Source organism: Manihot esculenta, chromosome 9 (genome assembly GCF_001659605.2).
Source record: "Manihot esculenta cultivar AM560-2 chromosome 9, M.esculenta_v8, whole genome shotgun sequence".
Taxonomy (NCBI): domain Eukaryota; kingdom Viridiplantae; phylum Streptophyta; class Magnoliopsida; order Malpighiales; family Euphorbiaceae; genus Manihot; species Manihot esculenta.
In genome coordinates, this window is record NC_035169.2 from 30,718,921 (window position 1) to 30,791,009 (window position 72,089).

Consider the following 72,089-nt stretch of genomic DNA (forward strand, 5'->3'; position numbering starts at 1 on the left):
TCCAAGAGGAGGTGTATATGGAGCAACCACCTGGGTTTGTTGCTTAGGGGGAGTATGAAAAAGTCTGTATTTGAATAAATCTTTGTATGGTTTGAAGCAGTGTCCTTGTACATAGTTTGGCAAGTTCAGTGAAGTTGTTCAAGAATTTGGATTGAAAAAAATAAGTGTAATCACTCAGTTTTCTATAGAAATTGAAATACTGGTATTATTCTCCTTATTGTATATGTTGATAATATTGCCATTATAGGGAATGATAGTGTAGGGATCTCTTCTCTCAAATCTTTCTTGCATGCGAGTTTTCATAAAAAAGACTTGGGTCAATTTAAGTATTTCTTAGGAGTCAAAGTTTTGAGGAGTAAAAATGAAATTTTCCTATTTTAAAAAAAGTATATCCTTGACTTACTTGAAGAAACTGGAAAGTTGGGAGCTAAACCTTGTACCATACCAATGATTTCTAATATATGTCTCACAAAGGATGACGGAGACCCTTATGATAATCTAGAGAGATATAAGAAGTTGGTTGGAAAACTGAACTACCTTATGGTGATGACTCGTCCATATATTACTTTTGCAGTAAGCGTCGTAAGTCAATTCATGTATGCTCCTACGATGAAATATTGGACTGCTCTATAACAAATTCTATGTTATCTAAAAGGGACCCTATAACTCAGTATACTCTACACTGATAATGGCATACTGCAGTTGAGTGTTTTTCAGCTGCTGATTAGGCTGAATCTAAAAGTGATAGAAGGTTGACTATAGACTACAGTGTGTTTGTTGGAGGAAATCTAGTGTCTTGAAAAAGTAAGAAGCAAAATGTGATATCCAGATCCAGTGTCGAGTCAGAATACAAGGCTATGACTCAATCAACTTGCAAGATTCTATGGATAAATGATCTGTTGAAAGAAGTTAGTTTAGTTGTTGCGTCACCCCTGAAACTTTGGTATGATAATCAAGCTGCTCTTCCGATCACTTCCAACCTAGTATACTACGAACGAACTAAGTATATTGAAGTTTATTTTCATTTCATTCGTAAAAAAATTCAAGAGAATTTAATTTTCATAAGTTATGTGAAGATAGGAGAGCAACTAGGTGATCTACTCACCAAAAAATTAAATGAGGCTTAAATAGAATATTTTTCTAACAAGTTGGATATGATAAACATCTATATTCCAGTTTGAGGGTAGTGTTAGAGTTTGAACATAATTTATATAATTAAAAAAATTACATAATTAAAAAAATTATATAATCAAAAAAATTATATAATAAAAAAAATTATATAATTATAAATTAATTAATACTAATTGATTAATATAAAAATTTTAGGAGTTGTCTCAATAAAATTTTCTAATATGTATATAAACACACATATGTCGATAGAGGTGGAGAAGATAAACATTATTCAATTATTTTTTTTTTGTTATTGCAGAATTTATTCTAATAAAATTCAATTAATATGCAAGAATCTGACCCACAACCATCTCTAACCAATGAACTCAATCTCTGTGTTGTGAAAAATGATAAGTGGATAGGGTTGATCAACAGCATTTCAATTAGAAAAAATCGGCCGACTAGTAGATCTCTGAGATATCCTCAGTCGGGACAACCTCGCTTCCTTCCAAATAGCTGAAGAAAGCGACCTGCAAATACACGACTGCAAAACAAACTCAAAAATTATAAACCACAAATCCGACATAAAGCTCCCACAACATCGGCTCTGATTTGTCAGAGACAAAACCCATAATAATACAGCCGATATCTAATTGTGGAAAGCATGACCCACAATGAAGTTATTTGTGCGTTTTGCAATAAACCATGACCTGAGAAAATATTAAAATTATATAATTTTGTAGGATGATTAAAATTTAAGTCTGATAAAAAATTGAATTGAATTATTTTAATTTTTAATTTTTAGCTATTTGATTATTTTAGTTTTTTAAAAAAATTCAATTGCTTAATTTTCATTTTAAAAACAAAATTAATAAATAATTAAACATATTATAAAAAATAAAAAATAATAGACGAAATTTATTAATTAAATTATAAAAAAATTATTAATAAAATAAATTATTAATTGGTTATGAATTATTTATATTGAAGATTACTAATTGTATATATACTTACGATTGTTATCGATAATTATTTTAATATTTAAATTAATAGACTATAAATATGAGTGAGTGTAATATTTAATATAAAGTAATTTGAATATTTAAAATTATATATTTTAAAATTTATATTTTAATTATTTTTATACCGTAAAGTGATATAATTAATTATTATTTTTTATAAAATTTAGAGTTACTGTCTTGTTTTTAGGAATTTTAGAAATTGTGGGTGAACAAAGACTAATAGTTATATGATAATGGTAAACTCGATTAATTAAGGGCGAGACGGGTGAATAGTATTCGGTTCAAATTAAAAAATTGATTGAATTGATTTGAAATTTTAATTCGGTTTTTTATACATTTTGGTTCGATTCGATTTTTAATTTTAAAATTTTTTATTATTTTGGTTCGGTTTGATTTTGATCAGAAAAAACTAAAAAAATCGAACTGAATCGATTAGTGATAATAATATGTTTTTTCAATAATATAGAGAAATTAAATCATATTAATATTAAAATATTTTAATTAAATTTTAAAATATTAAAAATAAAGTGTAAAAAATAAAAAAATTATTAAAAATTAAAATCGATCAAACTGAATCGAATTAAACTGAATCAAACCGGTTCGATTCGATTTGATTTTTAATCAAAATCGATTCGGTTTAATTTTTATAAACACTAAAATTTCAGTGTTCGATTTATTCAATTCAGTTCAATTTTAAATCGAATCAACTGAATGATCACCCAAAATATAGGTCATTTGAATGATCAAGTACTCTTTGACTTGATTGAAATGAGCGCAAGGTGAGTCACGAAAACAATACCATCGAATACTAATGAGACATAATTTAGAAGTCCCTATAGGCGAGGGCGAGCTCTGAGTAATAGATATTGTAAAAAAATTCTAGATGAATTTGTATATAAATAATTATTAAATTATTTTTATTAAGGTGGAATTTATATTAGATAAACACCAAAAAAGGGGCTGCTGACATGTGAACAAGATAGTTGACAATTTGCCAAATGCTTTTGCCATATACTTAATAAATGATTCCCCCTTAATTTCTCTTTTGTTTTTTGTTTTTTGTTTTTTCTCTTCTATAATTAGTCCAAAAGTTCATTGAAGAAGTCTGTCTATTACTTCTAGTATTTTTATTCTCTTTTTTTTTTTTGCTTTATAAAAAAAATTCCACCTCATCTCTAATCCCATAGATTCCTACTTACTTAGTTCTAGCAGTTTGACTTAGATTATGAATCCAAATACTAAAGATAAGGTTCAAAATTTTAATATATATCAGAAATAACAGTAACCCAAATAATATAATTTAAAATTTTGAATTTACTTTATAAATTAGTCAAATTTATTTATAGATAAAAAAATTAAAAGTTAATTATTGTTTGGCTTTATTTACAAATTAAAAAAATTACTTCAAATAAGTTAGAATTCATAAAGTAGGTTAACTCATAATCCAATTTTATTACTGATTTGTGTGTCTACGTGCGTTTGAATCGTAAAAAATTACAAATAATATTATTTAGTGATGAGCGAAAGTCTAAGTTTCATAAAAAAATCTATCCGTCCACGTAATTGATTTAGAAATATTAATACCGTATAAGAAGTATATTATCCATATGAATTTAATAAAAAAAATTAAATTTTATTGTTATTTAAATTTATTTTTAAATTATCATTAAAAAAATTAAATAAAACAATCAATTATCATGATTTTAAAGTGTGGATTATACTATAGTTAGTCTATTTAATTTTATTTCGATTTGTTGGATTTTTAATAATAATTTAAATCGAAAATTAAAATTTAATATATTTAACTCTCACGATATAATTTAAAAATAAATTTAATTTTTTAATTAATATTTATTTATACCGATCAATAAATTGCTGGATTAATTGGTCTTACTTCACTTTTAAAATATAAAAAAGAATAACATGTCGAGTTTGAATCTCTATATTAGATATGGAGATAATATTCACTTTGGTGGTGAGATAGAGTAAACTCTTTATCTCTTATTTTATAGTCTATTAGTTTACTCAGATTTTGCGTCTCATTTGGATAAAAAAAATTTATTTTATTATTTATTATATTAATTTTAAGAGCATTATTTTTAAATTATCAAATGATAATAATAATACAAACATGAATTATGATATAATAAAAATAAAAGGAAAACATAGAAATAAACATGATTTTTCTAAATAAAAGAATAATTTTTAAAATTATCCAATCCCGCAATAATAATAACATTAATTATAGTATAATAAAATGAAAGAAAAATGTAGACATAAGCATTATTTTCAAAATAAAATAAAAATTAAAAATATTTTATTATATCACTTTTTGGGAGCATAATTTTTTAAAATTATCAAACAATAATAAAAGTATGATATAATCAAATAAAAGAAATGTAGAAATAGATATTATTTTTGAAATAAAAGAAAACAAAAACAATAAAGTAAAAAAATTATTTTGATCATATCAATTTTTAAGAGCATACTTTTTTAAAATTATCAAATATTAATAAAAAATCATAAATTATGATGTAATAGAATAAAATAAAAACATAGAAATAAACATATTTTTAAAAATAAAATAAAAATATTAAATTTTATGATATCGGTTTTAAGAGCATTTTTTTAAAATTATCATATGATAATAATAATTATTCTGTTTGTTTCTGTGTTTTTATTTTATTTTATTTATCATAATTCATTTTATTATTATTATTTGGGGTAGGAGCACAGAATTGTTATCTGGGGATGAGGATTGGAGGGTAAAAGAGTATTTTTAAGAAAAATTATCATTTAAAATATATTAAGATTAATTAAAGAGAGCTTTATATTTTCTAATAAGTGTTTTTTACCCGCAGCTCCAACATCCGCAGTGTGGTATCAAAGCACAAAAGAAAGTAGACAATAGATAGAAGCCACGTATGTAAGAGGAAAATTCAGTTGCCACTCACTAAAATTGTCTATTGATAGAAGCCACGTGCGTAAAATCACTCTTCCTTTCAATTAGCTGACCTTCTGTAGTCAAACTTACCTTTATCTGCCTGCTGCCAACACAAAATCCCACTACTGCCTTCTCTCTCTTTTTCATTAATTAATTAATTAACATATCTAATATTTTAATATATTATGAATATTAATTAATTAAATAAATAAATTTTTAGAAAAATAAATATAAATATTTTTTTTTTTGTAAATTAAAGAATACGCTCATCGAATACACTTAATAATTTATTTATTTTATCGTAAAAAAATATACCTACACAAAAATTTTCTTTTTCAAAATCAAATAGATAAGCAAACTTAAATCTATGGTGAGACTCTTACCTCCAGAACCCTCCAACTTAGATTGTCCTTTTCTTAATTATATAAGCTTGCAAGTGAGAATGAACAGAGAGAGATTGCAAGCTAATGATTATGGTGATTAAATATCTGTAATATAATGAGCAAAACAAGTTCTTCACGGCGCCGGAATTAACTCTCCTTCGCTTCCTATATATAGACGTCTCACTTCCACTCACCATACCCACATCTCAATCTCCTCTTCTCTCTCTCAATAGCTCCATAATTTTCACGTTGTTTATACCTGAAGCTTTTAGCTTCAACCTCCTACCCACCACCACCACCTCACAATTCTCCTTTCGAGCTAACATGGATTGCTTGCAGAGTTGGCCTGAACCCGTTGTCCGTGTCCAGTCTTTGTCTGAAAGCGGCATCCGCCAAATCCCACAGCGTTATGTGAAGCCACCATCTCTGAGGCCCTCGCTCAAGAATAACAATATTTTTACTGCTCAAACCGAGGTTAACATTCCGGTTATTGATTTCCAGAACGTTTTCTCCGATGATCAAACTCTCCGTTTAGATACCCTGAAGAGTATTTCCCTCGCTTGTCGCAACTGGGGTTTCTTTCAAATAGTGAACCACGGTGTTAGACCTCAGCTTCTGAAGAGCATGCGAGAGGTCTGGCGAGAGTTTTTTAACCAGCCGCTGGAAATGAAGCAGGAGTACGCAAATTCTCCAGCTACTTATGAGGGATACGGGAGCCGTTTGGGAGTTGAGAAAGGGGCAAAACTTGATTGGAGCGATTACTTTTTTCTTCATTATATGCCAGTTTCGCTGAGAAATCAGAGCAAGTGGCCTGCAGTGCCAGCTTCTTGCAGGTGCGTACGTGTGTGTTATATCTTTAAACTCTCCAGGTTGTTAATGTTCGTTAAAAGTATCTTTGACCACTTCTGCTCCTATAGATTTAATTATTAACCAATTTACTTTCATGGGATTGAGAGAATTGTCCTGAATTTATTTTGTCTCAAATGAAATTATTCATAATCTTAATTTCGTCGAACAAGCTAAAAACAAGTGATGATATCCTTCTAACATTCTTTTTAGCATTAAGTTGATATGGTCTTATACGAAAAAGATGTTCCGTTTGGGCAACGTTGGATTTTTTGCTTTATTGTTAAGCACTTTATAAGTACAGCCAACATCCTTCACATGGGAAAAAGAAAAGGCAGATGATCCAATCAAATGACCCCAAAGTTCAGAAATACATGGCACCTTTTACCTAAAAAGCACTAATGGATTCTTTTGGCTGTCTATAAATGACAGGCTTAGAGGGTAATCGCTGATCCATATTGAAATTTGCTTATAATTTGCGTTTTATATATATTATCATTGCTGGTAGGTGAAGCTTTTTAAATTATCAACCCAACACATCGCCTTCTCGTATGATGTCTTGTCGGTTTTTGTACGAAACCAACCATGTGATTTCTTACATTATTGAAGTTACAACTCCACAGTTTGAGTAATTTCTGCCATTGCTTCTTCTGAAACTAATGCTTGCTCTAACAATTTGGGCATACTGATATTGCAGGGAATTGGTAGCTGAATATGGCTCCGAGGTGGTTAGCCTTGGTGGAAAACTCATGAGGGTATTTTCTAAGAACCTTGGCCTGGAAGAAGACCACCTTATAAAAGCTTTTGGTGGAGATGACAACGTTGGTGCTTGTTTGAGGGTGAATTTCTACCCCAAGTGTCCTCAGCCAGACCTTACACTTGGTCTCTCATCACACTCCGACCCAGGTGGCATGACCATTCTTCTGCCAGACGAAAATGTCGCCGGACTCCAAGTCCGTCGGGGGGACTGTTGGCTTACCGTTAAACCAATCCCAAATGCCTTCATTATCAACATAGGAGATCAAATTCAGGTTGGTTTTTTGTTGACAAGTTTTGTATTCATGAGTCATGGGACCTCGTCTGATTATTGCTGTAATAAATATGCAGGTGCTGAGCAATGCTATTTACAAGAGCGTAGAGCATCGTGTGATTGTGAACTCTGATAAAGATCGAGTGTCCCTTGCTTTCTTCTATAACCCTAAGAGTGATCTGCTGATTGAACCTACGAAGGAGCTGGTGACAGAGGACCAGCCAGCTCTCTATCAACCAATGACATTTGATGAGTATAGACTTTACATTAGGACAAAGGGTCCATGTGGGAAGCAACAAGTGGAATCCTTGAAGCGCTCTTGATCATATCTACGTGGGATCGGTTTGAAGACTTAATTAGAAAAGGCAAAAAAAAACTCTCTATCTTTTTTTTTCTATATATATATATGTATGTATGTACACTACAACTCGTGTTAGTGGATCGAATGTCATGATGATGATGATGATTTATGATCAAATTTAATGAATATGATGGTGATCATTGCTTTTCAAAGCCATTAGCAAAGAGACTAAGCTCTTTTTTTTTTTTCAAAATATTATTGTTATATGATAAGTCGGAGTGTATTGATCCCATTGCAAGAAAAAAAAATAACTTTTCTAATATATTTATCGATTTATATAAAAAAAGTGAATGATAAAATAAATTTTAAAAAATTATAATATTATATTTAGTAAAAATAAGGATAAAATTGAAAAAAAAAAACTTTTTAGTCTTCTCAACACGAGATATAATTTTGGATAAATCAAGTGACCAAAAGGAATATTTATTAATTAATTGTGTGCATGTATTCCAATATTATTATTTTTATCACGTGAAAATATTATGGTAGTTTAATTTTAAAAAAAATCAGAAATTAAGTTTTGATTTTAGTTCAATTTGGACTATATTGAAAAGTAAAATAAAGGAGTAGAATATATTGAAAAGTAACAAAGTTTTCCAAAATAGCTAGCTAGCTAGTTGTGGAGTAAATGTATTTTAATTTTGTCCTATTAATTTAATTTATAAATTAAACATGCCAATTATTTATCTTCTTTTTTGGAAGTGATTAATCTCAATTGCAATCTATTACTATTTTAATCCATATAAAATTTAAATATTAATTTAAAAAATTAAGAAATATTTAATGGAGAGTTAACATGATGATTTGCATGATTTAACCACAAGCTCAATTACGTGTTTGTATTAACTCAGTTAACTTAAATTATAATTTAAAAAAATGATATATTAATTTTTTAAATAATATTTTGGGGCATAAATTTCTCAATTATATCTTATATGGGCTGAAAGATAAATTAATAAAATTTTAATTTTAAATTCATCAATAATGAAATTTTCTTTCTAAATCTCATAATTTTTATTAATTTTATTTTTTCACATAAAATACAATTTATTTTATTAACTTTTTAATTGTATTCATTTTATAATCTGGTGGTAATAAGTGTATTTAAATAAATTTAAGAGATCTCGGATCTTACTTTCCCAATTTCTCAATTCTTATTTAAAAAAAAATACATTAACTTTTATTAATGATTAAAAGTTATTTTGATAAATTTATTGAAAATAAAATAAAATAAAATAAGATTATAATTATTAATTTATATATTATTATAATATAAAAAAATCAACAATAATTTTAAAATAAAAAAAAATAAAAATTATGAAATAAAAGGAATATAATTTTATTTTAAATAGTGTCATTATGAACTATAGAAAAATGTTGTTATAAAAAAAATTTACTAAATAGCTCTTATAATATAGGAAAACCATTTGATTTATTTATTTTAAAAAATATATTAAAATATCTCTAATATTTTAAATAAATCTATTAAATATTCTCTCCATTAACTTTATTTATTAAATATTATAAATAAGTCTGAAATATCTTGATATATAGAGATTAATTAATAATTTTTTTAAAATTTTAAAGAATAAATAATAAAATATTTAACTATTAAAATTAATAAAAAATTAATCAATAAATTTTTAAAAATATTAAGAATATTTTAATATATTTTTAAAAATAAAAAAACCAATTAATAAAGTTCTCTCCATTATAAAGATTAAATAATATTTAAAAAAAAAAAACTTAAATACATAAATTTTTTAAGTATAATTTAAGCACCAGCCTGTTCGTAGTCTAGTCTAAAGCAGTTAGATGTATAAACTATTTATTATCCCTACGTCGTATAATTTTTTTTTAGTAATATTAATAATTTTTTAATTATATTTATTTTAAAAAATTAAATTTTATTAATTGTTAAAAAAAATTTAAATTTTTTATAAATAAAATAAAATTAAAACAATCAATTTATATTTTATTATAATATAAAAAAATGAATAATAATTTCGATTGTATTTCTATTTATTTTTTCATTTTTAATTATATAATTTGGAAACATTGAAGAGTTATATAAAATTAATATAACATGAAAACGAATGCATATCGAAAAGGTATATTATTTGGCAATCTGAAAAATTAAATGATAAAATACGATAAAATAAAGTTTAGGGAAACGATTTTAGTTTTTTGATTAATCTGAGAATTTTTAAATTTGATCGGAAAGCTTTATTTTTAAAACTACGATTAAATAATAAAAAATTTAATATTTAAAAAAAGATATTTTTACATATTGTTAGAAACAACCTAGCTAATTTCCAATTTGAATAGAAAATCTTTGATGGGACAAAAACAGATAATTTAAATTTAATGTAATTAATAAGCAAAAGAGACGAGGTGCATGGGATTAGTCGAGGATATCAGCGATTGGTTTAATTGTTTGAATTTCTATCGATTTATATAATTTTTAAATATTTAAATACTTAAATTAAGTATTTGTTAAATTTAGTTGGACATTAAATATATTAAAATAAATTTAAAATATTTTAAATTTAAGTGGTTGAATCTCCTATGACCTATCCCTACATAACTTTTAAGTTAAAAAATGAAAAGTGTAGTGGAGTACACCGAAGAAGACTAGAAGAAGAGGTAGGGTTTGCTGGTTGTCTGGTTGAAAACGGAAACAGGATTAATGCACCCACGTTTTTATTGTGTTCATTTCTCCCAAACATCTTACTCTTTCATTTTTCTAACTTTTTAGCTTTCTCTTTTTTTTTTTTTTTTTTTTTTAATCCAGCCCACTTGTCGTGTGCAGCTCAAACTATCCATTTTTTATTAATTACAACCATTTCTATTAATTATTATAATTAATTTATATTTTAAATTATTTATGATACATTTTTTTATTTTAGTTTAAATTAAATTTTATATAAAATTGAAATTACTCGAACGTGAATTATTCAAAAAATTAAGTGTTCAATTTAGAGCCGTTTGTATTACTGAATTTGAAGATTTTCTTTTTGAGTTCATCCAATCAATTCAAATTTTAAATTAAATTAATATTTTTTATTAAAAATAATAATATTTATTTCAGAATGAAAATGCAATCCACATATGAAGCCTTCTTTTTTGAATTCTCCCCCTCCTTCACTATCATATTTCTTTTTCACACATCTCCATTTTTTTTTTGAAATTCTTTTTTTCAAAATTTTTTACAATATATTTTTATATTTTTTTTTCAAATGTTAAATATCAAATTTGATATCTTTTTAAAAAATATTAGGCTTCCAAAAATTATTCAGTGGTATAAATGATGTGATATTCTCAACCAATAAAATTAAAATATTTATTATTAAAATATATTAAATAAATAAAAATAATTATCCAGTTATTATAACATAATTAATTAAAAATATAATTAATATTCTAAAATTTAAAAAATAAAATTTACAGCTAAGTTTAGTTACGAAGGATCACACCTCTTTCTTTGTATTATTTTTCTTTTATTTCTAGTGATGTATAATTATCTTTCTACAGTGCTATCTGTTTATATCACTCGGTCCGCACGTATGGATAGATCAAAACACATTTTTATATTAAATGGTCATTTAATTTTTCAGACGCGCATGCTGACAAAACTGTGAAGTGAATGAACTCGCATCCCTTATTTTCTGTCACATCACCAAACTAGACTTTTTATAGGTAACTGACGTACTATATCCTTTTTCAGAACCGGACCTCGCCCTGTTCCGGCGGTCATCAATCATCATGTTACATAAATAATTTTTTACCTTATTTATTGCCAGCGTTGTCGGGTTGCGGATGGGCTCAGTTCATAATACAAAATTCACTAAGAATGATTATTCTTTGTTTAATTTTATGAGCTTATGTTTTTTCATCGATGGAATTTAACAATGTTAGTGTATTTTTTTTTTATGAGTCAACTAATTTCCCCACCATTTTTCAAAAGTTTTTATTTAAAAAATAATAATGGACCAGTTATATCAAAAAGATTTTTTTATATCAACTTTGAACATAAGTTTTTAATTTTTTTATTGTAAAAAATTATGACGTGTTTATTTTCTATTATCGCTTCATTTATCTTTCTTAGAATATTTATTTTTATAGTAATTATAATTCATTATATAATTTATCAATTATATTATGAATGGTAATTACTATAAAAGTGAATATTTTAAGAAAGATAGATAAGAGACTCGAACTCAAAATTTCGCCAACTCTTTATATTTTAAGTATGTAGAAATAAGAATTTTAGAAGAATTTAATCTAATTGATTTTTTTTATCAATTCTCTTTATATAAATAATATAATTTATTTTAATTTTAAAAATTGAAATGGGTATGGTTTTATAAAAAATTTTATTTAAATCCTTTTTACAAAATTAATAGTTAGAAATAAAACTTTCTCTAAGAGGATGAAATCCAAAATGAGCCTCCATGCAAAATATCCGATCTATTTGCCACCTAATTTAAATAGTAAGTTCCAACAAAAAAGAAAATCTTAAGTTTACCATGAAAAATAATAATAACAAAAACTCCAAAAACTAGTGCAATTAATAACTGAATTTATTTTTTTATCTTATTAATTAGAATTGGAACTCAAAGTCTAATTGTACAAAATAGTAAAATTTTAATAAATTTTTAAATGTTGACAATAAACAAAATAGTCCTTTAGTTGTATATAAAAAGAAAAAAAAATCATAAAAGCATTTAAAAATTGAAATAAATATTTTTTTTCCTCAATCACCAAATAATGGGCAAAGAATTAAAGCAGTCAAAAAGTTCACCTTAACTTTTATTTAAAAAAAAAAAATCCAAAATGCTTTTGGCTTCTTGGAAATGGCAATGGCATTTAGGGATTAAAAATAGCAAAGCTTTTGGGTAATGTTTTGGGAAATCCCACTGTTTTTTCCCTCTATGCTCTGTGGTACAACCTCAGCTCCTAAACTTTTCTATTTGGTCAATTATATCTAATTTAAAAGCCAAGCTATTGCCCTAACTCAGGTAAGTAAAATTTTTATATGCATGTAAATGTATAAATTAATATATATGTATATTTGCATTTTATCATATCTTAATAAAATTTATTATAATTTTAAATAATATATTAATTTTAATTTAAACGAATATATACACAAATCGTACTTACAAATATAGTTTACATATTATATTCTCCCTTATCAAATTGAGTTTTCTTTTCTCATATCAAGCCTATCTAATTTGTCTAAATTAATTATTTAATTTTTTTAAACAAAACTAAAAATTATTGTATTCAAAATCAAATTCTTTACTCTTTGTATCAACTAAACAAAAATCACCAAATTTACCTAATAATAAAGGTGGGTTTTTAATATAATTTTTTTTATATCCAGATGCATGCATCCAACCAATTCATACTAAAATCAGAAAAGACCACACTTGCAAAACCATATTGATCACTTTCTATTAATCAATTGTATAAATACTTTGATGCAAATAAAGATTTTTTCGAATTATTTTTTAAAAATAATTTAATTAAATTTAAAAATATATATTATTTATCCTCTGTTAAAAAAGAATACTTTAACTTTTTAAGAAATCTAAAACAAATGTAAGACAATTTTAAAACTTTTTAGAAACTTTAAACTATTTAATCAGGTTACTCCCATCAAATAAATTGCGGGTTTTCATATGTGGTATCATTAGCATCTTGAGATTTGGACATGTGAAAAGATGACATATGTGTTCCGACAAGTGTAACTTCCCGTATGCTAAAGTTGATATTGGCCAACTGGGTTCCTTCTCAGCAAAATGGACCATTGCTATTCAAACTTCACCTTCAATTCTTAATGTCTCCACCACCAACAAACGATTTTCATATGGTTGCCACTTCCATTTCCCCACGTGAACGATTTCATCCCTGATTTATAGAGAGAAAAGAATCTTTTTCATAAAGGAAATTAAATTCTAACTAAAATTGTGTGCATGCATGTTTACATTAGTAGGCCACCTGCTAAATCTGCCTGCACAACGTGTGAGTAAAAGGAGATGAATTTAGTTTGTAGGGCTCAGTCCGTGTAGAAATCACCAAAATTCTCTATATATGGTGATTAGTAATTTACGACTCTTTGTTTTACAGAAAATATGTTTTGAAAGATATATTTACATTTTTAATATTTAGAACATTAAAAAACTTTATATATTTTTTAATAAATATTTTCATGAAAATTCTTTTTTATGTATCAACTTCGAAGATTAAGATGGTAAAGAAACTTAGTTTAATTTACTAGATAATTCGATTTAATTCAATATAGAATATAACAATCGCTTTTGCAGGTGGAGAAAACAAAAATTATAAAAGAAAACGCTGCTTGTTTTGAATTAGGGATTAAGGGTTTATATTGTTACTTGCAAAATATACTATGTAGATATTTATATACATCAAAATAGTTATTAAATAACAATAACACAATCAAGTTCCGTCTATATATATTTATTTTGTAATATGTAAATTTTTTAAATTCACTGTACCATAAACTTTACTATATCAAAATTTAAGTTTAATTAAACATTTTTGGAATATTTTTAGGAAGTATTATATATTCAATTAATAATTTCGATAATATATTACTTTTTAAAAGATTATTAATTTCGTACTATATTATTAAAAAATATTTAGTATATCATTAACTCTAATTTAACATGGAGTGAAACTCAAATTCTTAAAACTATTTTTATTGGCACCGTTCTTAAACTTCTTATTTGTAAACATCTCTCGTTTTACCTGGTTTTCTCCCTCAGATTTATCACCCACCGTATTCTATTATTGGACGTTGTGTCCTGTTTCATCGGAAAATTATAGAATTCTTTTATGACATATATATTTATCCAATATAATCTCAACACATAATTTAAAATGAAAACTTATAAAATTTTAACTTTTCATTGGATCCGTATACACGGACGCATGCAAAAATCCGTCTCATTTGCCTTGAATATCATCCAGGGGCCCTTTCTCTTTGCTCTTTTCTTAAATTGCTCTACTTCATTTTTACATTTTTTTTTTGTGTGTTATTTCTTGTAATTACAGGGCAGTCTTGGCGTCCCCTTTTAAATGATTTCTCCCATTAGTCATTACTCGTCGTTGCTATTTTTCTACTTATATCTTTCCCCCAGAACATCGAATATGCATTGCGATATTGCGTGACATCTTTTTTAATCAAAATAATCTGTTAAGAAGATATATGAAATAATGTAAAAAGTACTGATTTACCATACAAATTCTCCAAAAAGCAAAACAATAATGATAAATCAATAAAGCCATCATCGTCGAGTACAAGAAAGAAGTGAACTCCAAAAACATGTGAACCCAACCCAAGTCCAAGCTAAGAACACAAGGAAGTTGAAATAAAAATCTAACATAAATATCAAAGGGACCTTTTTCCCTTGTCTTTCCTTTTTTTTTTTTTTTTGGTGTGTGTGTGTGAGAGAGAGTGAGAGAGAGTGAGAGAGAGATCTTTTGGGATAGAATTATTGGAGCGGGGAAGGGGGGAAAAAATCTTGCTGACATAAATATCAAAGTGGGGAAAGAAAAAAATAGGAGATGGTGAAAGGCGTGGGTCAAATATCATCGCATTAACCCTTTCTTTGACGAAAATATACTACAGCCCTACGGATTTCAAAACTCACATTGTCATGTCTCGTGTTAAGAGGAAACAATTATCAAAAGGTTGAAATGATATAATGGACAGAATCATACATCCTGGACCAAGGCTACAAAAGCACTATTTTTACATGATCAACATTTGCACAGAGAGAGAGAGAGATGTGATCAGCCTCCGTAATTTGCCTAATTTCCCAAGCAACATAGCCCCACATAATCAAAGATTGCCCCCCCATAAAATAATCACAAAAGAAAGCACGCCTAACATGGACAGTGATAACCCTAAACTTTCTTTTCATCAAATAATTAAAAAGTAATACCTTGTGTTTCTGTCTCACTCATTCCCCAAGTTTAGTGAACCATCCTTCATTAACTTCATGCTTAGACTGTTAAATCTCCCCCTGGAGTAATGACGGGAAGCCTTCCTCCAATCAGTTCCAGTTTTCATCATTGCAACAAATTCATCATAGCTTATTTTCCCATCCTGTGTTCATTGGAGAGTATCATGTCAAAATTTTCAATCCACTGAATTAACAGGGTCAAAAAAATGATTATTGAAAAAGATATTGGCTCTTCACCTTATCTGTATCCACCTCTTGGAAGATGTCATCCGCAACATTTGTACAATCATCTGCACCATCTTCCATCAAGGTATCTCGGAGCTCATCTGGTTCAATATAACCATTGCCGTCCTTGTCAAAGTAGGAAAATGCCTTGTGAAGATGCTCATCATTGGCCATTCTTCGTAGGTGGAGAGAAACAGCAATAAATTCCCCATAATCTAATGTACCTTTCCCATTTGTATCTACCTGTTAAAAATTTTGACCATTCAATATATATAGAATAGGATTTCTGTAATACCCAGCTAGACTTCGGTATCGGAATTCCTACCGTCCGGTGGGATCCCGGATGTCGGAAGCTTCTAGAAAGGTAAAATCATGTTTTTATAAAATGTTTTAATGTATTTGATGATTTTAAGTAAGAAGGAAAATGAGTTTTGAAAGAAAAAGACCAAGGAGACATTTCCAAGTTCGGCCGCCGAACGTGGGATGATTTAGGGGGGGCAAGTTAGGCTTCCGAAAGTTTCAAAGGTTCGGCCGCCGAACCTCATGAGTTTTGGAAGCACTTTAGGCTGCCGAAAGGTGGTCTGCCAGCCCCTATATAAGAGCTCCATGGCCGAAACGGGCGAGTTTTCTCCCCATTTTCGGCCACGGTGAGTTCTTGCTCTCCCATGGTTCATTTTAGATGTTTTTCCTTCGATCTTTCGTGTTTTAACAAGCTTTATGTTGATTTGAAGATATTTGAACAAAAGAGCGAGTTTTGGAAGCTTGGAGACCAAAGAGTGGAGATCTCTCCCATCTCCAAGTTGGATCGTCTCTCCTCTCGTTCTTCAAGAGGTAAGAGTAGATCCATAGTTCCTTTAATGTTTTAAGTAAGTTTTATGGAGTTTCTTGGGGTAGAAATGCATGTGTAGGTTTATGTGAAGTTTATGGGTTTACTGTGCGTTTATGAACAATGTATGTTGGATATGCATGTTTGATGTGTTGTAGATGGGGTTTAGGATAGTTTGAAGCCCCTAGGAGCTTGTATGCTTGAGTATGCATGTTGTAGAATAGGAAAATGCATGATTGAATGAGTTGGGAGGCGTTTATGCATGTTGAGCTGAGTTTCTGCCCTTTGGGAAGAACTCAGGTTCGGCAGCCGAAGGCTCTTTCGGCCGCCGAACCTGCCTTCGGTAGCATGTATCGGCTGCCGAACCCTGCCCCCGAAAGTGGACTTTCGGCTCTGGAAGGGAGTTTCGGCCGCCGAAGGTGCCGCCGAACATGCATGAGTTTCGTCTCTGGAGGGAACCTTCGGCCGCCGAAAGTGCCACCGAAGGTGCATGACTTTCGGCTCTGAAGGGCCTTTCGGCCTCCGAACCTGCCGCCGAAAGTGCCCTGTTCAGCCCTCCTTTGCATGATTTATGTGATTGTTTCAAGGTGTTTTAGGGGGTTTTTGGGGAGTATTTTAGAGTCATGTTTATGTATGTTAGGTCCCTCATTTGAGTCCACCTGTGTAGGTTCGGACCCGAGGAACCGAGGACCCCAGCAGTGAGTTCAGCTGCTTCTGAGTCTATTAGAGCTTCAGCCAGAGGTGAGTGGAATATCTTATTTCGTTTCAAAGTAAATAAATAAATCCTGAGCATGATACACGCATCATGAATGCCATGAGATATATTAGGGTGCTTGCATTAGAATCCACGAATATGTTACATTGCATAATATGTTGTTGATGTGGATGAATGTTGGATGATCCTTTAGCCGCACTACGTTATGATATGATGTGATACGGTATGGAAGATCAGTGAGGCCCATTCTACGCCCCTGGCACTATGTAAGAGAAAGACCAGTGAGGCCCATTCTACGCCCCTGGCACTATGTAAGAGAAAGACCAGTGAGGCCCATTCTACGCCCCTGGCATATTGGAATGTTATGTTATGAATGTAATGTAAGAGAAAGACCAGTGAGGCCCAGTCTACGCCCCTGGCACTATTGGAATGAGTAGTGGGCTATTGGTGACAAGTTCATCCTTGATGTGGATTGTTTGTGATATGTTGCATTTCATGAAAGCATAAAATTTAATTTGAATGTTTAATTATTCTGCTCACTGGGCTTTATAGCTCACCCCTCTCCCTTAACCCCCAGGTTTGCAGGTACAGGGTAGACCAAGAGGTCAGCAGGAGTAGAGTCATGTGTTATGTAATAGCTAGATGTGGACATGGATATGATGTAATGTAAAAAGTATGATATAGAAATGTTATGTAATAATGTTTATGGAAGTTTAGAGCTGTGCTTGACCATAGTATTATGTTAATCCCTTTTTAGTACATGATCTCAAATGTTTAATGATGATTATTATAAACCAAACTTAATTTATGTTATGTCACCCCATTGGAGCATTGATGAGGACTCCAAGGTGGGGTTAATGTTTATGTTTATGAATAGTGCATGCACAGGTTGAGTTTGGTGAATGAATGAAAGAAAAGTTCAAAATTTTTATGTATGTTGTTGATCATGTATGGGATTAAACAGGTTCATAGGATGAATGTTTGGCTTGCTACGGGTCCCGGCGGCCTTAAGCCGATCTGGATCCTAGCGCCGGTAGCGGTCCGATTTTCGGGTCGTTACAGATTGGTATCAGAGCCCTAGGTTCATATGGTCGGACCTAGAGTGTCGGGCTCATAGATGTTATAGAAGATCAAGCACGATAGGAAGATCATGTCCACTAGGATAGGATAAAGAGTCATGTCTTGAATGATGATGTGAAATGCCATGATTTTATGCATGTGCATTAATGTTATACTTTGATATGTGATGCGGGTTCATGTGTTTGCACACGAACCATTTGATGCTAATGTTCTATGTGATGTATGCTGTTTTTCAGAAAACAGGATGAGAGGAACTCGTCGATCTGCACGATTGACTGGAGTACCACCCCAGGACGAGGGCACTGATACCCGTCCTCCTGTATTGCCTAGGGCAATGTCAAGTAGGTCCAGCAGAGAAAGAGCAGTAAGAGACCCTAGAAGGTCTTTGGATCTAGGTAGAAGCAGATCAGTGAGGGGAACAGTGCAAGGGGTTATGTCAGAGGATGTGAGGGATCAGATGGATGTGGATCAGAGGAGAGATGGCAGTCTCGGAGTAAGTATGTCGGAACAGGGAATGGGAGAGTCCCAAGGAGGCACTCAGGCCTCGGGATTTGTTCAGCCACCTTACTACCTACCCTTTTCACATAATCCCGGGTATTCGATGGGAGGTACATCGGATTACCCCAGTTTTAACCCTTATCCCTCTCAGATGCCATACCCACCTTTCTACCCACCGTACCCACAATACCCTATGTACCCACCCCCATCTTTCTATCCAGGTACAGCAAACCCTACCCCAGGGGATGCTGCACCTCCTCCACCACCAGCAGCACCTACTGTCCCAGAAACCCAAATACCTAAACCTAGCTCATCTGGGGGGAGCAAGGTCAAGATGACCGATTACATGAAGCTGGGTTCTCCACAGTTTGAAACCGGTGATGACCCGTTTGTGTACCTTGAGAGGGTCAAGACAATTACAGATGAGATAGGAGCTGATGACAGTAGAGCCATTCAGATGGCTGGGTTCACACTAAAATGCAAGAAGGCCCGAGAGTGGTTTAAGAACTATGTGAACCCGAGGTTGGACAGCCTATCGTGGGAGGAGTTTGCAAATGAGTTTGCAGGATGGGCTTTTCCTGACAGTTCAAGAGAATTGAAGATGATTGAGTTCGAGCAGCTGAGGCAGACGGATGAGATGAGTGTGGATGAGTTCACAGACAGGTTTTTGGAGCTGTTGCCGTTTGCCGGGCAAAATCTGGATACAGATCAGAAAAAGTCAAGGAGGTATATCATGAAGCTCCATTCCAGGTATTCCTCCTTGATTCAGTCAGCAGAGAGGGAGAGTTTCCATGCCATTGTGGATATGGCTCGGAGGATGGAGGCTAGTGCAATCATCGAGGGAAAAGTCAAACAGTCAGTGGCACAGCCTTCTGATTCCAAGACCCCAGGTGGGGGAAGGATGGACCCTTCTTCTCTGAGTTCAGCTAGTAAAAGGTGGAGCAGTACCACCAAGAAGCCAAAGAAGAACAAGTTCTGGAGCAAGATCAAGTCTGGTTTGGGATTAGGAAGTGGTTCGAGCTCAGGTGCAGATAATGCAGTATGCAAGAAGTGTGGGAAGCCGCACAAAGGAGTATGTCTGGTTGGGACGACAGCCTGCTTCAGATGTGGGCAGGAGGGACACATGGCACGGGAGTGTCCTAGGGCAGCTTTTGTGACACAGTCTCAGCAGACAGCTTCTGGTAGTGTGGCTCAGCCAGTAGCTCCGGCCGCGACTCAGGCTAGTGGCAGAGGTCGAGGGAGAGGGGCAGCCTCTTCTTCAACGGGTTTCAGGGGTGAAGGTCCATCAGCTCCAGCACGGATCTTCACCATGACTCAGCAGGAGGCAAACACATCCAACACCGTGGTGTCAGGTAATCTCATCATTGGTTGTTCTGATGTGTATGCATTAATGGACCCTGGTGCATCTCATTCTTTCATTGCTCCGAGGGCCGTCGAGAGGTTGGGATTGATGGTCTCTGGGTTAGAGTGTCCCCTATGGGTCAGTGGACCCAAGTGTGACCCGTCAGTGGCAGAGTCGGTCTGCCAGTGTAGTCCAGTTTTTGTGGAGGGAAGATGCCTGTCCGCCGACCTTGTGGTTCTAGATTTGACAGATTTTGACGTCATTCTAGGGATGGATTGACTATCTACCCATGGTGCTACCTTGGATTGCAGAGACAAGGTAGTCAGGTTCAGATGTCAGGATGGGTCAGAGGTTGTCTTCAGAGGAGACAGGGGGAGTACACCTAGAGGTTTGATATAAGCCCTACAGGCTCGTAGGCTGCTCAGGAGAGGTTGTCAAGGTTTTCTAGCTCATGTGAGAGAGCTGGATAGTCATGTCAGAGAGCCCGCCTTAGTGCCAGTGGTCAGAGAGTTCTTAGATGTTTTCCCAGACGAGCTGCCAGGTTTACCACCTGCTAGGGAGATAGAGTTTGAAATTGAATTGATGCCTGGAACTAGACCGATCTCTATCCCTCCCTACAGGATGGTACCAGCAGAATTGAAAGAGTTAAAAGAGCAGTTGCAAGAGCTGGTAGATAGGGGTTTCATCCGACCGAGTACCTCACTTTGGGGTGCTCCAGTGCTATTTGTGAAAAAGAAGGATGGATCCCTTAGACTTTGTATCGACTACAGGCAGTTGAACAAGGTCACTACCAAGAATAAGTACCCGTTGCCAAGGATCGACGATCTATTCGACCAGCTAGCAGGAGCGGGTTGTTTCTCCAAGATAGATCTGAGATCAGGGTACCATCAGCTGAGGATAAGGGAAGAGGATGTACCGAAGACAGCATTTAGGACCAGATATGGGCACTATGAGTTCCTTGTGATGCCGTTCGGGTTAACCAATGCCCCTGCAGCATTCATGGATCTCATGAACAGAGTGTTTAGTCAGTACCTGGATCACTTTGTTATTGTCTTCATAGATGATATCTTAGTGTATTCCAGGAATGCAGAGGAGCATGCCCATCATCTGAGGTTGGTTTTGCAGACCTTGAGGGAACATGGCTTGTATGCCAAGTTCTCCAAGTGTGAGTTCTGGCTGAGGAGCATCTCTTTCTTGGGGCATGTGGTGTCAGAAAATGGAATCGAGGTAGACCCCAAGAAAGTGGAAGCTGTAGCTAACTGGCCTAGACCCACTACGGTGACAGAGATCAAGAGTTTCTTGGGTTTGGCAGGTTACTACAGGAGGTTCGTTCAGGACTTCTCTAAGATTGCAGCTCCTATGACCAGACTGACTAAGAAGAACCAGAGGTTTGTGTGGACCGACCAGTGTGAAGAAAGCTTTGAGGAGCTCAAGAAGAGGTTGACTTCAGCACCAGTGTTAGCTCTGCCAGCTAGTAATGAAGACTTCTCAGTGTATTGTGATGCATCCCGTGTGGGACTGGATTGTGTGCTAATGCAGAATGAAAGGGTGATTGCTTATGCTTCTAGGCAGCTGAAGAAGCACGAGTTGAATTACCCTACACATGACCTAGAGATGGCAACAGTAATCTTTGCACTCAAGATGTGGAGGCACTACTTTTATGGGGTTAAATGTGAGATCTTCACAGATCATAAGAGCCTGCAGTACATCCTGAGTCAGAGAGAGCTGAATTTGAGGCAGAGAAGATGGGTAGAACTGCTCAGTGACTATGATTGCAAGATCCAGTACCATCCGGGTAAGGCGAATGTTGTGGCAGACGCCTTAAGCCAGAAATCACTTGGCAGTTTGTCCCATATTTCAGCAGAGAGGAGGCCAGTAGTGAGGGAGTTCTTCGAGCTCATCAATGAAGGTCTACAGTTGGAGTTGTCTGGTACAGGTGCTTTGATAGCCCAGATGAGAGTGGCACCCATGTTTCTGGAGCAGGTGGCTTAGAAACAACACGAGGACCCAGAGTTAGTAAAGATTGTCAGGACTGTTCAGTCAGGCAAAGATAGTGAGTTCAGATTCGACAGCAAGGGGATCCTCCGCTATGGGAGCAGACTATGTGTACCAGATGACATAGGGCTGAAGGGAGACATTATGAGAGAGGCTCATAATGCCAGATACAGTGTTCACCCTGGAGCCACCAAGATGTATCAAGATCTGAAGAAGGTTTATTGGTGGCCAGCTATGAAAAGAGAAGTGGCACAGTTTGTGTCAGCCTGCGAAGTGTGTCAGAGGGTGAAGCTGGAACATCAGAAGCCTGCTGGAATGCTTAACCCACTACCTATTCCAGAGTGGAAATGGGAGAATATAGCTATGGACTTCGTGGTGGGGTTACCGGCGACGTCCAACAGATTGAACTCCATATAGGTGATTGTGGATAGACTCACCAAATCTGCTCACTTCATCCCTGTCAGGAGCGGCTATTCTGTGGACAAGTTGGCGCAGGTGTATGTTGATGAGGTTGTCAGGCTGCATGGGGTTCCTGTTTCAATAGTGTCTGATCGAGGACCCCAGTTCACCTCCAGGTTTTGGCGGAGTCTGCAGAACGCTATGGGTACCAAATTGGATTTTAGCACTGCTTTCCATCCACAGACGGACGGACAATCAGAGAGGATCATCCAGACAATAGAGGATATGCTCAGAATGTGTGCTGGATTTTGGCAGTTCTTGGAGGCAACATCTACCTTTAGTGGAGTTTGCCTACAATAACAACCATCATGCCAGCATAGGGATGGCCCCATATGAAGCTTTGTATGGAAGGAAGTGCAGGTCGCCTGTCTATTGGGAAGAAGTGGGAGAAAAGGCCTTGGCAGGGCCTGAGCTAGTAGAGATCACCAGCAGAGTGGTGCCCATAATCAGAGAAAGGATCAAAACTGCTGCAAGCAGGCAGAAGAGTTATGCAGACATCCGCAGAAGGCAAGTAGAGTTTCAGGAGGGGGATTTGGTATTGCTCAAGGTGTCTCCAATGAAAGAGGTGATTCGGTTCGGGAAGAAAGGTAAGCTAGCTCCACAGTACATTGGGCCCTTTGAGATCTTGCAAAAGATTGGGAATGTATCGTATAAGCTAGATTTACCTGCTTCAATGGAGAGAATCCATCCGGTTTTCCATATTTCTATGCTACGAAAGTTTGTGTCAGATCCGGGTAAGGTTCTTAGTGAGCCTGATATGGAGATCCAAGAGGATCTCACTTATGTTGAACAGCCAGTACGGATTCTTGACACTCAGATCAGAAAGTTGAGAAACAAGGAGATCCCGATGGTGAAAGTCCTTTGGAATCACCACAACATCGAATAGTGTACCTAGGAGACACGGGAGTCTATGCTCCGGCAATATCCTCATCTCTTCTAAGGTGAGTTTTTATGTGCTTTGTATGAATGTTTATGTTTTATGCTATGCCATGTGTTTGTTGGTGAACATTCGGAGACGAATGTTCTTAAGGGGGGAAGAATGTAATACCCGGCTAGACTCCGGTATCGGAATTCCTACCGTCCGATGGGATCCCGAATGTCGGAAACCTCTAGAAGGGTAAAATCATGTTTTTATAAAATGTTTTAATGTATTTGATGATTTTAAGTAAGAAGGAAAATGAGTTTTGAAAGAAAAAGACCAAGGAGACATTTCCAGGTTCGGCCGCCGAACCTCAAGTTCGGCCGCCGAACCTCAAGTTCGGCCGCCGAACGTGGGATGGTTTAGGGGGGGCAAGTTAGGCTTCCGAAAGTTTCAAAGGTTCGGCCGCCGAACTTGCATGAGTTTTGGAAGCACTTTAGGCTGCCGAAAGGTGGTCTGCCAGCCCCTATATAAGAGCTCCATGGCCGAAACGGGCGAGTTTTCTCCCCATTTTCGGCCACGGTGAGTTCTTGCTCTCCCATGGTTCATTTTAGATGTTTTTCCTTCGATCTTTCGTGTTTTAACAAGCTTTATGTTGATTTGAAGATATTTGAACAAAAGAGCGAGTTTTGGAAGCTTGGAGACCAAAGAGTGGAGATCTCTCCCATCTCCAAGTTGGATCGTCTTTCCTCTCGTTCTTCAAGAGGTAAGAGTAGATCCATAGTTCCTTTAATGTTTTAAGTAAGTTTTATGGAGTTTCTTGGGGTAGAAATGCATGTGTAGGTTTATGTGAAGTTTATGGGTTTACTGTGCGTTTATGAACAATGTATGTTGGATATGCATGTTTGATGTGTTGTAGATGGGGTTTAGGATAGTTTGAAGCCCCTAGGAGCTTGTATGCTTGAGTATGCATGTTGTAGAATAGGAAAATGCATGATTGAATGAGTTGGGAGGCGTTTATGCATGTTGAGCTGAGTTTCTGCCCTTTGGGAAGAACTCAAGTTCGGCAGCCGAAGGCTCTTTCGGCCGCCGAACCTGCCTTTGGTAGCATGTATCGGCTGCCGAACCCTGTCCCCGAAAGTGGACTTTTGGCTCTGGAAGGGAGTTTTGGCCGCCGAAGGTGCCGCCGAACATGCATGAGTTTCGTCTCTGGAGGGAACCTTCGGCCGCCGAAAGTGCCACCGAAGGTGCATGACTTTCGGCTTTGAAGGGCCTTTCGGCCTCCGAACCTGCCGCCGAAAGTGCCCTGTTCAGCCCTCCTTTGCATGATTTATGTGATTGTTTCAAGGTGTTTTAGGGGGTTTTTGGGGAGTATTTTAGAATCATGTTTATGTATGTTAGGTCCCTCATTTGAGTCCACCTGTGTAGGTTCGGACCCGAGGAACCGAGGACCCCAGCAGTGAGTTCAGCTGCTTCTGAGTCTATTAGAGCTTCAGCCAGAGGTGAGTGGAATATCTTATTTCATTTCAAAGTAAATAAATAAATCCTGAGCATGATACACGCATCATGAATGCCATGAGATATATTAGGGTGCTTGCATTAGAATCCACGAATATGTTGCATTGCATAATATGTTGTTGATGTGGATGAATGTTGGATGATCCTTTAGCCGCACTACGTTATGATATGATGTGATACGGTATGGAAGACCAGTGAGGCCCATTCTACGCCCCTGGCACTATGTAAGAGAAAGACCAGTGAGGCCCATTCTACGCCCCTGGCATATTGGAATGTTATGTTATGAATGTAATGTAAGAGAAAAACCAGTGAGGCCCAGTCTACGCCCCTGGCACTATTGGAATGAGTAGTGGGCTATTGGTGACAAGTTCATCCTTGATGTGGATTGTTTGTGATATGTTGCATTTCATGAAAGCATGAAATTTAATTTGAATGTTTAATTATTCTGCTCACTGGGCTTTATAGCTCACCCCTCTCCCTTAACCCCCAGATTTGTAGGTACAGGGTAGACCAGGAGGTCAGCAGGAGTAGAGTCATGTGTTATGTAATAGCTAGATGTGGATATGGATATGATGTAATGTAAAAAGTATGATATAGAAATGTTATGTAATAATGTTTATGGAAGTTTAGAACTGTGCTTGACCATAGTATTATGTTAATCCCTTTTTAGTACATGATCTCAAATGTTTAATGATGATTATTGTAAACCAAACTTAATTTATGTTATGTCACCCCATTGGAGCATTGATGAGGACTCCAAGGTGGGGTTAATGTTTATGTTTATGAATAGTGCATGCACAGGTTGAGTTTGGTGAATGAATGAAAGAAAAGTTCAAAATTTTTATGTATGTTGTTGATCATGTATGAGATTAAACAGGTTCATAGGATGAATGTTTGGCTTGCTACGGGTCCCGGCGGCCTTAAGCCGATCTGGATCCTAGCGCCGGTAGCGGTCCGATTTTCAGGTCGTTACAATTTCCTTCAATGCCTTTCAATAATTGTCCACATTACAAGATCATTGTTTTTTTGTTTGGTACAATTGCCTCCTATTGGAATTTGAACTCGAGGTCTCTTAGCCCTGGACACGACCTCTATACCAATGAGATGAAGCCCATTGGTACAAGATCATTTGTTATTAATATTATATTTCAAGGCAAAGACATCTTGCTGCAGATATGTACCCTGCAGACATCTTTTTCATTGTATAATCAACCCATATTTCTAATTAGATTTTAGTTTCAACCTGGACGTTTAAAATGTTAAGTTTAGATCTCAACGCTTCAAATGATTTCCATTGTTTACCATCATTAGCTCTCTACGTGATTTGGCTAACAGAATCATGCAGCAGTACTAAGTAGCATGCTAATTTTCTTCCTCTACTCTCCCATCCCCAAAAAACACACGCACAAAACGAACCAACTTCTGCACCCCAGGAAAAAAATAAATAAATAACCCACTCCCCTTTTACTTTCGCTCCAGAACTTAATTATCCATGCCCAAACTCAAACTCACAAGCACATTAGAGAGTTTGCATGTCCATCGTTGTATTGCTATATAACCGGGTACCAAATTCTGGAATCAGGGGAAAGTATAGCTCCATCCTCCAATTAATTTCTCTTCCTATTGATCCAACTTAAGTTTGCAACAATGGTAACCCCAAGCCCATTCACCATACTCTCATACATGTGGTAAAGATAACTGAGACAATAACACCATTGACTTCATTCAACTCCAATACATTGATTGATATGTGGCAGGAATGAAGTGGATGCAGTGAGGCGTGGCAGTGAAGAAAGATGACGAAAGAGAATAAAAGAGGGGCATAGAACAGGGGAAGTATAGGAGAGAGATAATGTGGGGAAGAGGACAAATATGTTGGATAAGATTGGATATGGCAATGACGTTGAGGAAGTATAGGAGAGAGATGAAACAGAGGAACTGGCAGCATGAAATTTCTACAGGACGAAAAAGCAACAAGGAAGGTTTATATGATTGCACAGAGAGGTCAGGAGGGGCAACAGCAAACAGCTGACGTAAATGTGCATATACATGCACAAAAATGACCAATTATTGCAAAGAGATTCCTGTTAGCTATGCATGCCGGAGATTAACAGAGTATAAGAACATGAAAAGCTATGAGGTTTGAGCTAGGAGTCGGCAACAATCAGTTTTAATTAAAAAATCAAACCAAATCGATTTAATTCGGCTTTTTTTCCAGTTTTTCTATATCTCATTCAGTCTTATATTCTAGTAAAATTCAGTTATTTGGTACAGTTCAGTTATTAAGGTTAGGAAACTGAAATAATTGATGAGCAATTTTACTACTTATTACTCTGCCCTCAAGCCCAATCCAGGCATTTTTAACTCTCAAGGCCTGAAGCCCAACCCACCTAAATTTAACCTAACCTAACTTTACTCAATTCATGTTCTCTGGGCAGTCAGCACCCTTCACCGTCTTCTTCAATAATCCTTCTCTTCTGATTCCTGACTGAGAATCTTAGCATTTTCCCTTTCCTAGTTCCAAACCAATTCTCTCCTCTTCTCTTCTGCATCGACTGTCGCAATGCAACTTCACTACCTTCTCTCCTTATTCTTCTTCTTTTTCTCACCAAGACAGACATCCAACCACCACCCCTTACCAGAATGAATACTTCTTTTTTCATGATTTTGTTTATTTGAAAGTCAAAGCTGTGTAATGAGGATGTAATTTCTGTATTATTGAATGAAATGCAGGATGAGAACTGAATTTTGTGTTTCAGTAGACAACCTCAACGAGGAAGATGAAGATTGAAGAGCAGGGTTATGGTTGAATCTGTGTGTTTATAATTATATTATTGTTTGGATTTTCATTTCTAGGCATATTGTTGTTTTTCTTTATCTGCCAAAATCATATTGTTGTTGAATCTCTGTATTTGGAGTATTTTTTGGATTTCTCATTTCTGGGCAGTGTAACTGAATCTTTGTATTTGGATTACTGTGTTGGGCGAGGGATGGTGTTTGCTGAGGAAGATGAGGACCAGTAGAGTAGAAAGAACAGTTAAACCCTGAAATTCGGTTTTCTTGAGATAGTTTCCGAGCTGATTGATTTCACACCTAGTTTCAGCTGCAACACCCTTGAGATAGTTTCCCCAACCATAAGGTAATCACTCCAGAGTCAAAACAGCATTTTGGATGGACAGCCTAAAGGAAAGACATGCATATATTGTTTCTAGGACAACCGGCCAAAGGACATAACTAGTCAGATGGTTCAGGTTTCCAGCATTTGCAAAATGTGTAAATTGACAATGTCTAATGTTTAAGATGCAATTCCAATTTAGCATACACAAACATTAATGGGAAAGGAGGGCTTAAGATTTATTTGTTGCAATCATGCTGGGGGTATTGTTGATAATAAGGAACACATAAAGCAAGTATACTCACAGATTCAACAAGCATTTGAACTTCAGACTCTGCAAGCTGGGAGTTAAAATTTTGATATCCAGCTTTCAATTCTTCAATTGAAACAATACCATCATTATCAGTGTCCATCTTCCTGAACATCTCTTTGATGTCTTCAACTTCCTCAATGGACAAAAAATCAGCAATAACCTGAATGGAAGTACAAAGTATTTCATTTATGGATGTAAAAAATAACATAGAATGATAAGACTCCGTTTGGACAGATATGGTTTCAGATAGTGTAAATTGCATTTTTATCCCTATGTCATGCGATTATTAATACTTGGATCCCTATATTTTGGAAAACAGATGAAAAAAATCACTAAATTTTAATTCTAAAATACACTTTCTTCCTTTCATTCATTTTTCTCAATTTTAACCATTAACTAGAAGTGAAAATAACTTTTCCCTCAGAATAAATTATCATTTTATCTCCAAATTTTAACATTACAAACATTTTCATTGCTGTGCTTTACCATCATTAATAGTATAGTCCCTTATCGACTACCTTTCAGTTGCTTGACTAGCAGTTAAATTGACAAACATTGAACGGATGGACGGAAATACATGACGGAACCAAAACTTAACTATATTTTCATCCATCTTTCGAAATACACGACCCAAAAGTCAATTATTACATAAACACAAACAAATGAATTTATTCTTTCAAATAACAAGGAATTTAAATGTCATTATGCCAAAATTTTATTATTTTTTACTAGAAACAGAAATCCCAATTCACATTCAGTTCAAATTCATGAAAAGATGAAAGTTTTGGCAGAAAACCAACCCTGAGGGCTTTTCTTTTGAATCTGTTCATCATTGAAAATTGCTTGAGTCTTGACTTGACAACATCACCAAGAGGAACATTTGGTGCCTTTTTAGCATTTTGGAGCCACGGATGCTCTGTAAAAGGAGTCCACATATAGTGAAACATAATTAGCTATTGTCATGCCAAGTTCTATAGCAACAAATACAAAAACCATAAAACATAGAAAAGATTGTTAGACGCCTAGTCCTCAAATTTATATCTTCAGCTTCACACATCGAACAGTTCAAAGTCCATAGCACAAAATATTGCATGGAATTTGACTTAATAATAAGAATTATTCAAAAGGCATGCTAGGATTTTAACCCCATCCCATTTCTCAGGCTTATCATTTTTACCAAATCCAGCCAATATAATAAAAGTATGAAGAAATTTGCATTTTATTAATCAGATATCCTGAGATGGGTCCTCAATAAATACAAACTCCACTATGAGCAAGTTTGTAACAATGCTTTTAACTATCTATCACAACCAAAATATATTGCCAATTATGAGCAAGTTTGTAAACAGCGGTATTATTCTGATTTGGGCAATTCCTATGATTAAATTTCTCCAGTTTTTCTCCTTCTCAAGAACCTATCAGAAGGAAGGAAAAGTACTTGGCCCACTAGTAAGGTAGCTCCTTTATAATCAGATGGTCACAAATCAAGAGTCATGGAAGCAGCCATTCAAAAGGTTGCAAACCATAAACAGTTACATCACTTCATCCTTGGATCACAATCTGGGGAGAATGATACACTAGGTACACACAAAAATCTAATACAGAATATCTGTGGGATCATATTAGTCTTAAGGTTAATTGTCCTTGCAGAAAGAAATATGCATTGCAGGTCTTGCATGAGAATTTAAGTAAAATAAAAAAAATTTGTCGTATGAGAAACAAAAAGGTATCTATTAACAATTGTTGGGCAAATTTGGATGTGATCTGTAGATATTGATGAATAATGACAACAATGGAACTGATATTTAAAAAAACAAAAGAAGAAATTCTGAATCTAAACATTATAAGGCTAGGATCTAAACACTATAAGGCTATGATCTCAAATTCTTAAGAGTTCAATAAAGCAGCTATTCAAAAATATCAAGTATTTCCACTTCAAACAATAATATTGCAGAAGCTATATCTCAGCGAGTGTTGAGAAAAGAAAGATAGAAGTGGTTCGATACATACAAAGATTGCCCATTAAAGTAGATCTTTAAAAGAAGACTGCTCGGCCTTATAACAGTATTTCAATTTATTTAAGTATATTATAACCAATACAGTATACTCTTAGAAAGACACTGCAGTAAGTAGTAGCAGTAGTAGTACATAGGAAACATCCAAAAAAAAAAAAAGATAAAAATTATTTCAATTATCCGGAGCATTACTGTCTACAGTTTGGCTATGATACACTTACACGTGCTTAAATATTGAAATCATTGAGGTTAATTTACCATGTAACTGCAGCTAAAGATGCCTTACTTTCTTCATGAGAAATTTTTTTCCTCCTTTTTTTGCTTGTTTATTTATTTATTTTCATAGTATTCATAAAATGGTCAGATTTGTAGAATGTTCATTTTAACTGCTAATAACTAACATAAGAGATGTATCAAAGTCCCCAAAAGAAGAATAAGCTTGAAATCATTTTAGTCAGTTTACCATGCAATTCCAGCTAAAGATGCCTTACTTTTTCATGTGAAAAATGTTCTCCATTTTTGCTTGTTTATTTATTGATTATTTCATAGTATTCATAAATTGGTGATGCATAGATTTATATAACATTCATGTTTAGCCACTAAAGTCTAACACAAAGAAGAAGCATAGAAAACGATACTCAAAGACTTAAATCAAGGCACAGATCCTTAGATATGTAGTGCATCTCATCACAAAGTAGCATCTCAGTCAGACCAAAAAAAATTTACCTTAAAGGCAAGTCATGGTGCCTGCAAACAAATCATTTCCAACCCAAAACACCTTACACCACATGCATACTTTGAAAGAAAAAAGAAGTGAAGGACAAAAAAGTAAATAATAATAATAATAATAATAATTAAGAAAAAGACACAATTGCCATTACTTATAACTTGCAACACAACAAAAAAAACAATTTTTAAGGTGATATCGATACCAAAGCAACTCAAAATAGATGTAAATACCTAGCACTTGCTTTGCAGTTAGTCGAAGCTTTGGGTCTGGCTCCAACATCTGCTTGACTAGACTCTTGGCGCTCTCAGAAATGTTTGGCCATGGATCCCGTTTGAAGTCTATGATCCCACGAAGAATGGCTTGTGCAACCCCTTGCTCAGACTCTGCATTATAAGTGGATCTTAGCTAAAATGATAACCATTTTTAAGAAAAACACTAAATAATAATAAAACAAGGAATAGTAGCTGTAACTATGAGAACATAGGAAAACGAAAAATATATTGGATAACAAAAGATGCAGGCACACATCCCAAAACCTCCCTAGCCTCACAGACACGCATGCAGAGAAAAAGAGAGAACAACAATATAATCACCAGCCCAAAATGGGGGGACTCCGCACAACAAAATGTAAAGAATGACCCCTGCACTCCATATGTCAATTTCTGGTCCATAGTTCCGCTTGAGCACCTCTGGAGCCATGTAATATGGACTTCCAACAATTTCTGAGAACCTTTCACCTGGAATTTAAAATTCAGGCAGTAGACTTTATCAGCGTAACATAGTAACTAAAAACACAAACAAACATAATCAGTCAAACGTGATTAATGATTTAGACCACACTACTATTGCTTCACAATTTATTGACAAAATAAATTCTACTGGAAGCTAGTTGCTTCAACATGAGAGATGTCTGTAAAAATAATTAGGACAAGGCACTAGCACACTCTTCGGCATAAAGCCTTTCTAAGCTTAGCCAAGATGAACTCACTGTCCTCAATGGCTGAATCAATGTGGCAGTGGTTTTTGAACAAATTTTAAAGTTTAGAATAGGCAAGAGCAACTTAAATTCAATAGCATAGAATTATTAACTCTGAAATTCATGGGAGAATTCAATCATTTGGACTCAAACATGCCACAATCAGACGCTGTAGATAAAGAATTGATGAACAAGTTATGCAGCAGTAATTAGGATTTGGTCTTTGATAGAATTGTAAAGTAATGAACATATGCCAGTTGTGAAATATGCTAATTCAAATCAGAAAAGTGAAATATTCTCTATCACTTTTAAAGTGAAGCTTCAAAGGTGCATTCAAATTACACCAATCAATATTTTAAATGCCCATCAAGCTTGGTTGAGTTTGTTTTTCTTTGGATATTTTGACGATTTTTCTTCACATCTGCTGATAAGAGCTCCCACTACAGTTATAGAAAAGCAACTTTGTTGGGTATATATAAGGTTTATAATTTGAAAGAACACAACAGATTATAGGTTTATAAGCTGCAGGAGCACAATATTTTGAACACAAAATGTGAATGATTGTATTTTCCTGGCATTGAAAAGAATAAAAATATATTAGTCTTTTTATTCCAATAAATGATTTATTTTTATTAAATCAAATCAACATAAAATGCTTAAAGTGTCAAACAATTTATCTTACTTCCAATGTCTCGTTCCAACTTTCAACAGATAGCGTGCTCTTTATATTCCTAGTATATTCCAGTCTTCAGTCAATAATTTATATCCACGCAATACCATTAAGTAACCCCCAAATTTAGTTATCCAAAACTGTTGGGAAATTCAGTGCATTCTCAAAAAAAAAAAATTTACAGGGCAGCATTTGATTTCCATAATTTATTTCACAAGAAGAAGAGTATGGACAAGAAGAAGAGTATGGAGGATATGTTACAAACTACTTTTTACTCATCAGCATAATAACAGAGTTGGCATTCCATTCTAAACAAGTCATCCTCACTAACAGTATCCAAAACTAAAACCGTAAAATTCGAGCTCTAACCTGGCTTGAAGAATATAGACAATCCAAAATCAATGGCCTTCAAAGGTGAATTCTCCTTCTTATTAGCAAACAGAAAATTCTCGGGCTTCAAGTCCCTATGAATCACTCCATGCTTGTGGCACAGCTGCACGACCTCCACAATTGTCCGTGTGACAGCCGCAGCTGCTCTCTCCGTATAATGTCCTCTGGCCACAATCCTATCAAACAGCTCACCCCCCTCGCACAACTCCATAACCAAATGCACCGCATTGTCATCCTCGCAAGCCTCCTTCAAGCTCACAATGCTAGAATTATTAGGCAAGTGCTTCATTATCGCCACTTCACGTCTCACATCTTCAATATCCACAGCAGTCCTCAGTTTCCGCTTGGAGATACTCTTACAGGCCAGTAACTCTCTAGAATCACGGTCAATACAAAGATAAGTAACGCCAAATTCTCCACGGCCAAGCTCGCGATCGACAAGGTACTTGTCTTCAATATTCTCTTTGGCAACACCAGTCAGGACAGTGATCGGCGCCTTCTTAGCAGCTCCGGCATCTTTCTTAGCGTGATCATGGCCAGAGAAGTTGGATTTAACATCTTCTCTGGCGACGGCAGCCGGAGATCTGCAGCAATTCCCCATTCAGAAAAAGCTTACAGTAAGTAAATTCAGAGATTTAGTACAGATCTCGTAGAAAACAGTAGCTAGGGTTTCACTTTCACATTCTACAAGTGAGTCCCTACCCCTAATTCTAGAGAGAGAGCGCGAGCGAATTGAGAGAGAAGGAGAAAGAGCATGTTGTGATATTAGCGAGGTGACTGAGTACGGATACGGTAGCTTTTGTGAAGAGTTCGTCTTTTGATAGTTATTTTTTAGTAATATATTTATTAATTTTTTATATTTTTTTTCAAAAAAAAACAAAATTTATCGTCGTCTTTGGCTCTGTGACCTCCGTCGGCTAATCGAGATCGGAACGGGACGGTGGGTAGGAAAACAGAGAGGATGGGTTCGTTGGTTGGAGAGTTGACAGAGCGAGTATTCGCCAATTTTTGTTGGGTGCCGTTCGACTCTCGCCGCTATTTTAACCAGCATCTAGATGCTAGACTCTAGAGCGAGCCGGACAGAGTGATGGGCATTGAATTATAAAATAAGATTGAATTTACTGTAAAGCCCCTCACTTTCACTGTTCTCAATAACCTTTGCACATTTATTTTTAATATTTGATTGTTAATCATCAATTTCACTTTGAATAAATATATTTTCTGATTTATTATACATATAACTATATGAATTCTGGCAATAATATAAAATTAATTTGAATGGTAAGGACGTAGAATGCCAAAAAACAAAAGGAAAGGATGAGTTAGGTCTAATTTTTGAAATATAGATTATAACGATCTAAAAAAGCAAGACATAGAGAATAAAGGTGTCTTGCAAGGAGGGATTACATCAAAAAGGAGCCCCTCTAAGGAATTTCTGGGCTAAAGAGTGAGCAGCAATATTTCTTCATTTTTTAATATGTGAGAAGGAAATGCACGAGAAACTCTTAAGTAACTCTCTAATATTAACAACAATATTCTTGGTACATAAAGGAGCTGCTTGGCGCCTATGTTTATTTTTGGCTTTTGATTTTCGATTTCATTTGTCTTATTGTTTTCTTGTATGGGATTAATTTATCTAGGGTTAGAGCTTCCTCTCTCTCAATTCCCCCTCATCAAGTGTGAATATGTTGTATTTTCTTTTTCATTGTATTTATTCCATTGTTAATTTAATTGTTCACATTTTCAAATTCTCAATAGTTTTCTAAAAGAGAGTTTATGATGGACCTAATTTGAAGAGTGTTTAGTTTCAATTTTTTAGAATTAATTTCGATTACATGACATTGGTAACTCGAGATTGCATCGACATTTTTAGTAATTATCACTCTTACGTGTTGTTATTTAATTACAATCTTTATTGTCTCTACTCTTTACTTTTAATGTTGTATGGTCTTATTTTGTGGTGCCAAATACCTCATCATCTTCGCTTATTGTATATTTTCGCTTATTGTATTTTTTTTTTATGTTTCTTCAGTTACCGTTATGTTTAACTCTATTTTTACTATTATTGCTCTGAATTATATTTATTATTATTTTGGCGACTACAGTGATGAGTCAATAAAATGATCTCATCACTAGAATGATAATATGGTGGTCGATATTTATTTAATTGGTTCAATTTATTTATATTCTGAATTGAGTGATTTGCATTGTTCTAAGCTTGGTGGTTTGATTTATTATTGAGTTATATTTTGTTTTTATTTTTGAGTTGTATCTGTTTATTTTGGATTTTTAATTTTTTTTTTTTTGTAACTTTTTATCCTTATATATTTCAATGAGAATGCATGGTTAGAAAAAAAGGAAACCAGAAATAAATAAAAAAAAAATGAAAGGAGAGGAAATAGTGCGGGAGTTAAGAAGAGAAGATGCCTCTTGTTGTCCCTTTGATTTGTAAAAAAAAAAAAGGGAGCTGCTGCGGCCTGTCTCCAATGTGTCTGTTAGTGGAAGGTTATGTGGGGTCTCATTTGACTCTCTAACGACCACCTTCCCTTCCCTTTTGTGCAGCTTTGAGTCTTCTGTTGTCTTTGATGGGAACTGAAACAAAGCAATTCCATGTTTGGATGGGAATATTATTATATCATATTATTGGTCAATATTTTTTTTAAGTATATATTTTGTAACGCATCTAATAATAAGTATTTAATTTTATAAAAGAATTAAAAAATAAATTATTTATTTTTTCTTAATTGAGAAGAAAAGCCAAATTGATGCAAATAGTTAGGTAGCCAAGGCCAAAGAGAATTTATAAATGTAAACTTGGTGTGAGGAAAGAATCTGTGACCAAGATCTTTGTCCCAATAAAATCATTAGGATCAAACCATTACACCACATGGAATTAGAATTTAAAACCCCCTTTTCTTTGTCAGTCATATAATTGCAAGGAATCAATCACCACGGCGTTTCTTCGTTGGCTGCTGCTTCTGTTTTTCTACATACAATGTACATAGGAGCATTCATTTATATAAAACCTAATTTAATTAAATATTTTTATTTTTTAAATTACTATTTAACATTTATATTATAAAAAAAATTCAATAATTAAACTCTTAATTTTATAAAATATATTAAAATGTTATTAAAATTTTTAAAAATTTACTAATTTAATTTTTTTAATTAATTTTAATTATTAAATATTTTTTTATTTAATCTATAAAATATAAAAAAACTAATTAATTAATTTTTCGGCTCTATAAAAATATTTACTAATAATCTCTTTACATTTAAAATATTTTAAATTTTTTTTATAATATATCAGATAAAATTAATGAATAAATTAATTAATAAAATTTTTAAAATTTTATAAATATTTTAAATATATATTTTTTATATCATAAAAATTAAATAATAATTTTATTATTATTTTTTTTAAAAGGTAATTGAAAATTTATTGATTTGGAATGCAACACAACACAACGCTTTAACTAAAGCCCAAAGCAATTGAAAATTTATTGATTTGGAATGCAACACAAGGCCTCCAGAGGCCGAAGACCGTGGCAGTTAAGTTATCCAAACCCTTTACAAACTCTTTCTTGCAAAAAAAATTTAAAATATTTTTAATATAAAAAAATTATTTAGTAAATATTTTAAATAAAAAATTAATTAATAAATTTTTTAAAATTATAGTGTTTAAATAGTAAAATATTTAATAAAAAATTAATAAAAAAGTAATTAATAGAAGTTTTAAAATGTTAAAAATATTTTAATATATTTTTTAAAATAAAAAAATTAATTAATAAATTATCATATCATAAAAATTAAATAGTAATTTTTTTATTAAAAAAATTAAAAAATCCAAGAATTCTAATTTAGAGTACGTTAATTAATAATCAATAAATAGTTAAAATGGACTACGTGTTTTATTCTCAACTCAGTGGTTTTTTAATAAGTTATTCTTAAGCAAGTATTTTGTAGTATAATTTTATTTTTATTTCTTTTTTAAAAATACAACTCATCAATAAACATACATTTAAAAAAAAATAAAAAAAAAGCTCTTCGGGGAAATATAAATAACTCTATTGAAAAAAAAACATGAAAAAACTTTAGAAATAATTCATAGTAAAAATAAATTATCCAAATAAAAACTCACAGCCCTCTGTGCTAGACCTGGCCAAGGCCCGTTTTGGGTCAATTTCGACTTGAAATTAACTGTTTAATTTAATTTACAGATGAAATTGAAATCGATTTGATTTTATGATAGGTTAAAAAACTGTTTCAGTTTTTTATAATTTTAATTAAATTTAAATTATAAACGATAAATTCAATTCAATTTAATAAAATTTAAAAATAAAAAATTTAATTAAAATTAAATAAAATATAAAGAAATAAATAAAAGTGTTAAATACATATTTTATTAAATAAGTAAATCATATAAAATATATCTATTTATATAATATAAAAAATAAAATAATATTATATAATATAAAAAATAAAATGATATTATATTTAAATATAAATAATATTTTTTATAAATAAAAAACTATAACTTTATTATTTGATAATTTAACTTATTTATGTATTAATTTTAACTAACACAATTTTATAAAATAATTTATTTTATAAATAAAAAATTAAATTAGAATTCAATTGGATGGTCGGTTTGAATAAAGTTGATTTCGATTTTTGATTCTGGTTTATAAGCGGGAGAATCCTAACTGGCCTTCTAATTTAATGTTTCAATCTAATTTATAAATTAAAACTGATTAATCGATCCGCTTTCAAATTTAATCAATTCAGTTTCAATTCGATTTATGATTTATTCTATGCTATAAAATAAAGATTTAATTCATATAAGTAGAATTTAATATTTAAATTATCAAGATTTTTACGATTTGTTATCGAAATAAATAAATAAATAAATAATTGCAGTCAACCAACCTGTCTATTTGAAGCTCTTCGAAAGCTTTTGGTGTGAAAATTGAATGTGAACATAGAAATACAGCTAATGATGGAGTTTATTACCACAATAGATAATTTAAAAGGAAATAATCATTGCAATTTGCTTAAGTTGTATATATCGTGAGGAAAGTTCAAGGAAAAACGTGCACATTGAAGGAAGATCAAGTCTACCTCTTCCATCATCGTTCAACTCTCATTGGTCATTTCAAATCCTAAATTTAATTAACAACCATGATGTTAATATATAGTTTAGTTTAAATTTTGATTATAACATTCGACTTCAATCTAGAAGGATAAAGTTATTCTAATTTTTCTTACAGCCTTCATATGTTGAAGTTTCAAAATTGCATATTCTCTGTTGAAATATAAATATGTGGAAATAATCTAATCTATAGGCAACAAAATATTAAGAAAAATTGTGTTCACAAGTAGATTAACAGCCAACAACAATTGTACAATGTCTCTCCTCTTCTAAATTCTATTGTTTTTCTTTTGTTATTTTGAATTTTGGCCGAATGAGGTAGGAACTAGAAAATTATTAATTTTTTTATGACTCTATTTTTTCATTCTTGTTGTTTCCTTATTGTTGATTTTGATGACTTACATAGAAACATACATAAACTTGTATTTTGGGAGACTAAATCCAAGTAATAGGAAGACAATGGCAGACATATCCTTCCTCTTATTGTTGTTAAACGTTTGGTGATTACTATTCTGATCTGAGTGGAGGCAACTAGAGGTAATTGTAAAATTTTTTTTTTTTTAATGATATCTAATTCTTATCATCTTTTTCTAATCTAGTGCATATACACCTTTCTCGCCTCAACTCTATTTTTCTTTGGATTGGATGACATCTGCTTTATTATGGAGTCATGGAAAATCTAGAAAAGAGAAAGAAATGCATATGTTTCAGTGTGAATATAAAATCTTTGACGACTATTATAAGGTAGTTGGGGAATCTAAAAAGGAGAAAGAAATACATGTGTTGGGTATTCTTTGCTTTCAAAATGCGGTTGGTCTAAAATTTTTTCTTTTTTCTATGTATTTCGTTTACTTTGTATTGTTGATGAAGCTATTATTTTTGGAGACCTAATAAGCTCCGACGATATTTTGAACTCAGAAGACTGTATTTTTTCAATAGAGGGACCGTTAATGATATTTATTTTTGTATTGGTATCGAATTATTATATATTACATATAGTTTTAGAGTATTAGAAAAAGATTTTTATGTATAGGGTTTCAATTATATATATATTTTTTATATCGGCCCTAATTGTATTTGGCTCTTTAAGTCTTGATATTTAATAAATATATATTTTTGGGAAAAAAAAGCAATTATTCTTTATAATTCCACAAATTAATTTCTTTATTTCTCAATTTTAGACCATTTAGTTTCCATAAAGATAATTATTCTCTCTGTTGAATATATTAAAAAATTAAAAAAAATATTAAAACTCGATGAATGAACTAAAGAGTTATGGAAAAAAAACAATGTATTTTTTTTTTAAATAAGAAGAAAACATAATTAGTTTTGATAAAATTGGGAATGTTGTTATATCTTGAAAAATCACAAATGCAGTTTTATTATAGAATAATTTATTTCTTTAGCTTTAGCTAAGTGAAGAAGTAAATTGATTAAAAGATTTTTTTTTTGTCTATATATATTTTATAATATTTTTAATTTTTATCTTAATTGAAATAAAAAAAAAGATAATTCTAATAAATTAAAAAAGTTAAATCTAATCTTACTAAGGATAATAATATTAGTCTTATCAAAATAAGAAAAAAATAAATCATAACCTAATTAAAATAAAAATAAAAAATATATTTTCTTCCATTATTTTCGCTTCTAAAAAAAATAAAAAATATTGATAGCCGTTTAGTTAATTTAAAATTATAAAATTCAATCATTTTTTGGCAAGCCATTTTTTTTTCTATATAGAAATATTTTTAATTTAATAATATCAATTTAACTTCTAATTAATATAATTTTATAAAAAAATATAAAAAATAGCATATATAAATTTTTTTTTTGAAATGATAATTAAGAATCGGGAGAATAGAACCCACTAGGTTAAAACTATGAATACATATAAATTTTTAAAATGATAATTAAAATTCAACGATATAAATTTTAATTAACACTTTCTTAATTTATATGTGATGATCGTCGAGTGAGACCGAATTCTAAAAAAGAATACAAACTCAAGAGCATCTTCAAGCAAATTGATCAATTACTGCAAGTCCTGATTCGAACACATAGAGCAGGTCAGAGGGTTCATGAGCGTAAACCCAACAAGAGATAATCCAGTCTGATGATATGACACGAGGGATAATAGCTTAACCAGTTATTTTGCAGCCTTAACGGCATGCGCACTAGAAGGAATTAAATGGCTGCCTAACGTGGATAGGTGTTCTGACGCGTCCGTACGAGTCTGAGTAACAGAGACATGTGTTACTATAACAAAAAGATGGTTAAACATTACTAACAAACAAAAGAAAAAAAAGGATAAAAGAAAAAGGAAGTGATCTTTCTATACCAAAATATCATTATGAAATAACTATAGTCCTATTTTTAAGAGAGACATATTAAACACTATTAACTCTAACTTTCCTTTATCTTCGGTGGAGGTCCGGCCATTTTGGCCTGTTTTCTTTTTTAAGATTTCAGCCTCTGTTTCTTTAAATTTTTGTTTTAATTTCTACTTTTCTTTCATTGGTTTAGTCTCCATGAGAGAGTTTTAGTACCAGCTCCATTAGGAAGAGTTGGAGTTTATTTGGTGGTTGCATGTCATCAATGTTGGGTGATTTAGAGTTCTTCAGCTATAGACGAGCATATGGAGAAGTTAACTTTGATTTTTTTTTCTCTCACAAGCTTGTTTAGCCAGTGTTTTGGCTGCCTCGTTCCTGGGCTTTCCGACTTGTCCAGACATTGTTTTGAGTTCATAGTTCAAAGGTGTCTCTGCTGCTCTTCTCCCTTTATATTCTGGATCTGGTCCATAGCAAGCAAGGTTGAAATACATCTTTGTTTTCCTCCCTTTGTTTCGTCAAGATGGAGCTGCTGTCCTTTTAGTACTGCTGATATCAAGACGTTGTATACTAGAGAAACTAAATCATTAATTTTACTTTAAATTAGCAGTTGTTAATTAAAATATTTAATGTTATTATCAGAGCTACACTTCCTTGCCAGTAATAGCCATGTATTGCAAAAAGTCACATTACAGGTCAAAATACAATTAAATATAAAGAGACAGAAATAAATATAATAAATTAAATAAAAATAAAATAAATATTTATAGAATGAGAAATTAATAGTTTGGAAGCATTAAAGTCTAGTCTTCGGATATGCACAAGGGGTTGTCAATGTTTTGGGCCAGTGTAGGAGGTGTGAACGCAAGCAAAACTGGGCCCATCTATTATCAAAGGCGCACACCAATCTTCTAATCTAATGTCTGCATGTACGCCACGTGGCTATTGTGTTGGCGTCCACACGTGGACATCGCAGACTACCGCGTAGTTGGTTTTTCTTTTCTTCATAAAAAAAAAACACTTAGATTTTTTTTGGATAAATTATTTTTATCACTAAATTATATTAAAATTAACACATTCCGTCTTCTTTTAAAACTATAATTTAGTCACTTGATATGTCAAACAAAACGTTACTCTAAATATCAATGGTATGAGAAATAATTAAAATATTTTTTAAAATAAATTATTTTCTCACACTATATAATTTTTTATTAATAAATAATTAATAATTTTATTTTTTATATTTTAAATAGTTAATAAGAAATTAATAATTTATTTATAATTATTTTTTTAATAATTTAATCGATAAATTTTTTATTATTTTTTATAATAACATAACTTAATTATATTAAAATTAATATGTATGTCTTTTAATAGTCTCCCAGTTTAATGCAAATCTATAAGTTTGAGTTTTCTTTTCTAATATAAGGGTAAGAAAAACCCAATCTTACATTTAGGAAAGCCATGCAAAAGCCTTACAAATAACACACAGCGGGTACAGTCTGGAAGTTTCTCTCTTGGTTTTTGTCCTCTCTACACAGCAAATTTCAGAGCCACAAGGACCAGAAAAGTCCACAAATCCTCTCAAACCTTACAAAAGATAGAAAGTTGACAAAAACCCAATTAAATTTATTTTCTCAATCGTAATTTTAATCAAGTAACAGGGAAAAAAACAAGAAAGAAAATTAAAGAGCAAAATTTCTATACCCAGAAAAGGCCCACCACTTGAGAGCCATGACATAAGCCTGACTGCACTTGAACGCAATGTGAACTATAGAGATCAGGATTATTAAAAAAAATAATAGAGAGAGAGAGGGAAATGAAATGAGTTTCCGCGTAGACAGATAAAGACTGGAAGGGACTGTTTGGGAGAAGAAAAGAATGGGAGAGATGGAAAGAGAGAGAGAGAGAGCTATTTGATTTCGTTTTCTACGTCTGAATGAATAGCGAAAACGCTCTCTTTGACACCTAAGCTGAAGAAGAAGAAGAAGAAGGGAAGAAACTTTTCCTTTGTTTCATCTGGGCGATTCACACTTCATTTTCTGTTCACACCACCTTCCTATAAATCTTTACTCTTCTTTCTCTCTCCATCTTTTTCCTTTCGATTCCGTATCTATCTTTCTTTTTAATTTGGTGTGTGAAAATCGATCGATCTTGTTCTTGTGTGCGTTGTCTGAATTATTTGTTGTTGCGTGTGCGTGTGTAATGGAAGCGCATCATCATCAGCATCACATCAGTGTTAACGTTGATACTGATAGGTTTCCTCAATGGAGCATTCAAGAAACGAGGCAGTTCTTGATGATTCGATCTGAACTGGATCGAACTTTCATGGAGACTAAAAGAAACAAGCTTCTTTGGGATGTGATTTCTAATAAACTGAAGGAAAAGGGTTTTCATCGCAGCGCAGATCAGTGCAAGTGCAAGTGGAAAAACCTCGTCACTCGTTACAAGGTATTAATTGAAACTTACAAATAATTTAGCGATCTCGTTGTGTTGATTGAACTTTACTGTGTGGCAAAACCCTAGTATCTATTTTGTTTTGATAGATGTTTTGGATTATAGGGATGTGAAACGATTGAACCTGAATCTTTGCGACAACAATTCCCATTTTATAGCGAGTTGCAAGCAATTTTCTCGGCCAGGATGCAACGAATGTTATGGACTGAAGCAGAAGGAGCAGCAGGAGGGTCTAAAAAGAAAGCGGTGCAGCTATGTTCTGACGAGGAAGACGATAACGAAGAAAGCGAGGGAGAGAAGCTGGGAAGTACAAGAAAGAAGAAAAAAGGCAAAAGCGCTGCGAATATAAGCGGGGGCGGTAGTAGCAGTGGAAATATCGGTAGCTTAAAGGAAATTTTGGAAGATTTCATGAAGCAACAGATGCAAATGGAGATGCAATGGAGAGAAGCGTTTGAAGCTCGGGAAAATGAGAGGAAAATGATGGAGATGGAGTGGAGACAAACGATGGAAGCATTAGAGAATGAGAGGATAATGATGGATAGGAGATGGAGAGAGCGAGAAGAACAAAGAAGGATAAGAGAAGAAGCTAGGGCAGAGAAGAGGGACGCACTAATCACAGCACTTTTACACAAGCTTAGAAGAGAAGAGATTTAAATCAAGCATTTAATGCGTTTTTGTTGTTTTGAAGAAGAAGGAAAGCTTTGTAAGAGATAGAGAGGTTTGTCTCCGAAATTCTCATTTTGAAGTTGTTATCGTTCTTTAGATATCTTAATCATCAAACTTATGTAATTGTCTTATCTTAATCATCAAACTTATATAATCATTAAGACAAGACTAAGTTAAAAGAATTGAAACTTTCTGGTAAGAATCAAAAACAAAATTTAAGGAAATTTAGGAATCACAGAGCAAGAGTGGAGAATAAAAGAAAAGATAATGCTCATGTGAGCAAGAGTGCAAGAACGCAATAAGCTCATCGTGGTGCACAGTTGTGGTGTTAATGCTCCATTGTTGCTAATGCCTCTCAACTTCATCAAGGTGTGTTTGATTTTGTGTTAACTTTCACTTACATATGCACAAGTGTTCTGAATTTTTACATATTTATATATGCATTTACTAGATTGTGTGCCATGAAAAACTTATTTAGACCGAGTATAAGTAAATTCAAAATGTAAAATACTAGTATAATCCATTTAAAATTTCGTATATTTACGATACAGATTTATGTAAAGCTGATTTAGGAAAGAATTACCCTGGTAGCCATAATCAAATATGCAACTTCCTAGAAATGGCCATCAGAAACAAGTTGTTTCAAATTGTCATCAACTGCTCCATTTTCCTTTATTCATTTCAGAAACCAAGATTATACGAAAACCATCTCAGTAGAATAAGGTTGGTGGTGAGAAATGTTTCTTGCTGTTTAAGTGTCAACCAAGGCTTTGTGAAAGTCAAAAAAATGTGCATGACTTGTTTTAAAATCCTAAAAAAAAAAAATAAAGTTTTTGACCATATATAATTAAATAGATACAGATGTTCGTTGCAGCTTTCGTCATCTGAATGAGGTAGGACAAAACCTAGAAGTTAGAAGCTTTTCTTTTGGGTTGTGAGAAAATTTTCTAAGAGGGACTTGCAAAATTCTCCACAGGTAAAACAATGTAATGTAATTTGGAAGGAGGTGTCATATACCTTGAATGTGTAAATAAGTCGGTATTCTAGAAAATGTATAAATGAGTCGATGATACATGATATCTAGCTATCTAAAAGTACATATATAGAAAAAATAATTCTTATCTGAACAATGTTTATACGAATACGTAACATAAATATAATTTTATGTACTTTTAACTTTGAAGTTTTATTAAATTTGTTCTTTCTTTTTTACGTTATTTTTTAACTTAATACTTTTAAGATTTAAAATAAATATATATGTTGTGATGATTAAAAATGTATACCGATAGAATATAGAATTCATAGAAAATTTCTGAATTTGTTCTGAATTCAATTAAAAATTAATCTAAATTACTCGAATTTATCTCAAATTTAATTATTATTACCCGAATAAAATTTAAATCCTTTTAGTCTTATATATTTTAATTGATAATTTATATAAAAAATATTTTTTATTAATAAATTTCATTTAAAAAAATAATATTTCTAAAATTTTAATTTTAATTTTTAAATGAAAAAATATAAAAAATTTATAAATATTATTATAAAATATATTTTTTATATTAAATTAATTATTTATATAAACGAATTCGGATAGTGAGTATTCTACGTATAAAACTCAAATTCGATCTGAATCTGTCATAGGTATTTTTTAAAACTCAATCATGATTATTCAAACTCATTTTATTATAGTTGATCGAATTGAGTATTTAAAAATATCTGAAGTGTTTTTTTAATGAATCAAGATTAGATCGAAGATTTTATGCTAATTGTTTCTTCAATTTTATTAGCTAAAAAAAAAAGAATATTTTGCTTTTCCTAGATTCTCTTTATGTTGATATCTATTTTGTGTTTTGTCCTAATAATATCTTAATTATTGCCAAAGTAAGCAAACTTTCTCAGTTCATTATTGGTATTCATGCTTTGTTGCTTTGTTTAATACAATACATTTTACGCATCTTAAAAATATAGATATGTTGATAAAATATGTATATGTAATTTGATATATAACTTTTATTGTAAAAGGATTTTAATTAAGATTATTTCTTTTGTATGATAACAAAACAACGTGGGACATGATCATATTGTCTGTTTGAATAGGGATTCCCCCAATTATTACATAGGTAGGGGATCTCTCTTTCTCCCGTACAAAGGGATAAAGATTGGCAAAAGGTTTTGCTCAGTAGTGGGATGAGGATTTTATGATTAATAGTTTTTTTTTTTTATCTTGTTAAATATTTCGTAAAAATAGATCTAAATTTGATTTTTTTTTCAATGTTTGAATAGCTTGCTAGTAGTTTCTGTATCGATCTCTTACCAAAGTAAGAGTGTTGATGTCCGTACAAGAGAGGTGTCTCTTTGGTGGTGGATCTTGTCATACGCATAACCAACTTACACAGCTCACTTACACAGCTCATCATTTTACGCGTAAGCTATAGCCAACTTCTTTGAACACAATTGATTCCAGTTCACAACTGGGAGAGAGAGACACTGTGTGCAAAACGCAACCGTCTTCTTTTTCATTCTTCTTATTAAATTTCCTCAGACATTTCTTCCTGACATGTATGGTGCTTTGCGTCGGACATTTTTACTCTCGAAAATTGAAACTTTACATTTTGCATCTCTTTAATTTTTTTTTTGTCGGTTCTTACTTTGTTTTGCTAAACAGCTGCGAAACTTGCCTAGCGGTTAGAATCATGCACATGCAGGTTGTTTCATTGCATATATAATATATGTGCGTTTCATGTGTGTATAGGCTAGAAACTAGCTGTGCGCTTGCTTGAAAAGCTTATATAGAGTTTTCAATCAACGTTATTTTAGAACTTTGACTTGAAGGATATCTTGGAGAAATATTTGTCTAAATTAAAAAAAAAAAAAATTTAATCTTTATAATATAAAAAAACTCATTTATTTTAAAAAATATATTCAAACGTTATAACGTTTAAAAAAATTCCTCCATTAATTTTAACAGTTAAATATTGTAAAAAATCTAAAATATTTAAAATACGGAAGGACTAATTAATAAATTTTTTAAAAATTTAAAGGATCAGCTAATAAATTTTTAAAAGAATATAAAAATTAAATAGTAAAATATTTAACAATTAAAATTAATTGAGAGACTAACTAATAAACTTTTCAAAATATTATTGTAATGTATTTTTTAAAATTAAAAAACTAATTAATAAGTTTTTATATATTATAAAAGTTAAATAATAATTTTTTTCTATCAAAATTCTTACACAATATATACTATAAATAATGAGTAAATTTCAATTAAAAACTGATAATATTGGATGACATAAACACTCATAAATTTAGTTTAGTGGTAAGTACATCTGAATAAATATGAAAAGTCTCAAATTCTACTCTCTAATCTCTGATCTCTATTTAAAAAAAAAATATTGAGTGAAATAAAGGCCCCTACATTTAATCTATTATTTGAGATTTAAATCATAACAATAATGAGTAAAATCTGAATGGAAAATAATAATTTAGAATCATAGGATAAGATTTATAATAAAATAAATGAGATGTACATATTTATTTATTAAGTTGAAGAGCTATTAGGAATATGCATAGGCACTATAAGTCTGCCAAAATTTTATAGGCAATGATTCTGCCTATAAATTTGGTTGTTCTATAGATTGATTATTGCAGTCTGAAAGCATAAATTATTTTATTTATTTATTTATTTTCCTTTTTGAGTGACGGTGATAAAAAAAACTAATATAATGTGATCGTGTTTGTGTTTGTGTGTGTTTTTATTGCATAAGATGAGATAAATTGGAGGCATATTGTCAATACTTGTGAGGCACCAATAATTATACTTGGTATCGGTTTAATTTCGACCGTAAACCGAATTAAAACCTTAAATTAGAAAATTGATCATGGTTCTTTTTTTTTTTAAATTAAAATCGGATAGTTTGAATTCACAGTTTAATTTAATTTTAACTTAATTTTTAAAATAATATTATTTTATTTTTTATATTATATACATAATGTTATTTTATTTTTTAAACAAATATACACAATTTATACAATTTACTTATTTAATCAAATTTATATTCATATTTATTTAAGACTTATATTTATTTTTAGGATAATTATCCTCAGACTCCAGTATTATACCTTAACTAATTAAAATATCTCCATAACTAATCAAATTGCTCAAAACCTCTCCTCTATACTCTTGTATCTACTCTATTCTATTCCATCAGTTGCATATCCTCTTCAAAATAAAAAACTCTGGCGGATGAAGGAAGGCTCCCTTTATGCATGATCAAGGAAGGCTGGAGGAGGGGAGATAGATCTCACGACGCCAAACACCTTCTACTTGCATCTTTTTCAAAGAGCTTGATTTCGTTAAAAACTCATTTAGGTTGAGAGAGAAATAAATAACCTTCTATCTGTTCGGAGAGAAATTTTGAGTTGAGAAAAAAATAAACGAAAAAGGTGAAAATTCATTAAGAGTTGAGAGAGAAATAAATAAGCTTCCATTTGTTAAGAAAGAAATTTTGGGTCAAGAGAAAAATAGAAGAAAAAAAAATAGAGAGGGTATGAAAAAGAGTCATTTTAGTTTTTTCTATTTGAACCAATAGAAAATATGAATTTAATTTGACGAAAATTTTGTTTCATTAATGGAATCAAAATATGAAGGTATTTTAATATAATTCTAAAAACTATAAAAATATTTTAATTAGTTAAGTCATAATATAGAGACAAAAGGGTAATTATTCTTTTTGTAATACCCGGCTAGACTCTGGTATCGGAATTCCTACCGTCCGGTGGAATCTCGGATGTCGGAAGCCTCTAGTAGGGTAGAAACATGTTTTCATAAAATGTTTTAAAGCATTTCATGGTTTTAAATATGAAAATTTAATGAGTTTTTGCATGAAAAGTCTTTGGAGGAAAACCCAGGTTCGGCCGCCGAAAGTCAAGTTCGGCCGCCGAACATGCATGCGTTTTGGAGGCACGTTAGGCCCCCGAAAGCATGAGTGAGGGAAGTTCAGGTTCGGCCGCTGAAAGTCAAGTTCGGCCGCCGAACATGGCATGCGTGCGGAGGCACTTTCGGCCCCCGAACGTGGTCTGGCCAGCCACTATAAAAGGGGCACTTAGCCGAAATGGGCGAGCTTTCTCCCATTTTCGGCCACAGCTAGCTTCCGACCTCCCTCTTCCCAATCTAGTGTTCTTCCTTCAAATCCCCACCATTTTTCTTGAGTTTTAAGCTTGCATTGAAGATTTTGAACTTTTGAAACAAGTTTTGGAGTTTTGGGAACCCAGGAGCTCATTTTCGTGGATCTCCAAGTTTAGGTCGTCTCCCTCTCGATCTTCAAGAGGTAAGAGCCGATCTTAAACTCCTTATATGTTTTAAGTAAGTTTTAAGTTGTTTTATGGGTAGAGATGCATGTTTAGGCTTGTTGATGAGTTTATGGGTTTTGATGTTTTGATGAACAATGTATGTTGTTTATGTGGCTTGCTTGTGTGTTGTAGTTGGGGTTTAAGTTAGTTTGAGGCCCCTAGGAGCTTGTATGCTTGAGTATGCATGTTGTAGAATAGGTTTATGCATGATTGGTGAGTTTGGAGGCAAAAATGCTTAAGGGAGCCAAGTTTCTGCCCTTTGGCAGAAACCAGGTTCGGCAGCCGAAGGGAGTTTCGGCCGCCGAACATGGCTTGGGAGGCAGCTTTAGGCTGCCGAAGCTTGCCCCCGAAAGTTGGAGTTTCGGCTCTGTCCGAGACTTTCGGCCGCCGAAGGTGCCGCCGAACATGCATGAGTTTCGTCTCTGTCTGGGAGTTTCGGCCGCCGAAGGTACCGCCGAACCTGCCTGACTTTCGGCTCTGGAGGGACTTCCGGCCGCCGAAGGTGCCGCCGAAAGTGCCCTTCCCAGCCTTTTCTTGCATGTTTTCTAGGGATGTTTTGAGGTGTTTTTAGGAGGTTTTTGGGGGTATGTTTAGAGTTATGTTCTTGTTGTTTGGTGCCTCATTTGAGTCCACCTGTGTAGGTTCGGACCCGAGGAACCGAGACCCCCGGTTGTGAGATAGTCGTTCAGAGTCCGTTGTTAAAGTTTCAGTCACCAGGTGAGTGGGATAACTCCCTAAGTTTCTAAGTAAAGTAATTGAATAAATGAACAAATGAATGAATCTGAAAGCATACTCATGCATCATTAATGCCATGAAATATTCCAGGATGTTTGCATTAGAAATTCACGAATATGTTGCATAGCATAATTTAATGTTGATGTGGATGGTTGTTGGGTGATCCATAGTCCTCTGATGTTATGTTATGATGATATGTTATGGAAGACCAGCGAGGCCCATTCTACGCCCCTGGCACTTTAGAATGTTATGTTATGTTATGTTATGTAAGAGAAAGACCAGTGAGGCCCATTATACGCCCCTGGCATTTGGAGATGTTGAGGACTAATGGTGACAATACCATCCTTTATGTGATTAGCTGTGATGTGTTGCATTTCATGAAAGCATGAATAAGAAAAAGAAAAGGTTAAATAAATATGATAAGAATAATAAAATAAATAATAATAAACATAAAAATGGTGAAACTAAATCACATGTTTTTATCTTTCTGCTCACTGGGCTTTATAGCTCACCCCTCTCCCCTAACCCCAGTCTTGCAGGTGCAGTGTAGATAGAGAAGTCAGCAAGAGTAAGAGAAGTCTATGTAATAGTATAGTAGTGGACATGGTTTATTTGTAATGTAAGAGTATGATATGTAATGTAATGAAAGTTTAGAATGTGCTTGACTGGAGTTTGTTTTAGTCCCTTGTGTATATGATCCAAAAATGTTTTTATGATGTTTATATTATCTAAGCCTATCATATGTTATGTTACCCATTGGAGTTTTGATGAGGACTCCAATGAGGGGTTATGATATGTTATGTATGCACAGGTTAGGCTTGGAAAGAAAAGTTTTAATTTTTATGTATGTCGTTGATCATGTATGGGATTAAACAGGTTCACAGGATGTATGTTTGGCTTGCTACGGGTTCTGGCGGCCTTAAGCCGACCTGAATCCTAGCGCCGGTAGCGGTCCGATTTCCGGGTCGTTACAGAGTGGTATCAGAGCCCTAGGTTCATATGGTCGGACCTAGAGTGTCGGGCTCATAGATGTTATAGGAAGTTAAGCACAATAAGAAATCATGTCCACTAGGATAGGATGTAGAGTCCTGTCTGGAATGAAAGTATGTATGCCATGAGATATGCTATGAATATGATGTGTATATGATGTGGGTTCATGTGTTTCCACATGAACCATTTGATGCTAATGTTTTGTTATCTGTGCTGTTTTTCAGTAAACAGAATGCGAGGAACTCGTCGATCGGCTAGATTGACTAGAGTACCACCGGAGGATGAGGGCACGAGCGCCCGTCCTCCAGCATTGCCAAGGGCAATGTCAAGTAGGTCCAACAGGGACAGAGCAGTGGGAGACCCTAGAAGGTCTCTGGATCTGGGTAGAAACAGATCAGTAAGAGGAAGGGTTCAAGGAGGCAGGTCAGTGGATGTGGGAGAAGAGATGGATGTGGACCAGAGGAGGGATGGTAATCTTGGTGTGAGCATGCCAGAAGAGGGCATGGGTGAGTCTCAGGGAGGCACTCAGGCCTCGGGGTTTGTTCCACCACCTCAGTACCCACCTTTTTCACCATACCCCGGGTATTCGATGGGAGGTACATCGGATTACCCCAGTTTTAATCCTTACCCTTCTCACATGCCATACCCACCTTTCTACCCACAGTATCCACAGTACCCTATGTACCCACCTCCATCCTTCCATCCAGGCACAGCAAACCCTATCCCAGGGGATGCCGCACCTCTACCACCAGCAGAACCCACAGTTTCAGAAACCCTAATACCTCAACCTACCTCATCTGGAGGGAGCAAGGGCAAGATGACCGACTATATGAAGTTGGGTGCTCCCCAGTTTGATACCGGTGATGATCCGTTTGTGTACCTGGAGAAGGTCAAAACAATTACAGATGAGATAGGGGCTGATGACAGCAGAGCCATTCAGATGGCTGGTTTCACCCTGAAATGCAAAAAGGCCCGTGAGTGGTTCAAGGGCTATGTGAAACCGAGGGTGGACAGTCTTTCATGGGAGGAGTTTGCGAATGAGTTCGCAGGATGGGCTTTCCCTGACCGTTCCAGGGAGCTGAAGGCGATTGAATTTGAACAGCTGAAGCAGACAGATGAGATGGGTGTCGATGAGTACACCGATAGATTCTTAGAGTTGTTGCCGTTTGCTGGGCAACATCTGGACACAGATCCGAAGAAGTCGAGGAGGTATATCATGAGGCTCAATTCCAGGTATTCCTCTTTGATTCAGTCAGCTGATAGAAAAAGTTTCCATGCCATTATAGACATGGCCAGGAGAATGGAGGCTAGTGCCATAATGGAGGGAAAAGTCAAGCAGTCAGTGGCACAACCTTCTGGTTCCAAGACCCCAGGTGGGGGAAGGATAGACCCTTCATCCTTGAGTTCAGCTAGTAAGAAGTGGGGCAGTACCACTAAGAAACCAAAGAAGAATAAGTTCTGGAACAGAATCAAGTCAGGTCTGGGATTAGGAAGTGGCTCAAGCTCTGGCGCTGATAATGCAGTTTGTGCAAGGTGTGGTAAACTACACAGAGGGGTATGCCGTTTTGGGACGACAGCCTGCTACAGGTGTGGGCAAGAGGGACACATGTCTTGGGAGTGTCCGAGAGCAGTTCCTACGGCACAGCCCCAGCAGACAGCTTCAGGTAGTGTGGCACAGCCAGCAGCTTCAGCCGCAACACAGGCTAGTGGCAGAGGCCGAGGGAGAGGGTCAGCCTCTTCTTCATCAGGTTACAGAGGGGAAGGTCCGTCAGCTCCAGCACGGATCTTCACAATGACGCAGCAAGAGGCGAATGCATCCAACACCGTGGTGTCAGGTAATATCATCATTGGTTGTTCAGATGTTTATGCCTTAATGGACCCGGGTGCATCCCATTCTTTTGTTTCTCCGAGAGCGGTCGAGAGGTTGGGTTTGATGGTCTCTGGGTTAGAGTGTCCCCTATGGGTCAGTGGACCCAAGTGTGACCCGTCAGTGGCAGAGTCAGTCTGCCAGTACAGTCTAGTTTTCATAGAGGGAAGATGCCTATCCGCCGACCTAGTGGTTCTAGACTTGACAGATTTTGACGTCATTCTAGGGATGGATTGGCTATCTACCCATGGTGCTACCTTGGATTGCAGAGACAAGGTAGTTAAGTTCAGATGTCAGGATGGGTCAGAGGTCGTTTTTAGAGGAGACAGGGGGAGTACACCTAGAGGTTTAATATCAGCCCTACAGGCTCGTAGGCTGCTCAGGAGGGGTTGTCAGGGTTATCTAGCTCATGTGAGAGAGCTAGACAGAGATGTCAGAGAGCCCGCCTCAGTGCCTGTGGTTAGAGAGTTCTTAGATGTTTTCCCAGACGAGCTGCCAGGTTTACCGCCTCCTAGGGAGATAGAGTTCGAGATAGAATTGATGCCAGGAACCAGACCGATCTCTATCCCTCCCTACAGGATGGCGCCAGCAGAGCTGAAAGAGCTTAAAGAACAGTTGCAAGAGCTGGTAGACAAGGGTTTCATCCGACCGAGTGCCTCACCTTGGGGTGCTCCAGTGTTGTTCGTGAAAAATAAGGATGGATCCCTCAGACTTTGTATCGACTATAGACAGTTGAACAAGGTTACTACCAAGAACAAGTACCCGTTGCCTAGGATCGATGATCTATTCGACCAGCTAGCAGGAGCAGGTTGTTTCTCCAAAATAGATCTGAGATCTGGGTATCATCAGCTGAGGATCAGAGATGAAGATGTGCCAAAGACAGCATTCAGGACCAGATATGGGCATTTTGAGTTCCTAGTGATGCCGTTCGGGTTAACAAACGCCCCTGCAGCATTCATGGATCTCATAAACAGAGTATTTAGCCAATACCTGGATCACTTCGTTATTGTCTTCATAGATGATATCTTAGTGTATTCCAGGAATGCAGAGGAGCATGCCCATCATCTGCGGTTGGTCTTGCAGACTTTGAGGGAACATGGCTTGTATGCCAAGTTCTCTAAGTGTGAGTTCTGGCTGAGGAGCATTTCGTTCTTGGGGCATGTAGTGTCAGAGAATGGTATTGAGGTGGACCCCAAGAAGACAGAAACTGTGGCTAACTGGCCTAGACCCACTTCAGTGACAGAGATTAGAAGTTTCTTGGGTTTGGCAGGTTACTACAGGAGGTTCGTTCAGGACTTCTCAAAGATCGCAGCTCCTCTGACCAGGTTTGTAACGACCCGGAAACCGGACCGCTACCGGCGCTAGGATTCAGGTCGGCTTAAGGCCGCCAGAACCCGTAGCAAGCCAAACATACATCTTGTGAACCTGTTCAATCCCATACATGAACCAAAACATACATAAAAATTAAAACTTTTCTTTCATTCAAACATTTCTTTACCCAGCCTAGCCTGTGCATGCATAAACATAACATAAACCCCTCATTGGAGTCCTCAACAAATACTCCAATGGGGTACATAACATATAGCAGGCTTGGGTTACATAAACATCATAAAACATTTATCTCATGTATTTAAGGGATTACAACAGACTCTAGTCAAGCACACTATACAACTTACATTACATTACATAACATACTTTTACATTACAACTAATCCATGTCCACTTCTATGCTATTACAGAGACTTCTCTTACTCTTGCTGACTTCTCTATCTACTCTGCACCTGCAAGACTGGGGTTAGGGGAGAGGGGTGAGCTAAAAAGCCCAGTGAGCAAAAAGTAAAAACATGATATTAATTCCTCCATTTTTAGGTATTTTATTCTCCATTTTATTATTAACATTTGCTTTAATTCCACACTTTTTAGGTATATTATTATTCATTTTATTAATAACATTAAATAACATAACTTTTTACTTTACATGCTTTCATGAAATGCAACACATCACATTTAATCACATAAAGGATGGTATTGTCACCATTAGTCCTCAACATCTCCAAATTCCAGGGGCGTAGAATGGGCCTCACTGGACCTTCTCTTACATAACATAACATAACATTCCAAAGTGCCAGGGGCGTAGAATGGGCCTCACTGGACTTTCTCTTACATAGTACCAGGGGCGTAGAATGGGCCTCGCTGGTCGTGCATAACATATCATCATAACATAACATCAGAGGACTATGGATCATCCAACAATCATCCACATCAACATCAAATTATGCAATGCAACATATTCGTGAATTTCTAATGCAAACATCCTGAAACATCGCATGGCATTGATGATGCATGAGTATGCTATCAGATTCATTCATTTGTTCATTTATTCATTACTTAAAAACTTAGGGAATAATCCCACTCACCTGGTGACCGAAGCTTTAACGACGGACTCTGAAAGACTATCTCACAACCGGGGGTCTCGGGTCCTCGGGTCCGAACCTACACAGGTGGACTCAAATGAGGCACCAAACAACAAGAACATAACTCTAAACATACCCCCAAAAACCTCCTAAAAACACCTCAAAACATCCCTAGAAAACATGCAAGAAAAGGCTGGGAAGGGCACTTTCGGCGGCACCTTCGGCGGCCGAAAGTCCTTCCAGAGCCGAAAGTCAGGCAGGTTCGGCGGCACCTTCGGCGGCCGAAACTCCCAGACAGAGACGAAACTCATGCATGTTCGGCGGCACCTTCGGCGGCCGAAAGTCTCGGACAGAGCCGAAACTCCAACTTTCGGGGGCAGGCTTCGGCAGCCTAAAGCTGCCTCCCAAGCTGGTTCGGCGGCCGAAAGTACCTTCGGCTGCCGAACCTGGTTTCTGCCAAAGGGCAGAAACTTGGTTCTTCATGCCCAAAACAACCCCCTACACAATCAATCATGCATAAACCTATTCTACAACAAGCATACTCAAGCATACAAGCTCCTAGGGGTCTCCAACAAGCTCAAACCCCAACTACAACACACAAGCAAGCCACATTGCACATAAACACACATTAAAACCATGGATTTTTCATAAAAACCCATCAAGCCTACTCATGCATTTCTACCCCAAAAACTTGCATAAAACTTACTTAAAACACATATAGAACTAGAGATCGGCTCTTACCTCTTGAAGATCGAGAGAGAAACGATCCCAGCTCGAAGATGGGGAGATTCGAGTTCTTGAACCTCAAAGCTCCAAAACTTGCTTAAACTTTAAAACTCTTCAAAAACAAGATGTAACTTGTTAAGATCTAAAGGATTCGAGGGAAAACACTTAAAATGACCAAAGGAGAGTGATCAAGCATAATTTAGCCACATTTTTATTATATTTATTACTGTTTATTTACACATTTTTCTAGCTTAATTTGTGTTTTTGTCATGTTTTTGCAGAAAAGGAAGAAATTGGAAAGTTGGAGAAAAAGTGAAGAAAAAGCTGGAAAAGTGATTGGGTCTGAGTGATTTGGCCAAATCACTCGCAGGAACTGGCCAAATCACTCGCAGAGACAGAGACAGAAACTGGACTGAACCCCAGGAAGCGATTGGGGCAAAATGAGCAAGTGATTTGCCCAAATCACTCGCAGGATTTGCCCAAATCACTTTAATAGCAGAAAATACAGCAGAGGCGGGAAAAGAGCAGAAATTAGAAATTCAAAGAAAAGAAGTCCAAGTCCACTTCAAACACCACAAGATCAGTCCCAAGAGCCACGCCCTTCACTTAGAGAGTTCCATTCTCAATCAAATACAAAAACCAAAGAGGAATCAAAGACTACAAAGAAGACCAAATCAAATTGAGATTCCAAAACCCTAATCAAATTGGAATTGGGATTCTCCAGCTATATAAGGGCAACATCCAAACCAGCATATCATCTCATCTTCAGCAACTCTGCAGAAAAATACAGCAGCCACCCTCCATCTTCTTTTCTTCTTTTCTTTTGTGATTTAGTCCACCATGAGTGGCTAAATTCCATCTTTTCTAGTTGAAGTTGGAAAATTCAGATTTGTGATGAATTGGGAGATTTAAATCTCCATTGTTAAACTTCTATTTATTTTCAATATTTATGCAATTTGATCTTTCTATAATTGTTGCTTTGCTTTTAGAATCAATTTAGGCCTATTGCTTTTAATTGCTTGAATAACAATTGTTTGAATAATTTAGGTCCGTAATTGCTTAGATTATTTAAACACACATTTAATCAAGTTGCATAATCTAAACTTGACCACGCGGTTGGCAAGGTTAGAATTAGGTTTTTCTAAGTCTTAATGCAGTTAACAGTTGTTCGATGCCAAAGGCCCCAAGGACGTTCCTTGGCAACTAGTTAACTAGTGTTTGATTAGCGAACGTTACCTAATCAAACTAGAACTAATGAGGAATTTGGATTGTGAGAAGCGTCTTCCACATCCTAAACTAATTTATTGAAATAAATAGGAGTATCTATAAGATCGATGATCAATTCTAAACAAACTGAAATACATCCATACTTCAACTAGAATCCTTCTCCCATTGAAATTCTTATCTTTTTAAACTATTGCTTTCTCTTGCTCTTTAGTATTAATTCATTATCATCAAATCAAAACCCCCCATCTTTTTATTTATTTATTATTTACTTGTCCAAAGTCATTATTAGGAAAATCCGTAGTGTCAAGTCCCTGTGGTTCGACCCTATTGCCACTATCTGCAAATTATTTTGTTGATTGATAATAGGTTTTATTTTTGACGGCTTCGACAACCGCTTATCAAAAATTGGCGCCGTTGCCGGGGATTTGATCTAACTAACGTATTTTCCTTTTATGACCAGGGCTGATCGTAAAGAAGCTCTTCTTTACGATCCTGAAATTGAACGCACTACCAAGACTTACAAGCATAGCTACGGTAAGTATGTCTTTTCTCTCTGCTCAAATTTCTGAACTAACCTCTCTTGTGGATAGTTATGTCATAGGTCGAGCTCAACACTTTCAGCCACCAAGACCATGTAGGATATGTGGATATGTGGGACACCCAACTGATCAATGTCCCACACTTTATCAATATGACCAGCAAGTACATGCCTTTGGAGGATTCAATAGCCAGCCAAGACATGATCCCTATCTTGATACCTACAATCCATGTTGGAGGGACCACCCGAATTATGACTATGCAAGGGCTAACTACTACCAAAACTATCAAGCCCAAGCAGCACCTCAGAACTCCCTTATGGAACTTGAAGAACAGGTAAGGAAATTGGGAATTTCTGGAAAAATTCTCCAACAGCAAGTGGATCAAGCGGTGGACCATTGGAACACACACATATTAAGAAAAGAGGAAGAGTTTCAAGATCTATGGGACGATGATGAAAGTTCCCAAGAAACAGAACAAGCCGCTGAACCTACTGTCCAAAAATCAGCAACTAATCCGGAGTCTACCATTCGATCTGCCATTACCCCATCAAACAGGACTGCTGTTGCACCTGCTGAATTTTCTGCACCAGCAGATTTTACTGCACCAGCAAATTTTTTTGCACCAGCAGGTCCACCCGCTGCCACGCCCACCACTGCAGAAATTGAACCAGAAACCCCAGTCCAGGTTACAGCAGAATTTTCTGCACCAGTAGATTTTGCTGCTGCACCTGCTGCAAAATTTTCTGCACCAGCAAATTCACCCACTACCACGCCTGCTACTGCAGAAAATCCAGCAAAGGCAGAACCCCCTGTTGCACGTGAAGAAGCTGAAATTCAAGCTGGAAATCTGGCTGTCCAAGCTGCTGAAAACAGAGACAGCAATAGTTGTCCACCTTCTGCATCCCCTGCTGCTGTCCAAACAGCACCTGCTGTCCAGCAAGTCACTGCCGAAGCTGCTGCTGCTCAAACATCACCTGCTGAATTTGTTGCTGTCCAAAAAACAGCATCTGCAAAAATTCCAGAACCAGCCCCCAAACAGGACCAGCAGCCAACTAAGGTAGGACGCAGCATGCCCACACCACTTCAGCAAGCAGAAAATAGGATGCCCAGACCAGTTGGGCAAACAGCTCCTGAACAGCCAGCAAAGAAGCAACAAGTGGGGCAAATGGCTTCATCCTTGAGCAAACTTGAGTCACAAGGAAAGCTACCCTCCCAAACTGAGATAAATCCAAGACAAAATATTAGTACCATCACATTGAGGAGTGGAAAAGAGTTGCAAAACAGCAAGACTGAAAAATTGCAAAAACAGGCCATGGAAGAAAAACTGCCAGAAAGCGATTGGGGCAAATCAGATAGTCGATCTGCCCAAATCATCAGCGGTGATCTGCCCAAATCGCCAGGAAAGGCAGAAGTTGATCTGCCTAAATCAACAATCCTGGCAGAGTCCAGCTCCAAGCAGACCAAGGTAGACCAACAACCAGTGGAGAAATTTAAGGTACCTCCCCCCTTCCCAAGAAGATTTGCAAAATTTCAAAAAGAAAAAGAGGAAAAAGAGATACTTGAGACACTTCGCAAAGTAGAAATCAACATTCCCCTACTAGATGCTGTGAAGCAAATTCCAAGATCTGAAAAAATGGACAGCACCAGCACCAGCACCGAAAAAGACACAGACCAGACAGTGATTTGGGCAGTTTCTGCAGGTGATTTGCCCAAATCACCTAAGCAAACAGACCCCGTCTTGCCTAAATCACTGGAGCAGACAGACATGGTAGAGAGTGATTTGCCCAAATCACCCAGGCAATCTGCCCAAATCAACCAGCAGACAGAAATGACAGAAGGTGATTTGCCCAAATCACCCAGGCAATCTGCCCAAATCAGTGAGCAGACAGAAATGACAGAAGGAGATTTGCCCAGATCACCGGATGATTTGCCCAAATCACCCAAACAATCTGCCCAAATCAGTGAGCAGACAGACATGACAGAAGGAGATTTGCCCAGATCACCGGATGATTTGCCCAAATCAACAGGAAATCTGCCCCAATCAACCAGCAGACAGAAGGCTGAGACAAAGACAGAAAGTGTACCAGAGCTGAAACCCCTGCCAGATCATCTCAAATATGCCTACTTGGGGGCTGGAAATACACTCCCAATCATCATTTCTAACCAGCTCAGCCAAGAAGAAGAGGAAAAGCTCCTTGATGTGTTGAGGAAGCACAAGAAAGCAATTGGGTGGACCTTGGAGGACATAAAAGGCACCTCAAGACCATTCGGTGGAGGCTCAAGACAGGATGCAGCACATGGAAAGCATGTTGCAGCTGCTGGTTCAACACTTTCTGCCCACAGACCATGACAGCCAATGATTTGACCGGGTGATTTGCCCAAATCACCTGCTCAAATCACCCACATCCCAGGCAGTCCCTTTCCTTCTCCTTATTAATTTTTTCATATTTATGTTTAAACATTGAGGACAATGTTTGGGATAGGTGTGGGGGTATTTACTGTTAGGTTATTTTGCATTGTTTACATTATCTTTTTGCTTTCTTTTTGTTTCTTTTTACATCTTTTTGCCCCATAAACACACACCAAATTTTTTTCTTTTTTCACACATTTTTTTTCACACACACACACAGAATTTTGACTTAGCTTTTGCTCTACTCAGCATAGATAACAAGGTTAAAAGAGCTCCCTATCTCATGACCCCATTGATTATCCAACCCTTTAAACCTAAATTGAACCATGCACAGTGTGTAGCCTTTACTTAGGAAGTTTTTCTTCTTAAATTGAGTTCTTGAAACTGCTGTGGCCAATAGGAAAGGAAAATAAAATACATGCAATAAAAGTTAATGTAATTCTCTTTGAGTTGATTTGCCCAAATTGATATAAAAAGGAAAAAGAAAAAGAAAAACTCAGCAAATCAAAAAGCACAACCTGTTCCTATGATCTAAGGCTATGAACTGAGCTAATAGTCACTTGGACAAGTGACCAACTGAGTAACCGGAGGTGTATTACCCATGTGCACCGTCGCGTAAAAAGGTTGGTGACTTTTCAAGCATAAAATAAAGTTTCGATGGTCTAAGATTATGAACAGAGCTAGTAGCCACTTAGACAAGTGACCAACTGAGTAACCGGGGGTGTATCACCCATATGCACCATCGCGTAAAAAGGTTGGTGATTTTTTCAGGCAAGGACAAAAAGTGCTGGTAATTAAAAATGCTTAAAATAGGGCAAGTCACTCTTAAGGGATTGCATTAAACCTAATATAAATTAATAAGCATGATCAAATAAAAAACTTTCCCTTGGCCATGGTGAGCGATAGGAAACAAGGAAAGAAGGGGACAACCTTAGTACATGCATCCTACACTGTAGTGTTTCAATTTAGGAGTCTAGGGGGGCTGATTAAGTGGTACTTAGGCTCAAAAGAAAAAGGAGCTTGATTGACTAAGTTGTTTGTTGCTTGAGGACAAGCAAAAAGCTAGGTGTGGGGGTATTTGATCAAGCATAATTTAGCCACATTTTTATTATATTTATTACTGTTTATTTACACATTTTTCTAGCTTAATTTGTGTTTTTGTCATGTTTTTGCAGAAAAGGAAGAAATTGGAAAGTTGGAGAAAAAGTGAAGAAAAAGCTGGAAAAGTGATTGGGTCTGAGTGATTTGGCCAAATCACTCGCAGGAACTGGCCAAATCACTCGCAGAGACAGAGACAGAAACTGGACTGAACCCCAGGAAGCGATTGGGGCAAAATGAGCAAGTGATTTGCCCAAATCACTCGCAGGATTTGCCCAAATCACTTTAATAGCAGAAAATACAGCAGAGGCGGGAAAAGAGCAGAAATTAGAAATTCAAAGAAAAGAAGTCCAAGTCCACTTCAAACACCACAAGATCAGTCCCAAGAGCCACGCCCTTCACTTAGAGAGTTCCATTCTCAATCAAATACAAAAACCAAAGAGGAATCAAAGACTACAAAGAAGACCAAATCAAATTGAGATTCCAAAACCCTAATCAAATTGGAATTGGGATTCTCCAGCTATATAAGGGCAACATCCAAACCAGCATATCATCTCATCTTCAGCAACTCTGCAGAAAAATACAGCAGCCACCCTCCATCTTCTTTTCTTCTTTTCTTTTGTGATTTAGTCCACCATGAGTGGCTAAATTCCATCTTTTCTAGTTGAAGTTGGAAAATTCAGATTTGTGATGAATTGGGAGATTTAAATCTCCATTGTTAAACTTCTATTTATTTTCAATATTTATGCAATTTGATCTTTCTATAATTGTTGCTTTGCTTTTAGAATCAATTTAGGCCTATTGCTTTTAATTGCTTGAATAACAATTGTTTGAATAATTTAGGTCCGTAATTGCTTAGATTATTTAAACACACATTTAATCAAGTTGCATAATCTAAACTTGACCACGCGGTTGGCAAGGTTAGAATTAGGTTTTTCTAAGTCTTAATGCAGTTAACAGTTGTTCGATGCCAAAGGCCCCAAGGACGTTCCTTGGCAACTAGTTAACTAGTGTTTGATTAGCGAACGTTACCTAATCAAACTAGAACTAATGAGGAATTTGGATTGTGAGAAGCGTCTTCCACATCCTAAACTAATTTATTGAAATAAATAGGAGTATCTATAAGATCGATGATCAATTCTAAACAAACTGAAATACATCCATACTTCAACTAGAATCCTTCTCCCATTGAAATTCTTATCTTTTTAAACTATTGCTTTCTCTTGCTCTTTAGTATTAATTCATTATCATCAAATCAAAACCCCCCATCTTTTTATTTATTTATTATTTACTTGTCCAAAGTCATTATTAGGAAAATCCGTAGTGTCAAGTCCCTGTGGTTCGACCCTATTGCCACTATCTGCAAATTATTTTGTTGATTGATAATAGGTTTTATTTTTGACGGCTTCGACAACCGCTTATCAGAGAGCTAGAACTTACCGCCGGCCGGAAGGGGAGAGAAAACCTCGCCCATTTCGGTCACGGGGCCTCTTATAGGGCTGGTTCTGCCACCTTTCGGCGGCCTAACGTGCCCCCACATCTCATGCATGTTCGGCGGCCGAACATGAGGTTCGGCGGCCGAACCTTGGGTCTTTCAAACAAGGCTTTCGGAGGCCTAAAGCGCTCCCAAAACCCCACCATGTTCGGCGGCCGAACTTAGCTTTCGGCGGCCGAACCTGGCAAAGTCTCCTTGGTCTATTTCATTTAAAACTCAAATTCCTTTTTGCTTAAAAACATAAAATACATTAAAAACATTTCATAAAACATGGTTTTCCCCTTCTAGAGACTCCCGGCATCCGAGATTCCACCGGACGGTAGGAATTCCGATACCAAAGTCTAGCTGGGTATTACATTCTTCCCCCCTTAAGAACATTCGTCCCCGAATGTTCACCAAACAACACATAACATACATACTAAGTACATAAAACACTTCGCACTTACCTTAAAAGAGATGAGGATATTGCTGGAGCATGGACTCCCGTGTCTCCCAAGTGCACTCTTCCAAGTTGTGGTGGTTCCACAGGACTTTCACCATCGGGATTTCCTTGTTCCTTAACTTTCTGATCTGCGTGTCTATGATCCGTACTGGCTGTTCAACATAGGTGAGATCCTCTTGGACCTCCACATCAGGCTCACTAAGAACCTTGCTCGGATCTGACACAAACTTCCTCAACATCGAAACATGGAAAACCGGATGGATTCTTGCCATTGAAGCAGGTAAATCTAGCTTGTACGACACATTCCCAATCTTTTGCAAGATTTCAAAGGGTCCGATGTATCGTGGGGCTAGTTTACCTTTCTTCCCGAAGCGAACCACTCCCTTCATTGGAGACACCTTAAGCAATACCAGATCCCCCTCCTGAAACTCTAACTGCCTTCTGCGGATGTCTGCATAACTCTTCTGTCTGCTTGCAGCAGTCTTGATTCTTTCTCTGATTATGGGTACCACCCTGCTGGTAATCTCTATTAGCTCAGGCCCTGCCAAGGCCTTCTCTCCAACTTCCTCCCAGCAAACAGGTGACCTGCACTTCCTTCCGTACAAAGCTTCATATGGAGCCATCCCGATGCTAGCATGATGGCTGTTATTGTAGGCAAACTCCACCAAAGGTAGATGCTGCCTCCAAGAACCGCCAAAGTCCAGCACACACATTCTGAGCATATCCTCGATAGTCTGGATGGTCCTTTCTGACTGTCCATCAGTCTGGGGGTGGAAGGCAGTACTGAAATCCAATCTAGTACCCATGGCATTCTGCAGACTCCGCCAAAACCTGGAGGTGAACTGGGGCCCTCTATCTGACACTATTAAAACAGGAACCCCATGCAGCCTGACGATCTCGTCCACATACACCTGCGCCAACTTGTCCACAGAATAGCCACTTCTGACAGGAATGAAGTGAGCAGATTTGGTGAGTCTGTCCACAATCACCCATATGGAGTCCACTCTGTTGGACGCCGCCGGTAACCCTACTACGAAGTCCATAGCTATATTTTCCCATTTCCATTCTGGAATAGGTAGCAGGTTAAGCATTCCAGCTGGCTTCTGATGTTCCAGCTTCACCCTCTGACACACTTCGCAGGCTGACACGAACTGTGCCACTTCTTTCTTCATTGCTGGCCACCAATAAACTTTCTTCAAATCTTGATACATCTTGGTGGCTCCGGGGTGAATGCTGTATCTTGCATTATGAGCCTCTCTCATAATGTCTCCTTTTAGCCCTATGTCGTCTGGTACACATAATCGACTCCCATAGCGGAGGATCCCCTTACTGTCGAATCTGAACTCACTATCATTGCCTGACTGAACAGTCCTGGCAATCTTCACTAACTCGGGGTCCTCATGCTGTTTCTGAGCAACTTGCTCAAGGAACACGGGTGTCACTTTCATCTGAGCCAACAAGGCACCTGTACCCGACAACTCTAACTGTAGCCCTTCTTCGATGAGCTTGTAGAACTCCTTTACTACTGGTCTTCGTTCTGCTGTGATGTGGGATAGACTGCCGAGTGATTTCCGGCTTAAGGCATCAGCCACTACATTAGCCTTACCCGGATGATACTGGATTTTGCAATCGTAGTCACTGAGCAGTTCTACCCATCTTCTCTGTCTCAAATTCAAATCTCTTTGACTCAGGATGTGCTGCAGGCTCTTATGATCTGTAAAGATCTCACATTTTACCCCATAGAGGTAGTGCCTCCACATTTTGAGTGCAAAGATTACTGCTGCCATCTCCAGGTCGTGTGTGGGGTAATTCAACTCATGCTTCTTCAGCTGCCTAGAAGCATAAGCAATCACCTTCTCATTCTGCATCAGTACACAACCCAGTCCCACACGGGACGCATCACAAAAGACTGTAAAGTCCTCATCGCTAGATGGCAAAGCTAAAACTGGTGCCGACGTCAACCTCTTCTTAAGCTCTTCAAAACTCTCTTCGCATAGGTCGGTCCACAGAAATTTCTGATTCTTTTTGGTTAACCTGGTCAGAGGAGCTGCTATCTTTGAGAAGTCCTGAACGAACCTCCTGTAGTAACCAGCCAAACCCAAGAAACTTCTAATCTCTGTCACTGAAGTGGGTCTAGGCCAGTTAGCCACAGTTTCTGTCTTCTTGGGGTCCACCTCAATACCATTCTCTGACACTACATGCCCCAAGAACGAAATGCTCCTCAGCCAGAACTCACATTTAGAGAACTTGGCATACAAGCCATGTTCCCTCAAAGTCTGCAAGACCAACCGCAGATGATGGGCATGCTCTTCTGCATTCCTGGAATACACTAAGATATCATCTATGAAGACAATAACGAAGTGATCCAGGTATTGGCTAAATACTCTGTTCATGAGATCCATGAATGCTGCAGGGGCGTTTGTTAACCCGAACGGCATCACTAGGAACTCAAAATGCCCATATCTAGTCCTGAATGCTGTCTTCGGCACGTCTTCATCTCTGATCCTCAACTGATGATACCCAGATCTCAGATCTATTTTGGAGAAACAACCTGCTCCTGCTAGCTGGTCGAATAGATCATCGATCCTAGGCAACGGGTACTTGTTCTTGGTAGTGACTTTGTTCAACTGTCTGTAGTCGATACAAAGTCTGAGGGATCCATCCTTCTTTTTCACGAACAACACTGGAGCACCCCAAGGTGAGGTACTCGGTCGGATGAAACCCTTGTCTACCAGCTCTTGCAACTGTTCTTTAAGCTCTTTCAGCTCTGCTGGCGCCATCCTGTAGGGAGGGATAGAGATCGGTCTGGTTCCTGGCATCAATTCTATCTCGAACTCTATCTCCCTAGGAGGCGGTAAACCTGGCAGCTCGTCTGGGAAAACATCTAAGAACTCTCTAACCACAGGCACCGAGGCGGGCTCTCTGACATCTCTATCTAGCTCTCTCACATGAGCTAGGTAACCCTGACAACCCCTCCTGAGCAGCCTACGAGCCTGTAGGGCTGATATCAAACCTCTAGGTATACTCCCCCTGTCTCCTCTAAAGACAACCTCTGACCCATCCTGACATCTGAACTTAACTACCTTGTCTCTGCAATCTAAGGTAGCACCATGAGTAGATAGCCAATCCATCCCTAGAATGACGTCAAAATCTGTCAAGTCTAGAACCACTAGGTCGGCGGATAGGCATCTTCCCTCTATGAAAACTGGACTGTACTGGCAGACTGACTCTGCCACTGACGGGTCACATTTGGGTCCACTGACCCATAGGGGACACTCTAACCCAGAGACCATCAAACCCAACCTCTCGACCGCTCTCGGAGAAACAAAAGAATGGGATGCACCCGGGTCCATTAAGGCATAAGCATCTGAACAACCAATGATGATATTACCTGACACCACGGTGTTGGATGCGTTTGCCTCCTGCTGTGTCATTGTGAAGATCCGTGCTGGAGCTGACGGACCTTCCCCTCTGTAAACTGATGAAGAAGAGGCTGACCCTCTCCCTCGGCCTCTGCCACTAGCCTGTGTTGCGACTGAAGCTGCTGGCTGTGCCACACTACCTGAAGTTGTCTGCTGGGGTCGTGCCATAGGAACTGCTCTAGGACACTCCATGGACATGTGTCCCTCCTGCCCACACCTGTAGCAGGCTGTTGTCCCAAAACGGCATACCCCTCTGTGTAGCTTACCACACCTTGCACACACTGCATTATCAGCACCAGAGCTTGAGCCACTTCCTAGTCCCAGACCTGACTTGATCTTGCTCCAGAACTTATTCTTCTTTGGTTTCTTAGTGGTACTGCCCCACTTCTTACTAGCTGAACTCAAAGATGAGGGGTCTATCCTCCCCCCACCTGGGGTCTTAGAACCTGAAGGCTGTGTTACTGACTGTTTAACTGTCCCCTCGATGATTGCACTAGCCTCCATTCTCCTGGCCATGTCTACAATGGCATGGAAACTTTCTCTATCAGCTGACTGAACCAAGGAGGAATACCTGGAATGGAGCCTCATGATATACCTCCTTGACTTCTTCGGATCTGTGTCCAGATGTTGCCCAGCAAACGGCAACAACTCTAAGAATCTATCGGTGTACTCATCGACACCCATCTCGTCTGTCTGCTTCAGCTGTTCAAACTCAATCATCTTCAGCTCCCTGGAACTGTCAGGGAAAGCCCATCCTGCGAACTCATTCGCAAACTCCTCCCATGAAAGACTGTCCACCCTCGGTTTCACATAGCCCTTGAACCACTCACGGGCCTTTTTGCATTTCAGGGTGAAACCAGCCATCTGAATGGCTCTGCTGTCATCCGCCCCTATCTCATCTGTAATTGTTTTGACCTTCTCCAGGTACACAAACGGATCATCACCAGTATCAAACTGGGGAGCACCCAACTTCATATAGTCGGTCATCTTGGCCTTGCTCCCTCCAGATGAGGTAGGTTGAGGTCTTTGGGTTTCTGGAACTGTGGGTTCTGCTGGTGGTGGTGGTGCGACATCCCCTGGGATAGGGTTTGCTGTGCCTGGATGGAAGGATGGAGGTGGGTACCTAGGGTACTGTGGATACTGTGGGTAGAAAGGTGGATATGGCATGTGAGAAGGATAAGGATTAAAACTGGGGTAATCCGATGTACTTCCCATCGAATACCCGGGGTATGGTGAAAAAGGTGGGTACTGGGGTGGTGGAACAAACCCCGAGGCCTGAGTGCCTCCCTGTGACTCACCCATGCCCTCTTCTGGCATGTTTACACCAAGGTTACCATCCCTCCTCTGATCCACATCCATCTCTACTTCTTCATCAACTGACATCCTTTCTTGAACTGTACCCCTTACTGATCTGCTTCTACCCAGATCCAAAGACCTTCTAGGGTCCCTCACTGCTCTGTCCCTGTTGGACCTGCTTGACATTGCCCTTGGCAATGCTGGAGGACGGGCGCTCGTGCCCTCATCCTCCGGTGGTACTCTAGTCAATCTAGCCGATCGACGAGTTCCTCGCATTCTGTTTACTGAAAAACAGCACAGATAACAAAACATTAGCATCAAATGGTTCATGTGGGAACACATGAACCCACATCATATACACATCATATTCATAGCATATCTCATGGCATACATACTTGCATTCTAGACAGGACTCTACATCCTATCCTAGTGGACATGATTTCCTATTGTGCTTGACATTTCTATCACATCTATGAGCCCGACACTCTAGGTCCGACCATATGAACCTAGGGCTCTGATACCATTCTGTAACGACCCGGAAACCGGACCGCTACCGGCGCTAGGATTCAGGTCGGCTTAAGGCCGCCAGAACCCGTAGCAAGCCAAACATACATCTTGTGAACCTGTTCAATCCCATACATGAACCAAAACATACATAAAAATTAAAACTTTTCTTTCATTCAAACATTTCTTTACCCAGCCTAGCCTGTGCATGCATAAACATAACATAAACCCCTCATTGGAGTCCTCAACAAATACTCCAATGGGGTACATAACATATAGCAGGCTTGGGTTACATAAACATCATAAAACATTTATCTCATGTATTTAAGGGATTACAACAGACTCTAGTCAAGCACACTATACAACTTACATTACATTACATAACATACTTTTACATTACAACTAATCCATGTCCACTTCTATGCTATTACAGAGACTTCTCTTACTCTTGCTGACTTCTCTATCTACTCTGCACCTGCAAGACTGGGGTTAGGGGAGAGGGGTGAGCTAAAAAGCCCAGTGAGCAAAAAGTAAAAACATGATATTAATTCCTCCATTTTTAGGTATTTTATTCTCCATTTTATTATTAACATTTGCTTTAATTCCACACTTTTTAGGTATATTATTATTCATTTTATTAATAACATTAAATAACATAACTTTTTACTTTACATGCTTTCATGAAATGCAACACATCACATTTAATCACATAAAGGATGGTATTGTCACCATTAGTCCTCAACATCTCCAAATTCCAGGGGCGTAGAATGGGCCTCACTGGACCTTCTCTTACATAACATAACATAACATTCCAAAGTGCCAGGGGCGTAGAATGGGCCTCACTGGACTTTCTCTTACATAGTACCAGGGGCGTAGAATGGGCCTCGCTGGTCGTCCATAACATATCATCATAACATAACATCAGAGGACTATGGATCATCCAACAACCATCCACATCAACATCAAATTATGCAATGCAACATATTCGTGAATTTCTAATGCAAACATCCTGAAACATCGCATGGCATTGATGATGCATGAGTATGCTATCAGATTCATTCATTTGTTCATTTATTCATTACTTAAAAACTTAGGGAATAATCCCACTCACCTGGTGACCGAAGCTTTAACGACGGACTCTGAAAGACTATCTCACAACCGGGGGTCTCGGGTCCTCGGGTCCGAACCTACACAGGTGGACTCAAATGAGGCACCAAACAACAAGAACATAACTCTAAACATACCCCCAAAAACCTCCTAAAAACACCTCAAAACATCCCTAGAAAACATGCAAGAAAAGGCTGGGAAGGGCACTTTCGGCGGCACCTTCGGCGGCCGAAAGTCCTTCCAGAGCCGAAAGTCAGGCAGGTTCGGCGGCACCTTCGGCGGCCGAAACTCCCAGACAGAGACGAAACTCATGCATGTTCGGCGGCACCTTCGGCGGCCGAAAGTCTCGGACAGAGCCGAAACTCCAACTTTCGGGGGCAGGCTTCGGCAGCCTAAAGCTGCCTCCCAAGCTGGTTCGGCGGCCGAAAGTACCTTCGGCTGCCGAACCTGGTTTCTGCCAAAGGGCAGAAACTTGGTTCTTCATGCCCAAAACAACCCCCTACACAACCAATCATGCATAAACCTATTCTACAACAAGCATACTCAAGCATACAAGCTCCTAGGGGTCTCCAACAAGCTCAAACCCCAACTACAACACACAAGCAAGCCACATTGCACATAAACACACATTAAAACCATGGATTTTTCATAAAAACCCATCAAGCCTACTCATGCATTTCTACCCCAAAAACTTGCATAAAACTTACTTAAAACACATATAGAACTAGAGATCGGCTCTTACCTCTTGAAGATCGAGAGAGAAACGATCCTAGCTCGAAGATGGGGAGATTCGAGTTCTTGAACCTCAAAGCTCCAAAACTTGCTTAAACTTTAAAACTCTTCAAAAACAAGATGTAACTTGTTAAGATCTAAAGGATTCGAGGGAAAACACTTAAAATGACCAAAGGAGAGCTAGAACTTACCGCCGGCCGGAAGGGGAGAGAAAACCTCGCCCATTTCGGTCACGGGGCCTCTTATAGGGCTGGTTCTGCCACCTTTCGGCGGCCTAACGTGCCCCCACATCTCATGCATGTTCGGCGGCCGAACATGAGGTTCGGCGGCCGAACCTTGGGTCTTTCAAACAAGGCTTTCGGAGGCCTAAAGCGCTCCCAAAACCCCACCATGTTCGGCGGCCGAACTTAGCTTTCGGCGGCCGAACCTGGCAAAGTCTCCTTGGTCTATTTCATTTAAAACTCAAATTCCTTTTTGCTTAAAAACATAAAATACATTAAAAACATTTCATAAAACATGGTTTTCCCCTTCTAGAGACTCCCGGCATCCGAGATTCCACCGGACGGTAGGAATTCCGATACCAAAGTCTAGCTGGGTATTACAAGGTTAACCAGGAAGAATCAGAAGTTTCTGTGGATCGACCTGTGCGAAGAGAGTTTTGAAGAGCTTAAGAAGAGGATGACTTCAGCACCAGTTTTAGCTCTGCCATCAGGTGATGAGGACTTTACGGTTTTTTGTGATGCGTCCCGTGTGGGACTGGGTTGTGTGCTGATGCAGAATGAGAGGGTGATTGCTTATGCTTCTAGGCAGCTGAAGAAGCATGAGTTGAATTACCCCACACATGACCTTGAGATGGCAGCAGTGATCTTTGCACTCAAGATGTGGAGGCACTACCTCTATGGGGTAAAATGTGGGATCTTCACAGATCATAAGAGCCTGCAGTACATCCTGAGTCAAAGAGATTTGAACTTGAGACAGAGAAGATGGGTAGAACTGCTCAGTGACTACGATTGCAAAATCCAGTATCATCCGGGTAAGGCTAATGTTGTAGCTGATGCCTTAAGCCGGAAATCACTCGGCAGTCTATCCCACATCACAGCAGAACGAAGACCAGTAGTAAAGGAGTTCTACAAGCTCATCGAAGAAGGGCTACAGTTAGAGTTGTCTGGTACAGGTGCCTTGTTGGCTCAGATGAAAGTGACACCCGTGTTCCTTGAGCAAGTCGCTCAGAAACAGCATGAGGACCCCGAGTTAGTGAAGATTGCCAGGACTGTTCAGTCAGGCAATGATAGTGAGTTCAGATTCGACAGTAAGGGGATCCTCCGCTATGGGAGTCGATTATGTGTACCAGATGACATAGGGCTAAAAGGAGACATTATGAGAGAGGCTCATAATGCAAGATACAGCATTCACCCCGGAGCCACCAAGATGTATCAAGATTTGAAGAAAGTTTATTGGTGGCCAGCGATGAAGAAAGAAGTGGCACAGTTCGTGTCAGCCTGCGAAGTGTGTCAGAGGGTGAAGCTGGAACATCAGAAGCCGGCTGGGATGCTTAACCCGCTACCTATTCCAGAATGGAAATGGGAAAATATAGCTATGGACTTCGTAGTAGGGTTACCGGCGGCGTCCAACAGAGTGGACTCCATATGGGTGATTGTGGACAGACTCACCAAATCTGCTCACTTCATTCCTGTCAGGAG

General features: G+C 36.4%; 3 protein-coding genes across 3 annotated transcripts; 2 read left to right on the plus strand and 1 right to left on the minus strand.

Annotated features, from left to right (window-relative positions):
• The first annotated feature begins 5,594 nt into the window (after nucleotides 1–5,594).
• On the plus strand, nucleotides 5,595–7,848 carry LOC110622714 (jasmonate-induced oxygenase 2). The gene is made up of 3 exons (XM_021767316.2): nucleotides 5,595–6,292; nucleotides 7,003–7,336; nucleotides 7,413–7,848. The coding sequence occupies exons 1-3, from the start codon at nucleotides 5,784–5,786 to the stop codon at nucleotides 7,656–7,658; spliced, it is 1,089 nt and encodes a 362-aa protein (XP_021623008.1). The 5' UTR covers nucleotides 5,595–5,783; the 3' UTR covers nucleotides 7,659–7,848.
• Nucleotides 7,849–15,411: 7,563 nt separating this feature from the next.
• LOC110622713 (calcium-dependent protein kinase 13) lies at nucleotides 15,412–34,551 on the minus strand. The gene is made up of 7 exons (XM_021767315.2): nucleotides 33,402–34,551; nucleotides 31,980–32,123; nucleotides 31,617–31,769; nucleotides 29,442–29,557; nucleotides 28,634–28,801; nucleotides 15,934–16,164; nucleotides 15,412–15,839 (listed from the first exon to the last, which is right to left on the minus strand). Exons 1-7 carry the CDS (start codon nucleotides 34,021–34,023, stop codon nucleotides 15,690–15,692), a joined length of 1,584 nt encoding a protein of 527 aa, XP_021623007.1. The 5' UTR covers nucleotides 34,024–34,551; the 3' UTR covers nucleotides 15,412–15,689.
• An 8,210-nt stretch (nucleotides 34,552–42,761) lies between these two features.
• LOC110622294 (trihelix transcription factor GT-3b) lies at nucleotides 42,762–45,127 on the plus strand. Its single transcript, XM_021766760.2, has 2 exons — nucleotides 42,762–43,355; nucleotides 43,467–45,127. The coding sequence occupies exons 1-2, from the start codon at nucleotides 43,110–43,112 to the stop codon at nucleotides 44,013–44,015; spliced, it is 795 nt and encodes a 264-aa protein (XP_021622452.1). The 5' UTR covers nucleotides 42,762–43,109; the 3' UTR covers nucleotides 44,016–45,127.
• The last annotated feature ends 26,962 nt before the right edge of the window (nucleotides 45,128–72,089 follow it).

Coding starts and splice junctions, on each gene's coding strand:
- LOC110622714 (XM_021767316.2), top strand. CDS start 5,784: ATGGATTGCTTGCAGAGTTGGCCTGAACCCGTTGTCCGTGTCCAGTCT. Junction 6,293..7,002: donor GCAGTGCCAGCTTCTTGCAG/GTGCGTACGTGT, acceptor CTGATATTGCAG/GGAATTGGTAGCTGAATATG. Junction 7,337..7,412: donor ACATAGGAGATCAAATTCAG/GTTGGTTTTTTG, acceptor ATAAATATGCAG/GTGCTGAGCAATGCTATTTA.
- LOC110622713 (XM_021767315.2), bottom strand. CDS start 34,023: ATGGGGAATTGCTGCAGATCTCCGGCTGCCGTCGCCAGAGAAGATGTT. Junction 28,802..29,441: donor TCAAAAGAAAAGCCCTCAGG/GTTGGTTTTCTG, acceptor ACTTCCATTCAG/GTTATTGCTGATTTTTTGTC. Junction 15,840..15,933: donor AAGAGGTGGATACAGATAAG/GTGAAGAGCCAA, acceptor CAATGAACACAG/GATGGGAAAATAAGCTATGA.
- LOC110622294 (XM_021766760.2), top strand. CDS start 43,110: ATGGAAGCGCATCATCATCAGCATCACATCAGTGTTAACGTTGATACT. Junction 43,356..43,466: donor ACCTCGTCACTCGTTACAAG/GTATTAATTGAA, acceptor TTTGGATTATAG/GGATGTGAAACGATTGAACC.